Source organism: Protomyctophum bolini, assembly GCF_963924005.1.
Source record: "Protomyctophum bolini genome assembly, chromosome: 13".
NCBI classification, from domain to species: Eukaryota; Metazoa; Chordata; class Actinopteri; order Myctophiformes; family Myctophidae; genus Protomyctophum; species Protomyctophum bolini.
Genome location: NC_137874.1, coordinates 24,683,556 through 24,751,300, shown reverse-complemented (window position 1 = coordinate 24,751,300; position 67,745 = coordinate 24,683,556). Strand labels below are relative to the sequence as shown.

Sequence of the window (67,745 nt, the reverse complement as noted above, 5' to 3'; positions counted from 1 at the left end):
GTCAGCTTGAATAAATATTGGGATAATTATTCATAAATAATGAATCATCCTGATGTGATGAGCCTTAAGTATGAGGCGGCTGAGGCCAGTTTATAAATATGGTCAGCCAGGCCACAGACAGAGTGAGAAGTCCATTCACTATGTCGACTAAGATATTGAATTCACAGGCTGTAAAAAAAGAAAAGAAAAAAAAGATCAAGACTAAGGGCAAGGGTTCACCAGTTTCCATTATTGATAAGGTCAAAGATAGGCATTTTGTTCTGCCTGCATATTGATGGTCAACTGAATGCATGTAAACAGAATGAATTAAATATTGATGATGAGTGAAAGTCCCTGCAGTCCACAGCGCAGCCTGTCGGCTTGAGGGATCTTAGATGACATTGAAAGAACATGGCTGACATTTGCTATATTGGGTAAGTACAACGGTAAATGTTTTACAAACTGGCCACAGGGAGAACTGCCGATGTCAGTCTCCAATGTCTTATTCCTCCTATACATGGATCTCTACATTCAAATAAAAAAAATCACACCGTATGTAATTTTCCATTCGTTGTCAATGGGAATTTAATGTTTGTGTAAGACTAATCTCTATACACTAATAGCTGGATATGAGGGGCTAGCACCCCTCAAAAATCACACTTGTGTGAAGTGAGGTCGCTCTTATCATCATACAGTACAATGAGTACATCATCACATTCCGGCCAATCAAAATTGGCGTCCTCAATTTCTGTAGTTCTGACCAATCACAATTGTCGTCTTTAATTTTTCTGAGGTGAAGAAAATGCCAGCACTCATTGTATGTCCTTTTACATGATTTGATTTACCTCTGAGAATGAAAACGTACGCGTTTTGGCCTGTATGGCCTTCCTCAACAGGCCAAAACGTGTTCTCTCTGTCATTAATTTTCTGCCTTCAACTTTTTATCCTCAATATGTACTTTGCTCAGCCAATCAAATAATCGCTATATGGGGTGATCAGCCAATCAAATCATCGCTAGAACTCACAAGCAACGGTGCACACACAAAGCTGGGCATAGGAGGGGCTAGCTCCCTTGTTAACCCTTTTTCTGTATCACTATAGTGAATGATGTTCTTCTGTGACCTCACTGATCTGATTAACCTCATTTTTTTTCCCTATGTCAACAATAATTTAACCAGTTTCAGCCTCTTAAATGTTCTGGTGTTCAAAATCTTCAGGAAATGTATTTGTGCATGCTCTGTCACACACCATGACATTGTGGTAGATCTGTGAGGTCATGAACTTTCCAAGTAAACATTTTTCAGAATCCCCGGTAGAATGAGAAAGGGCAGTTCAGTGTCAACCAGTCTAGCTAAGACCAGCTTGAGATGTGAACTTTGTGCTGTGGGGGCTAAGGGCCATTTAGGGGGGAGAATGCCAAATTTAACTCTGTTGAATTTGTGCTCCAATGTTCCACGAAGGCGGACAGAACAAACATCTGGCATTCAGTATAGGGGTTTGGTTAGATCCCAAAATGAATGTAGCATGAATATTTATAAGCCATTAAAAGTTGGACAGTGGGAAATTCAGAGAGGCAGCCTAACTGTAAGGGAAATGGGATAAGAGACATGAATACGGTATATCAGTTTGTTCTGGATAAAGAGTGGGTTGGGTGAGTTCAGTATTGTGTACTTGGGGCCAGAAGAGAATGCTGCTCAACAGCACTAAAGCACCTGTGCTGTTTGTAATTTCATCATAACATGTTCTGGAATCTGGATAAAGAGTGGGTTGGGTGAGTTCAGTATTGTGTACTTTGGGCTTGAAGAGAATGCTGCTCAACCACAGCACTAAAGCACCTGTGCTGTATGCAATTACATCATAACATCCCCTTATTGAAACACTGCACACTGAAACTATTTGGTTGAAGATGACATTTCTGTCATGATGATGTTTTGACAAATATTCAAGTCTCTAAAAACATTGTGTAGCCTACTTCCCATTAAGCTGGTACTTAAGTTAATTTGATAATCAGAGAAAAGCAGATATACAAAATATAGTTGAAATATAATTGAACTCAGAAAGGTTCAAAATGGACAGGTCTATTTTTACACCACTAGGGGGACTCAAACTCCATGATGCTGATAGTAGGTGTTGGGTGAAATCAGCCCTCACCATTCTAGCCCTGACTATTAAAGGAGTTATTAACATCCTATTTTCCACTCGAAATTAGGTAAATAGCTGATCTACAAGCTCACAACATGGCGGGTTTTCAACCTGTGGGTCATATAACACAGTATGCCCATATAAAACTTGCCCACACAATATCAAATCAAAACACTTGCAAGGAATTGAACGTTGCATTATTTATTATTTTGTATTATACATTATTTAGGCCATTGTTTTGCGGAGTAGCCTATATGTCAGGCAATATGTTGCTTGGAAATAATAAGTCTACCGTAGTAAAAAATCTATATAGGATTTGGTGTGATAACCAAAATGACTGAATCATTTTATTGATTGATTGATTGATTGATTGATTGATTGATTCACCTACAGTAAAGCTATAATGAACAATATTGATCTATAGGTTGTGCCACTGTGGCTGTCAGAGCTGTATAGCACTGTATAGGGGCAACGAGTCAAGTAGGAACTGTTTCAAGGAACAGTTGCTGCCATCAAGTAGCCTACAGCAGTGGCTCTCAAAGTGGGGTCCGGGGACCCTAAGGTGTCCTTGAGGGGTTCCAAGGGGGTTCCAATAGGCCTACTCTTCTATTTTCAAAGAATCTTGGAAATAGTTTGGTAAATGTTTGAATATTTTTGAAGCACAAATCTTATTTGGGTGTCCCTGGCACAAAATCATTTCAGATTGGTGACCTCGCCCACATAAGGGCGACCTTAATGCTATAGGCTATTTCGTTTTATTCATTTAACATTTATTTTTATTTTTTGAGGGGTGCTAGCCTCTGCTACATCCAGCTTCTAGTTACCGTCCACAAACTTAACCCTAAACAAACATTAAATTCCCATTGGTCCGGAGAGCACTTGCCTGGAATGCCTTGCATGGGCTGAGGAGAGTGTGGAAATCAGACATATGGGAGAACATTCTTGACTGTGTAGACTCCATCCAGGGCTCTTTCCTGTTGTGCTGTGAGGGTCCATGTTTCAGCCACATACAGCAGTACTGATTCCACAGTATAGCTATGAACAGCCGCCTCTTAAGTAACCTCGCGTCACCAGGCTTTCCACCACCTAGTTCTCCACAGAGCAGAAACCCACCGGTCATTAGCCTACATGGGAGTCAGAAGAATTATGACATTAGAGCACCACCAGTGTCCTTCAGCATCTCGGCCAGTTTTTCAGGGAAGAGGCCAACATAGAGTGAGTATAGGATGCTAGTGAGTAGACGCTCTCCACCTGGATGCTGGATGATACTGGGTACTGCAGAAAATGCCTCTCCAAACTTAAAGGCAGTGACAACTCCACAATGGGAATGGCTGACATATAGACCCCAGAGTTATACGCCACCAGGGACATACTGAATGAGTATTCCTCCACCCTGCCAATTACTGACTTTCCTCAGGCCTCACTGCTTGACATCCCACGATGCTGAAATGAGAGATACAAGAAATCACCTACACCATACTGTATGTACAGACTCTTAAATCATAGTTCTGTGTCAGGCATGCCCAAATATGCAGTGTTGGGATGTCAGAACACCGACTTGACACTGGGCACTGCACTCCCTGAATGGTTCTCGAGTTACGTGCATTACAGACATACCGTACACACTTACAGACATACAGAGACGTGGTGCATTTATACATAGATTACATTTGAACTACAAATATTAGTTTCTGAACTTTTGATTTATTGAGATTTTTTATATTTTTATAGTTTTATATTGTAATAGGCAAACCGGCTACACGGAATCAACCTGTGAGGAGTTTGAGTGCCATTACCGTTAGTACTTGGAGGGACTTAGACCGCAAGCACCACTAGTAGCTGTTTATCAGGGAAATGACACAGGAGCAGAGGATGAGAGCAGTGACAGGCCCACACCACCTGATGACAGCCCAGCACACACCAATTGAAGGACAACAACGTTGTCCTAAATCGCATCCGGAGCTAGGTTGAAGCAGGTCGAATGATCTGAGCAAACACACAAGCCAATGAGGCCATACTATTCACAGTGCGCCAGCCTTTGCTGCTCTCAACAGTGTGCAGATTATGGCATGCACCTGAGGGTGAGACAAGCTGCAGCTCCTGCTGCCCTGTGGCCTCCGCAAAAGGTTGCTCCAGGTGGTTGGTGGGGACAGGTTCTGATTCTACTGGCCGACAATTCCAAGTGCTTGTCAGGTTGGGGGGTCTCTAGTTCAAATGTGATTATTTTGGGGGGTTGCAGCCTGAAAAGGTTGAGAACCACTGGTCTACTGGATACCAATGGTAGTGGGCCAGAAGGGGGTTCTATACCAAGACCAGCTGGCACCTTACTGGCTTCTAGTCACAGGGAGAAAGGCCTAGTGAAGGAGGACAGAACCTCCACATTAGTGTTCCCCACCCTGGGACACAAGAGCCCTTGAGTCGAGGTATAAGGACGCATATGCCTCAGCACCTCCGGGACTTTGTGTTGGGTGTATGGGTCACTGCAGACTAGCCTCGATACCCAGGCTTTCATTTCGTCTGCGCGACAGACCCCTGAGGTGGGGGCTATGTACTATCCTGTACTGTACATTCGACAGGGGTGACTTCCTGGCATGCCTCGGGGGCGCAAGGCGCATACTGTAAATTATTGTTCTATTATTGTTATTCTGTTATTATTTTCTATGGGAATGTGTTGTAGTGAATCATTATCAATGTAATTGGTTTGAAACCATAATCAATAAGGGTAACAACTGAGAGCACTCCCCTCTGCTTCTGTGCGCTTGCATAAGTTGGTGGGAGACACATTTCTCTGAGTTAAGAATACAAGTATTGTTCTCATGACAATGTCCTCAGAGCAGAAACCCACTGGGAATTATATTTTGTGGAGGCACAAACTAACATAAATACATTAAGGTAGTAGTAGTAGTAGTCAGTTAACCAACCAGGAGCAAAAGAAAACAGTGTGTACCATTAAGCATTTATCTTGGAATTCAGGCCTAAATATAACTTTAGAGATTCACAGTGATCATGGACCAGTCTGATAATAGAAGATCATATCATTTGACACATTATGAGAGTTGGGGCATTTATCCAATGAGATAATGTGTCACATGTATCCATCATTGTACTTAAATTCATGTGAAGTACTAGTACTGAACTCATAGTACTGAACCCATATCCTGACTAGTATTGACTCTTTGGGTAGATTTGGATGAAATAATTATGTGCCACATGTGCATACTGAAACAATTAGTCTAAACTAGAAGTGTCTCCTTGATTGTGCACCCACGTTGACTTGAGATTATTACAGTATATTACAAAACCAAGACACAGGCTTTAATTGCAATCGTAAATCCATGCTTTCTGATCATTTATTATTTTCTATGAGCAACACAGACATTTGACAAAACATAACTAGGCTTAAGTTGCTTCTTGCATTTAGGACCCATTTTCTTGTTGGACAAATATCTCTGAATGCTGAATCTATACAGTATTTCAGCCAGAGGTCTGATTGGTTTACTGACTGCTGTCCTGATATACTAACTGATGGCTCTACCTTCTGCCCTTGGGTCAAATTGTGTGATTTGTTTTTTGTCAGCCAAGAGAGCTGTGCTGTTTTTGGAAGCCAACTGATAGCTCAAGGTAACCTTCACACACTCTGGTGGTCAGTCAACATTTCAGCATGCAGCACATAAAAGTATAAAATATTGATTAAGTAGCTGTGCTGAAAATTGGAAAGCAAACTCTGTGATTTACTGTGTTACTTGATTTACAAAGTGAAATCATTTTCATGAATCATTTGCTTTTCCTAATACTCCTACTGCTATGTGGATCTGTCCTTATGCAAACTGATGGTCCACTCCAACCTATATGCTATGTTGCCATCTGCTGGACAAAGATTCAATCTATGCTAAAACGGGGTGACCCAAAATAAATGGCAAAAGTAATCGTTCAAGGTTGTTTATGATCAGGTTCATCCAAATAACATATTAAAAATCACACCCGTGTGAAGTGAGGGGTGCTATTAAAGTCTAACTCATGTTGATTAGGTGATGTAATGGTGATGTAAACCAAACGGTGCCAACACAAACATTAAACGCCATTAAGATACAGTATGTAATGAGGCACATTATGACGTAAATTTTCCCTTCATTGTCAATGGCTTTTACAAAACAAACATTGAACTAAAGACAAACATTAAACCTGTGGAGCGCCCCTCAAAAATAGAGAATTATATAAATTGTGGATCATGGTAAATTCAGGGGTTGAAAGTTGGAGTAGGCCTACCATTAAAAATGTGCTGAGTTGCTGACCTCATCACATTTGGGCACCTTTGGGAAAGTGGCTATGGCTGTTTTTAGCCCAAGGAGTGTTTTTCGTGCAAAACTAATGCTTGGAATGGATTCAGAATGATGAAAACCCCTAGCTTCTTAAAGCATAATTCAATTTGGATTTGTTTTGCCTTATAGGTTTTTAATGGTAGCCTACTTCCAACCCCTGAATTTACCATGATCCACAATTTATATAATAGGCCTACTCTATTTTTAATGTGTTTATTTGGACAACCCTAAGGATCATAAAAAACCTTCATCATACAGAATCTGCATCACACACACAGAAAATCATAACTAGAAGTATGATGCATTAGCATATAGGGCTAAGCCATTACCTTGTGCTGTGACCTTGACCTTGATTTGATTTGAGATTTTCTTTTCACAGTATAGGTCCTGACCCTATACCCCAAACTCATCTACTACATTTGATCCATGTGACAGTGTCTCCCCCCCCCTCCCCCCCCCCCCCCACACACACACACACACACACATGCATACGTATACATTACATTATACACTGTATATGGTATATATTTATTTACCGGTATTTATATTTATGAGGGATATGGTTTTAGAGGCATCAGACTTCCGAATCATATCAAAGTAAAGTGACAAAGGACCCACATGTCACAAAGGCTATATGCTCCTTTAAATTTCCCAGATAACGCCAACAAGTTGAGAGTATATGCCAATGAATATTTATATGCACCAGTTACATGACACAAAAAAGAAGAAAAAAATGTATTAATTAATGAAGGGTCTGTAAATACATCAGTTACAATGAGTACAGCGAGGCGTCTCTGAACATCTAAAGAATGACCCAGTTCTGCATTGGCCTGTAAGACTATTTATTCCCTTCCATCCTCCATGTTGAATAAATAACTGCCCAGGTTTTGGATAGTGGCACCATGCCAGTGTGAGGAAGCATACCGCATATTGGAGAGCAGTGGTGGAAGTAATACTCAGATTTATTTTTTACTTCCGTAAAAGCAATGGTAACACATAAAAATAATCTGTTACAGTTCTCTATTCTAATTGTAGGTATTAAATATTCCTATGTTGACGTGCCCTTCCCTCACTGACACGCAAATATTTGATGTATTCTCTCATGTGTGGAACAGTAATAAGCCCTTCTTTCCACACTATACCATTTTTGGCATAATTCCCCCTAGCTGTACACATCTCTGCAAGCAAATGCTTTGGCATTTGCCCCCCTCTAAGCCTCCTTAATTGGCAATCGGATAACGGCAAGGCACCTTATTTTTCACAATGGCTAAAAGAAGTTCTATATTTCCTGCCTCTAGAAAAACGCAGGTATAGAGTGGACAGAGACATTCTGAACGACAGTTATGATAGAGACATTCTGATAGAGACATTCTGATAGAGAGTTATGATAGAGATATTCTGATAGAGAGTTATGATAGAGACATTCTGATAGAGAGTTATAATAGAGACATTCTGATATGTGTTTATATGTGTGTTTATTTTATGTGTGTTTATGTGTTTATGTGTTTATGTGTTTACGTGTGTTTATGTATTTATGCCTTTTGGAGACCATGCCAAGTATTTGCCAGCATCCATCTCGTGTTTGATGTGGTCACTCAAGTAGAGATGTGTCAGTTGAAGGGTAAATTTAGGTCTGATATTGATGTACCGTGCATGTTCAAATCATGTATACCGTAGGCCTACTTTATTTCTGACAATTTTCCACAGCATAGCCTATATTTTTGTTTTCTTTACATTTAGGAAATAAATACCAATTTAACATTGAGCATTGAGGTGCCACTTGGCCTGTAACTGTTCATTGTTGTAATACGCCCAAATGAGGAAATCTTAGGAAATTTCCACCTCATGTCATTCAGGGCTTTACGAAAATATTTTAACAGTTTTCATATTTTAACTTAACATGTAGCCTATGTATCTTTAAGATGGTCGGTCATGACAGCTGTAATATGTCCTTAACTCAAGATTATTGCTGAACTAAGTGACTTTACTTTGAGCCACAGTCAATATAGTTTTTGAGAAACCGTAGTTTTTTTTTTTGCTCTGGCAAACACAGCAAACCACAGTTTAACTTCCTTAGTTACTTTGTTTTAATGTATTGTTGTCACGAATCTCACGATCTTGTACGCTCACTCCAAAACAATATAGTCTAGTGAAGAGAATAAGTATGATAATAATAATAATAATAATAATAATAATAATAATAATAATAATAATAATAATAATAATAATAATAATAATAATACATATTTAGTAATATAATGTGTTTTTACATTAAACAATTTCCTTGAAACATGCACATATTTTATCATATATTTTATTATTGTTATAACAATAACTATTATCATCATTGTTATTTGTATTATTATTAACAACAACAATTCGGATTATAATATGTACACTTAACTCACAGTTAACAGTTTTTGTATTGAGTTGTGCTTGAAATGTACTGTAATTCTGCAAACTGTTAATAAATAATCAAGTAATATAAAACAACATAAATTACGTCATTCTCACGAGTTTGAGGCGTGACGTAATGCTTACGGTTCAGACAGACATCAGTAATCGAACCCACAATCCATGGTCTATGGATCTGCAATGTTTTCATCCCTGACGACCAGTGTTACTGTGTCATGGCGCCCGCCGTCACCTCACTGATAAACATAAACAGACAGGGCAGATCCTAGTGCCATTTTTTATTTTATTTCATCGCTCGGATCAAAAGCAACTGCGTAATTCCCTCCCTTGGTTTGAATTTTACTTCATTTAACTTTCAAGCGGCCATGACCGTGGAGCAGAATGTCCTCCAACAGCATTCTCAGAAGGTAAGCGTAGATGCTAACGGCTAATTTGTACTTTGTCGCGCGATCGTGTCGCTCGACACAATGACGCATTTTCAAAAACAACAAAATGAAGCATTTTCAATATTTAAAGAGTGTCGACGCTACACGCGCTGACACCGTTTTATGGAATAAATGCGTCAATTTAGTCGAAAGCGTAAATTAGCTGGTTGGCTAGCTTAGCTTTGTTGTCTAGTTCATAGTTTCCCGACTATTAACGTTACAGTCAGAATCTGATTCATAGTTATTTAAACTGCTACAATGCTTTGAGCTCCACACTTCGTGTGTGTGTATATATATATATATATATATATACACACACACACACACTTTTTTTTTAATATGTTATATTTTAATTCGTAGTGTTTACTGGCCTAACTTCGGCAATCTATCTAATATTTTGCTAGTATGTAGCTAGCGACGCAAGTTTAGTTTAGCCACACAAATCTTGAGTTTTGCTGTCTTTTAATGGCAAGTGACCGTTAATGACAAGATAGTACTAACACTTTGCTTACTAACACTAGCCAACTGTGTTGAAATAGCTACAGGCGATGCCAAGTGACAGAAAACAACATCATACTACCTCTAATATAGTAACTTGAACGGTACACTGATCGGCCATTATCACTGGGCAAGTTGCATTTAGCTGCGCCTTGGTTAGTAGTGGCTGGTTCTAGAACCTTGTCTTAGGTTTCTAATATATGATATGTTTGTTTACAAGTCGTGGTGGTCAGCTGTGACGATGGTGAGACAAACTTAAGCCATGATGGAGACTAGGCGGCTAGCTGGCAACCAAAGACTTGCAAGGAAGTGTGTGTTGTGTTGTCTTGAACGACTGCCAATAATCACAGGAACTTGGGAGCAAAGACAGATCACCAGGGTTGAGGTGATGACACACAAATGACATTCCAATAAAGTACTGTTGATCACCATTATAGAACAGCTCAAAGGAAACAATTTGTCATGGCGCAAAAAATATCTAAAATATTTAGGTCTCAACTCTCAACCCAGTTTCTGTTTGTTTGAAACTTAAAAGCAAAAAAATGTGTTCATTCTCGCCTTAAATTCATTCAGAACGTTTTGAATGTACTCACATTAATGTCTGGTCAAAATCAGAGTGTGTGGTTCAAGGCTGACAAAGTGTAGCCATGAAGGAACCAGGGCTATTTTTAGGCTATACTATATGGCAGTTGTTTTTGACAGTTGAAAGCTTAACGGGGTTGTCTACTTGCTGTGACAGATAACAGACTTGATGATTCACTGGAGTCATGCTAGGCCTATATCTGGTTCATGGCACAGAGAAGGATGCAACCTCATCAGTGATGCAGTTTTATTTATTTGACGTGTGCATGTCGTTAACGGTTGTTATATGTCAGCAGGTTCCATGGTCCAACAACTGTGCATATTCTTTATTAATGTCTACTCTGTTTGCTGTCTAACTGCTAGATATTTCACTAAGCAATTTCTTGGTATTTTCAAATCACAGTAATTTTGTGTCAAAAGTCAGTCCTGGACTAATCCGAGTCACTGGACTCGTGTGAAGATGGGGCCATGGGTAGCCTCGTCCCAGGCTTACTCATCTGCTAAGAGAAAAGCCTGGTCACAACCTAAGGCAGAGACCGTATCGGCGGGAGTGTCCGAACATCCGTTAGATGTATTTCTCCCGGATACGATATCGTTTCAACCAATCACACACCAAATCCCGCAACTTCCACCCAAAACAAATGATACCGTCTACAGTTTAGGTCTTGCCCAGTGTGGGCCATGGGGGTCAGCCCGGTCAGGTAGTATGTTCCTTGGACCACATATACATATTTTTTGGACAACATATCTTTCATGTTTCTAAAATATATCTGAACCAATATCTAGAATTTTTTGTAATAATTGAGATTTCTTTCTTTTGTAATAATTGAGATTTTTTTCTTTTGTAACTACAATGGTGGAGTGCAAAATATTGAAAATAGCCGTTTGAAAGTTTGAAATAGTCGTGATAATGAGATTTCGCTTAATTGTTTTGCACCTTATGAATTTAGGATGGACATCGGTCCTGTGGCCTGTAAGCCAATTCAGATGTCATAGTCAACCATGCCCGGTGCCCACCTATGTCATTTGAGTTCAGGCAGATGCATAAACAAGCATATTATGTGTCGTAACACTTGGGGATGTCCAGTTTCATAACCTGGCGTAAAGCCACCAAGTTCACTCCCTCTCAGGCAGGCAAGGACTTCTGTTCATTCTAAACCCTCAAGGGTGTCATTGCCAGATGACCGATGACCTGAATGACAGATAGGAAGTCAAGACTTCCCAGATGAAGATGAGAGGTGTACATGCTTGCCTTCCTCGATGAGGAGGCCCAAATCTGTCACATGAGTTCTCTAACACTGTCACCTATAATGTCTGTCACCCTGAATGGCCTACATACATCAAATTCTGACAGTAAACAAACTCACTAGCCACACCTGTTTACTTATCAAGTGGCTGAAACATGGCTGAATGAAAAGGTGCTATAAGCATTAAGCACACAGTGAAGAGAAACTATTAAGCAATTAATTAATTACGAATTGGATACTAAATTAGTTGCCAACTAATTTAGTTTTCATAATCGAATCGGCCACACACCATGCAGTGTTTGCCACAATAATAATTTATATGGACAATCATCTTTCTCTGTTCCATGTGGCACAACTTAATTCATCCAAACTTACAAGGATTGTAGTGATCTCTTGACTAGGTTGTATTCTTGGATGCACTGTTGCTTTGTTGTGTTTGATCATCTGATCAGAGGACATGATGGACAGTGGACACCTATCTAAACAATCTCGCACAGCTGTGCCACATGGTAATGTACAGCCATTTAATGTTAAAATGTATATAGATTTGTGATTTGTCCTATTGCAACAACAGTATTTCCTTTCTATGATACAACATCTATCTATGGTTTTGGTCATTGATCAGACAGGAAACAGGTGGGTGTCTTTTTGCTGAGATGACATCTTATGTTCAGCGTTGCATTCGTTGTCTTTCACACAACCTAGAAAAGTAACTTGGGTGCATTATTCATGTAATGTTATTTTAACAGAGGTGTGAACTCTGTTTTCACTCTAATGGCTTAGTGAAAACTAGTGCCCTGGGGTAGAAGGAGCACTCTTGCATTTAAAGCCAGTAGTAAATTGTGTTATAGTGACTAGTGAGATCGTAAGTACGTAGATAGAAGTACAGGACCAGGTGGAGCCATAAATAATAGATTGCAGGCAGAGGCATCTTTGCAGATCTGGCCAACCACTTTACTGTAAAGAAATGTCCTATATTGAAATTGCTTTGTGGGTGAACGGTGGTCATCACAAACGTCTGGAGACCACTTTAAACTAGTGTCCGGCAATCATCTGAAAAGTGTGAATATCTCTGCAATGACCTACACTGCCCTTTGTTTCTCTCCATCCCTCACCACTTCTCTATCAGCACCAGCAGACTTTATTAAACCAGTTGAGAGAGGTCACAGGCACCACAGATGTCCAGCTCCTCCAACAGGCTCTGCAGGTACAGTCCCAACATTAACACATACACACTCATGTAGTTTTATTAACACTGACTTGTTTTTCTTATGTTTATCCAGAATATCCACACAAATGCAGTCCAACAAACACACTAGTGCAAATTGAACAGATACACTTTAACTCATATCATATACTATATCATATACCCTATTTACAACAAATTACAGTATTTAAATTTGAATATATACCCGTACATTTTCTATGCTCTCATCAGTAAAGTTTTAAGCCATAATCTGTATGTCATTGCCATAATGCTAGTCGATGAAGAAAATAATTACTCTCTGACAATTCCAAATACGACTCCACGCATAGTCTAAACATGGTCCTTTCTCATGGCCCAGGTCAGTAATGGAGACCTGGCAGAGGCAGTGACATATCTGACAGAGAAGAACGCTAAGGTACCAGAACAGGATGAGGCCACCTACTACCAGACATCCCAGGTGGCCAATGACAGATACATCAGCGTGGGCAGTCAGGCAGACACAAGTGAGTGACATACTTCTGACACAACACTGAGTACACACAATCTACAACCGGAGTCCCATTTTTCTAAATGGGGTGGAATTCCCCCTTAAATGCTTCACTTAGTGTGAGCTTTATACGCTTTGGGGGCACTAAAGGGGGTTAACTATGTCTTTACATTGTCTTAAGGGAATCTCGCTACTGTGCTGTATCTCTTTCTCCTATTACTCTCAAAATAAAATACTACAAACTACAAGGACATTAATTTATAATTAACATTGCTGTAATTGTGGAATCATCCAAATTGTAAGTGAACCAATTCAATTATTTGAAGTTCCTGCAGTCCTGCACAAAGATTCAGGACCTGACAAGTTATGCTGTCATTCTATCTTTTTGCAAGAATGATTGCTCACTTTATTTCTCAGTGGTGCTGGTGCACTTGATGGGTTTAGCCCCACCGCATCCCTCAACCATTTTGCAGACATTTCTGAAGAATTACCGTCCACTGCAAATTATTCCTTGGTGGTCCTTTATAATACCGTAGTAGTATGTCTATTTCTCTCAATGACACAGGCGTGTCAGAGTGAATTTCATGTGCCTTGTTGCAGATGTGGTTGACCTGACTGGAGATGACAAGGATGACTTGCAGAGGGCCATCGCCCTCAGCCTGGAAGAGTCCAGCCGGGCTTTCAGGGAGACGGGCATCACCGATGAAGAGCAGGCCATCAGCAGGTGGGCTCAATTCTACCACTGAATGATGCTCTTAACGACTGGAAAAATGTCCTTTTTTTAGACCCTGAAAACAAGAACTGTTTGCACAGAAAATCATTTTACAGTAGGGCTTAATTATAATTATGATATTTTGCAAGAGGCTGTACATACTGGTGAGACATACTGGTGAATGAACTGTAATAGTAGTAGTAGGTCAGGATTATTGCTGGTATCGGCAGAGAATGAGGGTGTCTATCCCCGTTTCAATGCAATAAACCCTGCAGAGATGGATGGCTGAGTTGGAGCACAACAGTTTTGATTTGCAAATATTTAAATTGGTCTATAATGTTGCGAATATTTAAATAATTCATAACCAAAGAATATTGTAGGTTGTGCACACGCTAAATGCCTTTTATGAAGAAAATAAATCGCTGTCCAGTGTGCTTTTTCTGCTGGAAATAAGAACTGGGGGAAAAAACAAGGGTATGGGACTAGGGGCAGAGATGCAGAGTTGACTGAAACTGACTTCAATAACTCTATTGACCTTAATTGAAAACAAAGTTTTAAAGTAGTAGATGTATCAAGATTGAGGAACTGTAAGGCTGCATGGCATATTGTTCACCTAAAATGCATCATATTGTATAAACAAGGTGCCAGAGACGAGAACCAAGGTCATATCAGTGCGTTTCATCTCCCATCTGACAGCTGTGCTGACCTGGGCACACTGCTGCTGCTTGTGTCGCCTAGAGGCTGGAGCTCACGCTGCTTGGACCACAACTCACTTAATTGCCATATATTAATAGACCTGCCTGTAAAATAAATACAACTCCACTGTGAATATAGCAAATACCATGTAATTATACTACTACTTTAGGCATAAGAGGCGGAGGGACGCCGTTTGAAGTCTGGTCAGTTTGTGTCTCTGTGGCTGACAGCAGGTCATAGTTGAGACAATTAGCTCGGACGAGGAACATCTGTACATACTGTGCACAATTGTGATTGGACGGCTGATAAAAAGTGGTCCACGTCTTATTATTATTAAACTATTTTTAACCATTCAAAGCACTCTTTTTGGCCAGAAATGGCTGTCTGACCAGCGCCTTCTAAAATTATATAATTCTAATATAAAAAGGACCTAAAAGCAGTTTTTTATGCCATCAATGTGAATCCTCCATTAGTTATTAAATTGTGAAAAATGTACAAATAAGGACCATCGTAAGTACGTAAAACGTTCTATTGCGTGATTGTGAAAAACAGGACTGTTCATTTGAATTAAAACATGACTGTTCAACGTTAAGTCAGCTGAGATGTATATTGATTTGACATGAATATGTTTGTGCCATGCTTTCCTCTTGTTCAGAGTTCTGGAGGCCAGCATAGCCGAGAACAAGGCAAGCCTGAAGCGCACCCACACTGAAGTGTGGAGCGACTCCCCAAATCCCCATGACAGGAAGAGGATGGACAACTGCCCTGTGGGGCTGAAGAATGTTGGAAATACCTGCTGGTTCAGTGCGGTCATTCAGGTGGATGCACTCATACACTTTTTTTTATTGAACATGCATGCATAGCATAGCATTACGTTCTTCCACAAATTGGATGGTGGTTACAAATGATTTCTAAAGGCAAGTATTTGCTAGAGCAGCAGCAGCTAACAAACCTATTGTATGTCTGTTTGTATGTAAATAAATGTTTACAAAGCAGTAAACACAATCTAAAAAAAAGTCCATTAGCGGAAGAATAGATATATGGCTGAAGCTGTGATTAGACAATAACGTGTTGGTGGCGCTGGTGGTATGATCTTTTAATGTGGGATGAAGGGATACTTTAATCCCAGCAATCACAAAGATATACACGTAGCTGGGTGAGTTGTATCCTTACTTGCAGGGCCTACTGTATGTTGGAATGTGAACTAGATGAACACTGGATACACTGTCACACGGTGCATGTGCCCAGTGTGTAATGCAACTCTCCCACCCACCCAGATGAGAGAGCTTAGCTTGGGCCTGACCCGTCTCCTATAGATTTACTGAAGTCAGGTGATGAAAAGGAGTAAACAACTTTACTCTATGTACATTTCCACTATCAAATCTTGAGAAGGCTGCTTGAGAATCGAATGTTTTTGTTGCTTGATGTTCACTGTTAACATTTAGCTGGGAAATGAAATGTTAATATAACCATAAAATTCAGCTTGTGACACCAAGACAGATACACCGTCTAAAGCAGTAGTTATGATTAGTTATCACAGTCACTTGGTTATACATTATCACAGGAATGTTAAATGCTTTCTTTTAAGTTTCCAAGATACGACTATTTCCTCTGTATTTGTCCCCCTTAGTCCCTGTTCAACCTGCTGGAGTTTCAGAGGCTAGTACTCCACTACTCTCCCCCGGCCAGAGTCCATGACCTGCCTCGCAACCTCAAGGTGAGGCCCCTTCCCATACATCTGACAGGTCTCTCACTAGGGAGTACTTGAACTGAGATGGTGGCGTTTCTTGATGATTTCTTGATCATCAGATCAGCAGGTCATCTCTTTTAGAAGCCGCATACTGCCAAATTGATGTATATTTCGCCGCAGAAACCCCTTTGAAAAGATTTTGTGCAAGGGACTCTCATAAAGTTTCTTTAAACTATTAAGGCCAGGAAAGCATCTGTGTCACTTTAGATTTGAACCACTTTAATCATTATTTTATACTTTGGCTATTCAAAAATAGCAAATATACGTACAAGCTCATAGCGCGTTTCTTCAGTGCCACGCTATACAAGCTTGTAGCTACAAGCACTTGTAACACAGTGAAATGCATGCTGGGAGGGACACAGATTAATGTATGTGTCACAGTTCTCGGTGCAACATTCCCCACCGCACCGGCACCTCCCCTTTTAGAATTACACAGCGTCTCGCAGCAGAGCTACACAGGGAACATTTCTGGGGGGTACGTGGTATCTTAAAACCAATTTCCGCCAGCATTAATTAATCCCTCGATAGCGTATTGACAAGGTTTTATCGCGAGTAACACTTACTTTGAAGAGCCAAATATCCGTAACCGGATGTTTCAGTGACAAACTGCTGTGTGTGGTGTCTTTTTTTTATAATATTTGTTTTATTCGGAAAGTGCAGTATAATTGTACATATAGCATTTCTACAAACGATATAAGAGCAGTTCCCAAGATTTTCTTCTTTTCTTTTTTTTCCCCACCCCTCTTCCCTCCCTCATCCCCCCTCCATGTGGCAACATCTCCAATGTCTCTGTATAGTATAGTCCTTTTTCCTATATAAGACATCGAGTCCACACTCAAACAGAGACCGGCACGTCAGTAATACTTCAGGTGGTACATTTCAGGAGGACAAAGAAAAAAGAAAGAGTGGGCGGAAAAAGACATAAGAAACAAAAAACAACAACAACTAAAGTATATACATTTATGCTGAGGGGGACAAAAACAATATAGCTTTGGTCTTCGACCACGAGAGGAGGAGAGGTGTCTTATACATTTTATATTTATACAATCAAACAGCAGGCAATGAACCAGTGAGATTACACGAAGTCCGCTCTCAGGGGGGCAATATGCACAATCCAGTTGTTCCAAATTTGGTAGAAATTGTCTAATCTAGTTCTTAACATGTATGTTAATTTTTCCATTTTGAAGATGTCTAGGACTATTCCATGCCAATCGTCCATTGTGGGTGTGATTGGGGATAGCCATCTTCTTGTTATTGACTTTTTGCTGGCTGCCAAGAGAATCTGCAGTAGCTTTGTGTATCTCGACTGGTTAAGACATTCAATGTGGCCCAGGTACATGGTTGTGAAGTTGAAAGGTATTGGAGTATTAAATACTGAGCACAGTGATTTGTGAATATTGTTCCAAAACACCCCCAATTTGGGGCACCCCCAGAAAATGTGGAAGTGGTTGGCTTTCTTTGCCCCACACTGCCTCCAGCACAGCCTATCGTCCCCTTTGTATTTTTCCTGGTATGGGGTCTTAAAATATCTAATAATATTTTTCCAACAGTGCTCTCTCCAGTCCATAGAACAAGTTGAGGTAGACTGGAACTCCCAGATCCCTCCCCATACTTCCTCTGAGAGTTCAACTCCTGCGTCCCTCTCCCATCTCTCTTTGATGTACAACGTGCTTTCATTCTTAGCATCTGAAATGGCGCCATATAACTCAGAGATGGACTTACTTGGCTCCACTGTGAGAGCTGACTTTAATATGAAAAAGAATTCTGATTCAACTGCAGAAAACTCTTTGAATTTGCATTCTTGATTGATATAGTGCCGCACCTGGAGGTATCTGTAAAAGTCAGCCTGTTCCAGATCATGTTTGACTTGTATTGATCTGAAACTATCAATTTCAGTTCTTTGCATAAATGACATGTAAGTTGTGATTCCTTTCTCTATCCATGACTTAAATCTAATGTCGCCTCTATTTGGGACAAAGTCTGTGTCGAAGGCACACCATCTGAAAAGTTTCAACATTTTTTTTAAACCACATGACCTCACAACCTTTTGCCACACATTTAACGTATGGTTTATCCATGGGTTATTGATCCTCTCTAATCGGTCCGCCAAACCCCTGTCCCCTATTGCAGCCTGCAGAGGGAAGTCAGCAACTAGACCAAGCTCCAACTCCTTCCATCTCGCTTTATACCCCCTGTTACTCCAGTATAACAGAGGAGTTATCTGGGCTGCATAATAGTAATTTCTTAAACAGGGAAGAGCCATGCCCCCTTTGTCCTTTCTCAGTTGTAGGGTGCTATATTTAATTCTTGGTTTCTTCCCTTGCCAAATGAACCTAGAAATCCATTTGTCCCATTCTCTGAATTGTTTATCGTCCACTTCTACTGGGAGATTTCTAAAGATGTAAAGTAAGCGGGGAAGAATGTTCATCTTGACTGAACTTATTCTTGAGTTTAGGCTTAGGAAGGGGATTAGGTTCCATCTATGTAAATCAGATTTAATTTTCATCGATATGGGACCATAATTAGCTTGCCTTAACTTTGAAGGATCTTTCGTCACATTTATTCCCAAGTATTTGATTTCTTCGTTGTCCCATTTCAAATCATATTTTTCCCTCAGTCCCCTTGGGGCATTAAAGTTTAGAGCCATGACCTGTGTTTTAGAAGTATTGAGCTTATAACCGGATAGTTCACCATAACCTGTTAGTAGTGACATCAGTTCGTTAAATGACCTCTCAGGGTCCCCCCCTAAGTACACGAGGACATCATCTGCGAACATGGCAGCCTTGTGTTCGATACCCCCCATACTTATGCCTTTGACGGCTTCACTCTGTCTTATTAATTGGCCTAGGGGTTCAATAAATAAGTCGAAGAGGAGAGGCGAGATTGCGCACCCCTGCCTCGAACCACGTTTCAAAACGAAAGCATCAGACAAATCTCCATTAATCTTGATACGAGCTGTAGGTTTGTCGTATAGGGTCTGAATAACTTTTATAAATGTTTCATCAAAACCAAATTTCGCCATTACTTTGTAAAGGAAGGTCCACCTTACGGAATCAAAGGCTTTTCTTGAATCCAGGGCTACTAGGATTGCTTTGGATTTGTCCTCAGTAGTTTGACTTAAGATGTGTAGTGACCTCCTAATATTGTCTGAGGTTTGCCGGCCGCACAAAAACCCTGCCTGGTCCAAACTTATGATGGAGGACAAAGTGTTCTCCAGCCTCCGGGCCATAATAGAGGTGAAAAGTTTATAGTCTAAATTTAAAACACTTATCGGTCGATAATTGTCACATTCTAGTTTATCTTTTCCCTCTTTTGGAATGACTGAGATAATGGCCTCCTTCCACGAGGGCGGGGCATCGCCTCCCCGCAGGATCCCATTGAAAGTATTGAGCAACAATGGTGACAACTCCGCTCTCAACGTTTTATACCATTCTGTGTTAAAACCGTCTGAACCCGGGGACTTCCCTGCTTTTAGCCTGGAAATGGCTGAGTCCACTTCTCCGCTTGTAATTGGTTTTATCAAATTTACATTTTGTGGGTCAGTAAGGACTGGTAAATCCAGGGAGTTCAAAAAAGAATCTATCTGGGTTTCATCTGCTGCTTGGGGTTGAGAATATAGTTCTCTGTAGAAAGTTTCAAAACACTCTTGGATTTTTTCTGCTTTGTTTTCGATATCCCGGGACACAGGATTTCGTATTTTATAAATTGTGTTTTCTTCTTGTTGTTTACGCAGTTTATAAGCCAGATATTTAGCTGATCTACCACCCGTCTCATAGTATCTCTGTCTTAGGAAAAGAAGCTTTTTGTGAGTTTCTTGTGTATAGATGTCATTAATTTCCCCCTGCGTTTTCCTGATTTCCTGTTTCAAGTTGGAACCTGCAACATTACTGTCAGCCACCTGCAGCTGTTTTAATTTATTTTCTAGTTCCAGCAGCTTTTGCCTCTTGAGTTTTTTTTGATACGAGGTTAGAGAAATGATTTTCCCCCTCATTACAGCCTTTAATGCGTCCCACAATATTGCAGGTGAAACCTCCTCCGAGGTGTTCAGCTCTAGATATTCTTTAATATCTTTTTTAATCTTTGTCAATGTAGTCGGATCATTTAATATGTATGAATTTAGTCTCCAGAGGGTTTTTCTAGCTTTCCTCTCCAGGAGCAGGGACAGATTAACTGGACTATGGTCTGACAGGTCAATTGTTGCAATGTTGCAGTTCCTTATCTTGAATCTGTCTGAGCTGAACATGAAAAAATAATCTAGCCTAGCATATACAGAATGTGGGCATGAGTAGTGAGTGTACTCTCTATTGCTAGGGTGCAGTTCTCTCCACACGTCAATAATACCCAGTTCCACCATTAGTGAGTTCACCTTCCTACTAATGGGGTTGTTCTGATTTGCTGTGCCTGAGGAGTCTTTTTTAGTTAACCGTATGTTGAAGTCACCCCCCGACAGGACCACCCCCTGAGAATTAACCATTAAATCAAGAATACGTCTGTATAGAGCCCATTCGCTTCCCGGTGGGATGTATACATTTATTATTGTTATCAATGAACCCTCTATTTTTCCTGTAATCTTGATAAACCTTCCCTCGTCATCCCTGGTTTCTGAAATATGTTCGTAGTTAACTGAGGCTGAGATGAGGGTTGCAACCCCTCTCCTATGGCTTGGAATATTAGATGATGAAAACACATGTCTAAAACCCATCTTTTTTAATTTTTCGTGCTCAGATTGATTCATGTGTGTCTCCTGAAGGAGAGCGATCTGTGCCTTTTCCCTCCTTAATTTAGCTAGTATCTTAGACCTTTTAATAGGATTCAAAACCCCATTTACATTGAAAGAAATTATTTTCACCGGCTCAACCTGCATATCTGTTATTATGTGCAACGGTCAACACCCCTCCTCTCTCCTTAAATAAACAAAAAACCCTCAGCATAAGGAAAGAAAAAACAGTCAAAATACACACAAAATAATAATACCGTACTTGGTCAAAAAACATTGTAAACCTGAGTTCCAGCAGTGGAACCCTTCCACTGCCCATTCTCCTAATAAAGGGAAAACCTCTCCCTGCTTGTGCTAGAGGGCCCTTATCCACCCTGATGACAGCTATGAAAGAAAGATCTTGCATAGTAGTTTGTCTCGGTCGTATCAGAACAAATGCAGCAATGTTGTGTCTATTAGAATATAACCCACCCCCCCCCCCCCCCCCTATTTTATCAACTAGCTTTCAGTGATATGACATTCCACATATTTAGTCCCACTTAATTTCAAGACAGTGTGTTGAAACCCATTCCTTCATTCCCCCAGATTATCAGTTTGATTTCAGTGATATATTAGTGCCCTGGACACACACACACACACACACACACACACACACACGTCACTCATCCCCCCATGTTATCGGTTAAATTTCAGTGATATATTTTTGGTGTTTTGGCTCCCCCCCACACTCATTCCCACATACCCCCACACACACACACACACACACACACTTGTCATTTCAATTGCATCGGTACACCCCCCCCCCCCCCCTTTTTTTTATCCCTTTGGAAAGAAAAACAAAGGAAGATTAGTCTGTGTCTTCACGTCTGAATACTTGCAGCCTCTCTATGTATCCTGGAACCCCGCTGGCCCGCGGTGGGCGCGCTCCCCCTGCCGTCTGCCACGCACCTCTCCTGATCCTCTCCCAGAGCGTTGTTGGTTTCTTGATCACTGCAACCGCCAGTCCACGCCTCGCCAGGTCTGCCGTCGCCTCTTCCACTGTAGCATATGTCTTCGTCCCATCGGCGTGGTGGACTCTTAGTCGTGCAGGAAACAGCGTCTGGAACCGTGTGTCTTTTGTTTTCAGAGCTCTCCGTGCCTCAGCATACTCCTTTCTTTTGGCCAATATTTCGGGTGCATAATCATGGTCCAGGCTGATTTTACAGTTTAGCCATGTAAAGCCCTTCTTCTCCCAGGTCTGCTTAATCACTTCTTCTTTCATGGTGTAGCTCAGGAACTTTACCACGATCGATCTGGGTTGGGCACCATTTGGGGGCAGCGGAGCCATGGCGCGGTGCGCTCTTTGTATCTGTAATGGCGTCGTTGGGGGGATATTCAGATTCTCTCTTAGCATCTTTGCCACAAAGGGGATAAGGGACCTTGCTGTCCCCTCTGTCCCCTCTGCTACCCCGTATATTCTCACGTTGTCCCTCCTGGACCGTCCCTGTAAATCAGTTATCTTAGTTTGGAGAGCCTCCTGGATCGTTAGCATCTCTGCTAGTATCTCTTCCACGTTCTGTAGCCTTTCCTCACTGCCTACGATCCTAGCTTCGGCCTGGTCCACCCTCGCGTTTGTTTTAGCTATTTCCCCTTTCAGGTCTTGCATCTGTTTCTTATTTTCTTGCCTGAAACCGCGCAGTTCCCTCAGAATTATAGCCAGATTTACCTCCTCCTCTTGGTCGGAGCAGGGTGAGGGGGGGCAAGCGCCGCTAGCCACCGCGGCCGGAGATCCCACGGTGATGTCCACTGGTTGCTGCGTTGCCGAAGTGCTAGCGGTAGCATCATTGTTAGCTTCAGGTTGCTGTGCTTCGTTATCGCCGCCGGCATGCGTACTCTCCCTTGCTTTCTTTTTCCTTTCTTTCAACACCATCCTCGCCCCTTCTTATGAGTAAATATAACTTGACTTCTTGATATTTTAGTTGACTTTGGGGCCGATATTATATCTTTTGACCGAGCGAACTTTCCTCAAGCTGTCATCCTCTCAAACCGGAAACCGGAACTCTGTGTGTGGTGTCTTGACCAGTTGTTCTCTCGGTCGGTCGTGGAAAAACCCGACCGTGAGTATTACATTTTGTGCCCAACCCAACTTCCCAAGATCATTCTTTAACAATTCCCTCCCAATCAATGTGATTTATTATATCGCATTAACCACACTGTACATCATTTTTTTGTTCATATATTGGAACGGGTGAGGCCCTAGTGTATATATGAAACAAAATATTTTTTTCTCTTCTTTGCTTCTTCTGGGGGTCACTGGAACAAAATATTGGTCATTATTATTATGGCCATATTTTGGAGATCCTTGAGATGAAAAGGGTTTACCACTGACAACATAAGCTTTTCAGAAAACTGTTAAGATTTAAAAGACATTTGTAGAATCAGCCAAAAAAAACTGCAAAAAGAAGAAGAAAAAGCGGATCTAGGCCTACAAGCTTTTTTCAAATGGCTAAAAATAAAAACTCTTCCTCATTTGCTCTCCCTGTGGCTCTCGGAACCCCACTTTTCTTTTACGGTGCTCAGCCCAAGTTCACATGGCTAAGCTGGTCTGCAGTGGCTAGCAGGATTAGCAAGCCATTGAAGCTGTAACCCCACTAAAGCGTTGTGTGGTGCACTAGCATGAAATCAGCGTGGCATGTTTGTACCTACATCCAAACAGCTGTGAAATCTCTCCCTTAGGTCAGACTGTGCCCAGACAATCCACTCTATTCCCAGCTCCTAAGCTCACACCAGTGAAGTGTCTTTCTTTTTGTCATCAAAGTTTTTTAATGATTTTTCAATAAAGCATACAAAATTCACATGACTTACACAAAAGAAAAAACAAACAAACAACAAAACACAACTAGCAGTCAAAAAAAAGGAAAACCCCTGGACAACACCCCTCCACACTCTGTTGTTAACACTCGTGGTTATGTCATATGTAATGTATAAATACAAAATGTTACTACAACAATCCTTTGATATATAAATAAAAGTAGTCCCATATCTCATGGAACTTCCCTTTGACGTTATTCCTCTTGGCAATTGAGTATTCAAAGGATGCAGTTTCAGTCATAAGTTGGGTCCAGTCTGTGATCCCTGGCGTAGCAGAGCTCTTCCAGTTTCTCAGTATCAACCTAGCTGCAGTAATAAGACCTGCAGTCACCAATGCATGTTGTGCCTTGGTGACCCCCTGTGGCAGCACCGTGCGATCTCCAGAGAGACATAACCTTGGGAATTCTGGTAGTATTAGCCCCATCCAGTCTCCAAGTTTCCCCTCTTTCCAGAAAGGCACAACCACAGGACATTCCCAAAAGGCATGTAAAAATGTACCATTTTCCCCATTACATTTCCAACACCGTTTGTCTTCCACCAAGCCCATCCTAAACAGTTTCACAGGGGTATAGTAGAAACTATGTATAATTTTGTAATGTGTAAATTTGCTTTTAATATTCCTAGTGGCCCACCCAACTTTGGAAATTATATTTGACCATTTCTCTTCACTTATTTCACATCCTAAATCCCTTTGCCATATTAATCTAAGATTTTCAGTCTTTGCACTTTGTAGTTCCATTATATTTTTGTAAATTATTGAAGCCCTATGCATTGTCGGTGGCCAGTCAAAAAATGTTTTCAACATATTGGGTTCCTCTATACCCCTGTTAAGGTTGAACACACTTCCAACACTACTTCTTAGTTGAAGATATTTCCCAAATTCACCCATACCCATCACATTAAATTGATTCTCCAACTCCTGATATGACTTAAAAGTTGTATCCATATATAAATCATCAATTACACCTATGCCATTTCTTTGCCAAGACTCCCAACAAAATTAATATTTACCTATCAAGATGCGTGGATTATCCCATATAGAAGAATATCCCTGTTTATATTGGGATTTCTGAAGTGTCTTTCTACTGGTGTGAAATGTTTTATGAGGCTGAGGCCCTTCCCCATCAGCACAGACAGTGTGAGCCTTTGGTGCAGGGCTATTGCATCTTTGTGCAGCATCTTTGTGCAACCCAGAATGGGTTTATAGGCAAAGTTTACAAATAGCAGATCTACACATGTCACAATGCAATGCTGTTAAAAGATGAAATATAAAGTAGGGATTAAAGGCACGCTTCCTGGCTTTACTGAGCGTAGTCTAATTGATCATGTGTGTGGTTTCTCCAACCAGGAGCACAGGAACCTGCCCTTCATGCAGGAGCTGAGGAACCTTTTCTCCCTCATGGTGGGATCAAAGAGGAAGTATGTGGACCCCTCGAGTGCCGTGGAGATTCTCAAAGACGCCTTCAAGTCCAGCGAGTCACAGCAGGTCAGCACTATATCATCCTGCTCATTTTTGTACAATGCACAATTGCAAAAATGTTGAAAACATTGTTGAAATCACGTTGATTCATTGCTACGTTTGTGTCTTTTCAAAAGACACAAACGTTTGTAAAATGCTCTTCAAACCAATGATCTAAAATGTGTTCATACATAATCAAGGTCTTCAAAGCAAAAATCTGTGTTCAAATATTTGAGACAAACACACACACACAACCAACACACACACACACACTCTGAAAAACACCCTTTGCGTAGCCAGACGATCAGAGATGTCCGACTACCGATATGTCTGGTGATATCTAAATTAAATGTAGGGGCCTACAAACCTACATGTACTGCTTTCAGAACCAATACTGGTAACATCCCAATATGAAAGGCCACCTTAAAGTCTTTGCATTGGTTTGCAATGCTGTTTAATTTAGAATCGTGGGATAGATCTTTAACCTCTTATTGGGCCTCCTACTTTTGGCACTTTTCACTTCTGTTACAGTTCTGTTAATTCAGCGCTTTAACTTCCATCTCCTATTAATGTTAATCCCCAGACTCACAACATCCCCCTGAACACTGCAAAAAGACAAATATTGTATTGAACACCACGGATTAGCCTCTGTATGCTAATATGTGCTAATGTAATGTTAATATGACAATTGCCCTCCCCCCAAAAAGCAATAATAGCTCTTGTCTCTTTGGAGGTTAAGTGAGGTCAGCCCTCTGGTCAGTGCATTCATCAGTCATGTCTCTCCACTGTGTATTATCACATTGAGGCATTGACCTGAATTACAGAATGCCCTTGATGTCTGCATTATGATGGAGTGGGTCTGGGTTACCAGGTTCTCCTTTTTGAAGTTCACCAATTCGTGAACTCTTGCCGTTGTCATTTACAAACTCCAGCCATTTCAGTTTTTAAGCTGACTGGTTAAAACCACTGCTTTCTTGGTGTGGTTATAGCGCCCATTAAACCCTGTCTCTGGCCTCAGGCCGTAAAATAGTTTAATACTTCTAAAGCGTTGTGAGCTTGTTATAGGGCCGTTATAGGGCTGGTAAAATAAAATATATTTCCATTTGTGTGTTTTTTTTAAAATGTATCTATAAACTATAAAAATGGTCAAATAGAAACTTGATTCAAATCTTCAGTTTTTTTAATTGATTAGATAAACGTGTTTGACAATATATTGGTCAGGACATGAGTAATCGATTGTAAGGACGTAAGTAAGTAAGGACTCTTCAAAATCAGAATCAAATTCAGAGTGTGTGTGTGTGTGGGTGTGTGTGTGTGTGGGTGTGTGTGTGTGTGTGTGTGTGTGTGTGTGTGTGTGTGTGTGTGTGTGTGTGTGTGTCACACCCAACAGCAGGATGTGAGTGAGTTCACCCACAAGCTGCTGGACTGGCTAGAGGACGCCTTCCAGATGAAGGCAGAGGAGGACAGGTAATCCCTCCATTTATAAGGATTAATAGGCATTATAGATAATGGACATAGAGGATGAAATGGGTGTGATTCACATGGCTCAGTCTGAGACAGAGATCAGAGAGGTCCTCCTTTAACGACATTTTATTTTTGGCTATTTTCTATCATTATTGTCCAATGAAGTCAGTGTATAGGGCTTAAGTGGTGGTTAGCAGCTGCTGTTTGTGTGTATTTGACCTATTCTTTGTTTTTGGCAGGGAGGGCGAGAAGCCAAAAAACCCCATGGTGGAACTGTTCTACGGCCGCTTCCTGGCTGTGGGCGTTCTAGAAGGTAGGCTGCTGAGATGTAATAACACGTTTTATAACTTATTTAATCTCTAAAAGGAAATAAAATTAGAGATGGCTAGCCAGAAAGGGAAGAGAGAGATTAAGGCCTTGACTGGCCTCGATGCAGCAGCCAGAATGTAAGCAAGTCCTTGCCCCCGGTAATGAAAGGTGACCTTGTTTTAATGAGATGGAGTCCATGTATAAAAGAGAGAGGGTCGGCCACATTGATCCTGGAGGACCTTGACGGCTGATTGACATTGCACTTATTATGCATGACAATACTGGCCTAGAGCCACCAAAAAGCTGGGCCAGAGGACACTTCTGCTCATAAAATGACCTTAATGCCTCATCTGCATGTCCGCTAACAACCCATCCTCGTCGCGTTCTTTTCTTTTTTTCTATTTACTTCTAGTCAATGCTGTGTCGTTGTGCTGCTCCTGCAGACAGAGTGCTGTGCTGCTGCTGTTAAAGCGGTTATGATGAGTGACTGATTGCTGAACAGCTTAGATGCAAATTAATATGAAATGGCTCATATATTACATTAAGCCCGAGTTATACTTAGTTGCTCTCTCTCTCGTGTGATCTTGGACTCTGTCACACCTGACCCAGTTCTTCCTGGGCCTGCCCCTATTTTTCTTACGCAATTTTTTGTGCACGCACACACTGCCACAAGGACACACTTTTATATAATAATATTATATTGTAATAATAATATTATATTATAATAAACTTTGTATAGCACTTTTCTAAAAGGTAAAGTACCTAACTAGATAATTGACCCAAAAAAATCATGGGCTAATTTTTTTTTAATAATTCATGTAATCCTGGGTTCTACACTTCCTCTGCCGACCGGGGGTGGGGGGGGGCAGCGGACTGGACTCATGCTTCCTTCTATGCATGAGGAGTCCAAGCTGCTTCTTTTCACCTGACAGGGGAAGGAACACGTTATTCCGACCATTTCCTTTCCCCTCCTTCCCATTAGATGCCCCGGCTGGCCAGGGGAAGGTAGTTTAGGATTACTGCATGTTTTTTGTGAGGGTACCTACCCTAGGGGACACGGGGAGAACATGCAAACTCCACACAGAAAGGCACTTTCGCCAACCCCACCTCGGGTATTGGCACTAATGATGTGGAGGAGAGAACACAGCGCCAGCACCCACAGCGTCCCCAACAGGAATCAAACCCAGGATCTTCTAGCTTTGAGGCGACAGCACTACCGACTGTGCCACCGTGCCCCCCTAACTAATGATTTTAAACATCATACTGTATCTAATCATGAGACCATACTGTATCTAATCATGAAACAAAATAAAAAGGTGTAAGCAAGAAAAATATGATGCCATTACCAAAACAAAAACATTTAGTTTGTTGCTTGTGTGCATTTGTACGTGTTCTTTTATACTGTGCATGTGTGTACAAGCTCTTCTGTGTGATATTCTCCAGGTAAGAAGTTTGAGAACACAGAGATGTTCGGACAGTACCCGCTGCAGGTGAACGGGTTTAAGGACCTCCACGAGTGTCTCGAGGCGGCCATGATTGAGGGCGAGATCGAGTCCTTACACTCAGCGGAGAACTCTGCCAAGTCTGGACAGGAGGTCAGTACCAAGGATGCGTTATGCTCTGTGAACTTCAAGACCCCAGAAAATTAAACATTGGCAAAGAGGTACTGTGGGTTGATGGGATCAGGCGCCATCATAGCACACATTGGAGAACAAAGACAAAATACCTGACATTCAGTGAGTTTAATGTGATTTTGTTACATAGAGGAATGAATTGCAAATGACAACATTTAAATTTGCCCACTGAAGAGACTGAGGTTGAACAGTTTGGGAATCGTCTATAACCCTCTCTCCATAAGAGTTGACCTGGTTTGTGACCCCTTGCCAGTCTAGCATTGACCTCTGTTTAGCTTCAGCCCAGATTAGGCCGTCTCCCAGGAGCAGAGAACAGCTAATTACCAGGTTTGTACACAGACATGGCCTCTGGCCAGGACCCAATTACAATTTACAGGTTAGTAGAAATGGAGAAAGGACAAGAGAAAGAACAAGTAATGGAAAGAAAACAGATGAAAGAAAGAAAATCTGGCAAGGGGTAGTGTCATAGATTTATATATAAACTAGAGGACGGACAGCCCCCCCCACCCCCACTATTTTCTTGATTATGAAACCAACATTATGACAAATCAAATTTATCAAATGGGGAAAGTAGCCTATCTGCATGAGGAAATAAGTAGACCTTTGTGGAGATCTTGTACAGCCTCCGTTACGTTGAGTGGTAATGTTTGATGTGACCGGGCCGTGTATCATGTCTTTGTGATTAGAGGGGCACTTTTTCCTTGTTTTTCTCTTACACTGACTTTTATCCCTGTCTTGGGATTTTTTTGCTTTAACCCCTACTATAATGTGTGGCTGTTTATGTGTATTTATCTCAGTCATAATACCATCATTAAATGTTCTTTCTTTCAGCACTGGTTCAGTGAACTCCCTCCCGTTTTGACCTTTGAACTGTCCAGATTTGAATTCAACCAGACACTGGGGAGGCCGGAGAAGATCCACAACAAGCTTGAGTTCCCCTCCATGCTGTATATGGACAGGTGAAGGAGACCGTGTTGGCATCACTCATCAGAATATAATAAGCCAACATTACGTTGTTGCCTTGGCGTCTCTAATGTTAGGCATGTCATTATAGGTGAAAATGTATAATAAAAAAGTGAAAAGAAGAAGACGATAGCTGATCTAGAAGCTCGCAAAGCGTTACGTTGTGACCTGTTATAAGTTTTAGATTAATCTTATTTATATGAGTGGTGTTTAAATTATATTTACTAGACTGATGCCCTGGCCTACTCGCGAACGAGTAGGCCACCTTTTTCTGCAGTCTATGGTCTAATGACTCTAGTCTATCTATAATAAATAAAATGCTCCCCTGGTGTGTGTGGTCAGGTACATGGACAGGAACAGGGAGACCACCAGGATCAAGAGAGAGGAGATCAGGAGGCTAAAAGAGCATTTGACTCTGCTCCAACAGCGACTGGAAAGGTACAACACCTGTGTACTTAGTCAAAGTCAACAAAACTTCACATGTAGTCATGGGACTGATTTCTCATTCTGTAGGTGTGCCCTACTGTTGCTTGCTCACTTTTTTCCCCAGACTTATTCTCTGTCTCTAATCTCTATTTTATCTCAACCTCTCCTTTTCTACTATTCTCTCTCAGATATCTAAGCTATGGCTCAGGCCCCAAGAGGTTTCCTCTGGCAGATGTCCTCCAATATGCCATGGAGTTTGCCTCCAGTAAGCCTGTGTGCACCTCCCCTGTGGAGGACATAGACATATCAGCGCCTCCCGGTGGCACAACAGGGCAGCAGCTTCCCCCACCAAGGCAAGTTGCAAAAAATGTACATTACCTCCTTCCACTGCTGCTCCTTTCTTCTCTCCTTGTTTCAGAAGTGCAGTAAGTGGAAGAAAGCAGAAGGAAGTATAAGTTAGTCAGAACTGTACTATTTAAAAGCTGCCAAGTTATCATTAAGAGTGCCAGTGTGTGATGTGTGTGTGTACATGATTGTGTTTTAATTTAAAGTTCTACACCACCTCTGGTTCCCACAGCACAGCAGAGCAGGGCTCTACAGTTCCTCCAGAGGGTTCAGCCGGGGCTCAGGGCATGGCGACGGGCCAATTGAGAGTGCCCATTCACAAGCCGTTCACGCAGTCCCGGCTTCCCCCAGATCTGCCCATGCACCCTGCCCCACGTAACATCACCGAAGATGAGCTGAAGGTGCTGGAGGGCTGTCTACACCGCTGGAGGAGTGAAGTGGAGAATGACACCCGTGGTACGACCTTCCTTGTCCCTTTAAATAAAAGTTTATCACTGCTGGTGTTAACCTAAATGACTGTACTACTCGGTGCATGCCAGTGTCTATTCACAGCTTCATTTACATTTTCACCAAATTCATTAAATTACTGAACTGCATGTCATGGATGTTGCATTTAGTTCATAAATGTCTTTCCAGCTAGAAATAATTTTCACTGGAATGCATTACAATGAACGATAACATAAATTGATTTTCATCCAATGCCTTCCTCAAAAATCAAACAGATCAATAGTGTGCTTTGGAGAATGGTCAGCGATAATGTCACATACACTGAGTCATAGTCAATGGTCTAAACATACCAGATCACTGGGATGGTCTTTTAGATAAGGGAGGGCAGATTGTTTTTCTGTTCAAACAGCAATTTCTAAAATGTATCTAACATTTTGTATTGATGAGAATGCCAGATTATAACATGGGTACTGTTTTACCACATTATTAAAAATGTTTATAATTGCCTGTTGCCCTGTCTTTACATATGGTTTATAAGACCACATGATTTATATTACTGTTTTTATCATTACAGATCTGCAGGGCAGCATATCCAGAATCCACAGAACGATTGAAATGATGTACTCTGACAAGTCCATGATGCAGGTGTGTGTGTGCGTTTTCCATGTAAACTGTAAAGTAAGTGGTTGCATTATGAACTAAACTAAACATGTCAAGCTCTTTCTCATGGCTGTGGTTCCATGCAGGTTCCATACCGGTTGCACGCAGTCCTGGTCCACGAGGGCCAGGCCAATGCGGGCCACTACTGGGCTTACATTTACGACCCACACCAGCGGCGCTGGATGAAGTACAACGACATCTCTGTTACCAAGTCATCCTGGGAGGAGCTGGTCCGGGACTCGTTCGGTGGTTATCGGAATGCCAGTGCCTACTGTCTCATGTACATCAATGACAAGAAGCCTTTTCTCATAGAAGGTACACACGCACACACACACACACACACACACACACACACACACACACACACACACACGCCTAAGCCAATGGGAGCAGCCTAAGCCAATGGGAGCCAGCCAATCGCGTACTACCCTTTCCAAGGACCCGAAAGAACGACGGAATCCGCTGAAGATACCATGCGAGCGACAAGTAGCTTGCTGCTAATGTTATGAGCTAACTGCATGGACAGCAGCAAAGCCAAAGTCTTTCACCTGGCAAATATGACTGTCATAATGTTTTTCTTTTTTTTAATCTATTTTTTGGCTTTCGCCTTTATTTATTTCTTCTTTTTTTATGGAGGGACAGACAGTAGGCTGACAGGAAATGGGGGGAAGACATGCAGTAAAGGCCGTCGGGATCGTCGAACCCACGGCACACTGCCAGACTGGATTACCAGCCACGGTGCCTGGACCACTGAGCCATGGCCCAGGCCATGTCATAATTTCTTGTTTTAACTCATTTACCTCTGAATGTTCCGATATGGCCTTTTGACGGCTCCTGGTCCAAACGCCCTCCCCACCGAGTTCGCCTTCCGACGCCTATTTTAATATAAATTGATCACGGGTCACAACTGTGTTCTGTACGCGCTCATAACACTCCGGTTGCGGTGCGACGAAAACAAATCAGAAATGAAATTTGCGCAGGCTTATGCCGTCTATGGGAACGCAGTTTTTAGAATCGTAATATCTCAGATTCTTCTTTTTGGCTCAAAATGTACTTCCTGACTCTCGTTTTCCCAGTGAAACGGCTTTTAATTCAAACGAAAGGTCTCGCCGTATTAAATGACTGGCTGGCGGCCCTGGAGTAGACAATTCAGACACCAGATAGGGGTATTGGCAGTAAATGAGTTAATGAATCAAAATACAGTATTATTTTAAGATTTTCCACCTCAAGAGCAGTCTTTAGTTTTTCGCTTTATTGAACAATATTATACAAAATGTTACTTAGCACTTAGCAGTGAGTGGCCACAAATAAGCCTTTGTTTGACCATCTGTTCCATCTGTGTCCAATGTGTCTTTGCAGAGGAGTTTGATAAAGAGACAGGTCAGATGTTGAGTGGCTTGGATAAGCTTCCCCCTGACCTGAAGCAGTACGTGAAGGAGGATAACCACCTCTTTGACAAGGAGATGCAGGAGTGGGACATCCTGCAGGCCCGCAAGGCCCAACAGGAGAAGCTGGCCCTGGCCACTGCAGCTGCCTTGGCCGCATCCAGTGCCTGCACCACCTCCGCCTCCCCACAGCCCATGAGCATCGAGTCTAGTCCTCCAGACAACTCAGGTTAGGGTCACAATATTGAAGGCCAGGGAAAGCCCAGCAGAATGCATAATTAGCAATCAATGGTTGGTAGGTGCATTTCCCTATGAAGATGTGTGGTGTAGAGGAGAAAAAGGAGTGGGCCTACTATGGACCCCACAGGGGAATCCAGCTAATGAATTATATAGGGTTTAACCCATTAAAACCAGCATCCGTGTCTTTCTTTTTTGCAATAGCTCTCAAAAATAGCAGATATAGAAGGTATAAATCGGGGGCATAAATCGAGTGTCAAAGTGAGTTTAACGTCATCTAATACAATCAGATGGGACTTGTCTGTTTGGATCTATGGGCTGTCAAGGCCAGAAAGTCGTTTTTTGACACTCAGGTAGGCGGTCCCGCATAACTTCTGGGTATGATGATGATGTCCCGCGGATACCCTCTATACAAGCTCACAGCGCGTCACTTCATGCCGCGCTGCGTACTTGTACATCTGCTATCTTTGAAAAATCTTGAAAGTGTGAGAAGTGAGAACTACTGAATTAGAAGGCATTTGTCGAATTGGCCTCGGGACTTTATAATGCGTTAAGTGGTTAAGATTCTGGTTGTATTAGACATCCTTTTTCTCCCTGTGCTGTCCAGTTCCCCATCAGGACCCTGAGTACATGGAGCAGCCATGTCCTACCAGTGACTCCAAACAGCTGCAGGAGGACGTGGAGAGGGCTGTCTCCATGGCTGCTTCTGAGTTAGAGGAGAGGAGCCCTGAGGCACTGCTGAATGCTGTAAACACACACACACACACACACACACACACACACACACACACACACACACACACTTACACACACTTACACACACACACACACACACACTTGCATTCATCATGCATCACTCCTCAGACTGTCCTTGTCAGTCTGTTGACATTAGTGCCCAATGTGTTTATCTTTGTCTCATCCCTTTTTTCCCCCAAATTCTTTATTGTGAGGGTGTGTGACCTTAAATCTTGTGGAAGCAAAAACGTTCCTGCCTTACTTGCATTACTATAACAAAACCTTCTGACATCTTTGTTAATCGTTTTGTAGTCACTGAAGCATTCTCCTTCCTTCTCAACTGCATGTTCTAATCTATCCATGACTAATTGAAATAATTTATGTCATAGGGCTAAAGAATTCTACTAGTCAAAAGGGTATATATTCAAAGTTTAGGGACACAACTCATGTTGGCTTGCTAAAATAGCAACACTCTTGCCTGCTCACTCGGAATGAGTTATAACCAGTCAATGGAATTAGTCTCTTACTGCATGCAACTCAGTTGAGGAAACGTCAACCAATGATACATGTTTAAAGGGAAGACCATCTGATGGGCAATAAATTATCACAATGTGCTGCATTAACCCTAGCGTCCCGATTGTGGGAATAAATACTGTAGGTGAACATTCTTAAAAAAGAGCAGATCTACAACCGCACACGTGTTGCATTGTGAGCGTGTAAATTGGCTATATATTTTCTTTTACAAAGATTTGGTGTAGAGGGAAAAAGTAAGGGACCAAGTGTACACGCAATCACGCATGGGGGGACCTCAGTCAATGAAGTATAGGGTTTAATTGGTTCAAAATGACTGTAATATGACTACTCATGTACCCAACTGTGAATGTTCCACCGCTTTTCTATCTGTCCCTTCCGTTCTTTTCACAGTCTCTTCCCTGCCCCTCTCCCCCCCAGCCTGAGTTTCAGGCCTCTTCCACCCCTCCTCCTGCCCCCACAGTGGAGGATGAGTCCCCCGCCCAGCGCACCGTAGAGGTGGCTATTCCTCATGTGGGAACCTTTGTCATTGAGTCAGAGGAAGGGGGGTACGATGATGAGGTAGCACTCGCTCCGCCAGATCCTTGCTCCTTCGTAGCGCTAAGTCTGTGCCTGTTGGATGTGGTGTAAGAACACCAGTGCTCCTTTCTTATGGCTGTTGGAATGACTTTTATTTAATTTTTTCATGCCTGAGAAAAGCCCACCACGTTTTGCCGATTTAGGTCAGGGTTAGTCTGAGCCGTGCGTCACCCCAGGTTAAAGGCCAGTATTTCTAGACCAGTCTGGAATGGGAAGGGCTTGTTTGACTTGAAAACTCCCCTGGGAAATGCCAGTCCCAGCCCGGCATCTTGCTACAGAAGCATCCTTCTATGTTTTCATTTACACACTTCAGAGGAGTGACCTACAGCTCAACCGCCATCAAAATGAACACGGTTAACATGCTAGTGACGTGAAGAATGTGAAATGGTAACTGATGTTCATTCAAATTCTGATGTATCTGGCATTGCACTGTGCTCTTGATTTTATGAAGATGGGTCATTTGGACTGGTGTGACGTTAGTTTTGAATCCGTGTTTACAGTGTGGATTGGATTGGCTTTTGTTTGTCATAATGCGCACTACAAATTGTTGTCTTGGCTTTTGGAGGTTGGTATTTTATTTTAAAGATTGTGCCTTTACACTGGCTGATTCACATAGATTTGTGACCCTAACCAATGCATGGACTGCGGAATGACGAATGGTGTTCTCTGCTGTAGTGCTTCATGAGAGATAACATAGTGTTTTGGCCTTGCTCGGTGCATCTCGAGGATGTCTTGTCATGTTTAACGTGGTTCCACCTTCTGGGCAGGCGATGATGACCCCAATCATGCAGGGTATTATTATGGCCATTGGCAAATCCAGCAGTGTGTTTGAAAAGAGTGGGCCAGAGGCAGCCTTCTTTAAGGTACATCCCATGTCTCTTTCTTCTTCATCTGTCCATCCTCACCTTCTTTGATGTGTCACCCTTCATTTGTCTGCCGCCTTCTCCTTTCTCTACTTCTGTCAGTGAAGAGTAGAACTGTAAAACTGTCAGCGTGCCCCATTTTCTAGTAATCGCAAGGAAAGCAAAGTATTCATTTTTCTTTAAAGGGATGGGGGGATTGTGATGACATTTTGTTTCCCGTTAGATCTATGTGATTGGCCAAAGATTGTGGCTGATGCCCTCAGCAGCTTTAAAAAAAAGTGTCTCTAATGGGGATCTTTTAATGAACATAAACAATGAAAGAAATGAAAATTGAAATGATCTGCGTGACTACATTTGCACTTGAATAGAAGAAGAATGTTTGTTTGTATAACATTCCTTCACGGTGAATGAAGAATCCAAAACTAAGAAAATACTTGATAAATTGAAGTAAATAGTTTGTTGTTACTGGCACTAAAATAGCGATTCCTACAGGTTGGTTGAGATGGGTGTTCAGCAGCATGTGGAACTGGGAGTACTCACTCTGTTGAAACTCTGTTGATACACCCTCCCCAGACCAACATGTTAGCAGCAACAGGGGCTGAGTTGTAGTTCAGTGTTTGTTCGGAATTGGGGAGAAAAAAGAAAAATACATAAACAAACAAAAATAAAAAACACTAAATTTGACTAAAACAACCTTCCAGCTGACTGTTTTGCTTACATACCATGAACAGTGAGTAAAGGAAACCCGGAAGTATGCAGACTTAGGCTGTGTCCACCAAAGCATTTATTCCCACCTAAAACGCTTCCAAACCCCAGAGTTGAAAATATTGTAAACCTTGGCAAGCAGATAAAGATTGTGCAGGAGGATGCTACACGCACACCAGTAGTGGTGCCAGTCCACGGTAGAACAATCTAAATGTGAAGTCTTGAAAAGACAACGGTGGCCGCACACACTCGCACATTCAGATGCCACGCGTGAACATTCCTAACAAAACAATTGAAAACATAATACTGCGCTCAGGCCAGGGAATAAAGCTTTGGTGGACACATAGCCTTAAAAGTAACCGACCTATAGAATGTCATGCCACTGATCATATACAGTAAACATCCATACTGTCTCAATCCTCAGTGATCCTCAGCCTCTTTCTTTCCTTGTGTGGCCAGGCCATTAAGGTGGAGTACACCCGTCTCCTGAGGTTTGCCCAGGAGGACACACCTCCAGAGAACGACTACCGACTGCAGCACGTCATCGTCTACTTCATCCAAAACCAGGCCCCTAAAAACATCCTGGAGAGGACTTTGCTCATGCAGTTTGCGGACAGGAACCTGGCCTTTGATGAGAGGTAGGGTGCATCACTTGAGTTGATCTGCCGCATCACGTGTTGTGTTGTGACTGTGTCGAAGCATCGCCAGCAGAGGGTAGCAGAGCCCATGACTAGATGCCACTCTCCTTGTTGGCTCACTGGCAGGCAGCTCCCTGCAGCTTGATAGGGTCTCATCAGGCCAGTCTATTTTTTGCAGCAAAACAAATAAATAGTGTTGTCTCCCGCTCTGCACAAAAGCATAATAATAATAAAGGTACTCTCTTGGTAATGTCAGCTGATACATATAATTATCTAGGTTTAGGTTTATCTAGGTTCCCCATATTCATTTACTGTAAATGCTCCTCTTGATGACATCTAAAAACTTTTCAACTGGGCTTGTTGGCCTCAATCCATATTCATGAGTCAAAAATTGATTTCTCCCCTCTCTATTTTGAGCCAGGGTAATTAGATTTATGTGTGCTCGTGGCCTCAATAGGAACCTCAGGAGGAGCATTTCACTCCTCCGCTCAGCACTAAAGAGTGATTCATTAGGCTACGTTGAGGCCTAGGTGCAGGCTGGAGCATTTCACCCTCCCGGAGCATTTCACAATGACTCACCATCTCAACACTGACACTTCTCTCCTTCCTCACCAGGTGTAAGAGCATTATGAATGTGGCACGTGCCAAACTGGACCTCATTAAGCCAGAGGAGATCAACATGGATGAATATGAGGTCAGGACGTTGCAATCTATAAAGCACAATAATCTTCACTCGTACACACACCCTCAAAGAGATGTTATTTACATGCTATCCTGTCTTTTTTTTCCAATCTTTGCAGTTGCCATGAAATAACCTGATCATAGATAACTGCCTTTTCACATTCTTTTCTAGCCACTCGTAGAGCTGGCTTTCAATAGCTTCTGTTTGGTTCTTTTATCAGATGTGGCATCAGGAATACAGGAATTTCCGCGAGACAACTATCCATATGGTGATTGGCTTGGAGCTGTTCCAGAAAACTAAGTATGGTGACACCTTGTTACTCCTTCAGAATTCCACAATCCCCGCCAAAACAATGTAGCCTACGTTCATTGTCGGGAAGCGACACTGCCAAAATACGTAGGCTACGTTAATTCAGTTGTTTAAATGTGTTTGATCCGATCTAGTGGAAAGGCTACTCACATTAGTATAAGACTGGACTGCGCCATCTTCATTGCTCGTGCACACGCACGCTTTCAGTCCCTTTAGACTCCAAATCTCCATCCCAGGCGGCATTTCTGGTCAAAACAACGCTTATTGTACGGAGTCTAGCGGTCGCAGTAATGGCACCGGCTGGCCTGTACTTCTCATCAGCTAGTGAAACATCAACAACCGCTCCGACAACAAACACACCATTAAGTTGACAGTTAACATCCGGTCGCTGCGTTTTGGATCTTCAAAATTAGGGTTGAACGGGGCGATATCCTGGCATATAGTAATCATTCTTTAATTAATCCTGGAGGGGATTGTGTTAATACAAGTTTGCATCATCCAAACCTATCTGTGGTTTTGATTTGCTTAAATAGCCTGTAGTATTTACCGTAATTTCCGGACTATAAGGCGCACCTGAATATAAGCCGCACCAGCCAAATTTAGGGAAAATCCCAAATATGTACGTATACAAGCCACACCGGACTACAAGCCGCAGGTGGCCCCCTAGTGGCCGTTTTGTTAGCTCAGAGCCTTAGATGGCTCTGCGTTAGATAAGCCGCACCGTTGTATAAGCCGCAGGGTTCAAATCATGGGTAAAAAGGTGCGGCTTATAGTCCGGAAATTACGGTATTCAAAAGGTTACAGCCTAATCTTAAATAGTTTTACTGTAATCTTCATTTTAGCCAATGAATCCAGTACCACACCAATGTTTGAGTATTCTACCCTGTTTATCATCCTGTCCAGTTATGTGGAGGCCCTGATGTACCTGATCTACTCTTACCAGTACAACAGGGATCTGCTGGCCAAGGGCTCCTACAGAGGTCATGACGAGGGACTCCTTGGTTATTACCGTCGACAGTGTTTGTTGGTGAGTCTGAAAATAGTCTACATCACTGCTCTGTTACACACACATAATTTAGTTAAATTAATGCTTTAGTTCATTAATCATTACCAATACTACCGTCTTCCTCATATCTGTAACAATCTCTAGCTGAGTACGGAACACACAAGCTTAAATGAGCTAGTGAACTGAAGAAGAATTCAATTTCAATTACATTTGTAAACAGATTGCATCGTCTACAATTAAAATACCGGTAACTGATTGCAGCACTTTCCGGACTCATTGAAAGGAGAAACCGCTTTGTTCAACAGTTCTTCATGTGACCCTGAATGCCTTTTGATGTCAAACTCCCCCTCTCTCCCCTCTGTGAGACTTCCTCAGCTATGCCAAGCAACTGAGCCAATGAGTCCGAGCACCAAAAACCTTTCTCCCTCATGACTAGAGCTCTGTGCTTTTGAAGAGATAATTATATTGGCTTCCCGACGGTTTACAAACGATTCAACTGAACTTTTTTTCTTTCCCTCCTCCCCCCCACATTCTCATAATGTCTTCTAAACAAAGCCTCATTTTCATTGCTGTCCTGCTCCGGGCTGTTCTTATGTATTAACGGTCATTAACGGTATTAAGGGTATTTCTGTGTGATCACTGATCAGCCTGAAAATGGTCTGTAGCTGCATTGGGTAACCTTACACCAGCATTGTTCTCATAATGTCATCATTGGGAGTGGGAATAGGAAGCAGGAGGCCCAGGTCCTAACACAAACATTAAATGCCATTGACAATGAATGGAGAATTTACGTCATATGTGGACGAGCAAATCGGCTTTTCTAAACACAGTGCAACTGTTTTAATTCAGCTTGGGGCTTATATATATTAGGGATGTGCCGATGAGACATTTTGGTCGATATCCGATATAATTAGTGTGGTCAACCAGACTATACTTATTGTCACACTTTTTTATTGTTCTTCCGGAGTAACCTACCTAACTTCTGCTGTGATTGGCCGAGCTTTGCATAATGTTTGTAGTAACTAATTGGCTGTTGTTGGTTACGTAACCAATCTATGTTTTACAATCGTTTATAATCCCTTGCAGGGGCAAAAGACCAAACTATTCAAGCGTTATAGAAATTTTCAAATTTCTATGTAAGCGACTGCGGCAACCACACTTTTTTCAAAATTGAGACTTTTCTAGTTAATTGATGTTATGGCCGATAACCGATATTACCGATGTCGATATGATCTCATTCTATATTTGAAAAATCACACCCGGAAGATTTGCGCAGTAACAAACACAGACAAAACAAACATTAAACTCGTTTCATGCAGGTGGGTGGCAAGAGCTGGATTGTGGTCCTCTGATCCAAGCGAGAACGCCCGTGTCACTCGCTCCTTGTCTGAAACAGCTTTTAGTCTGTAATTCTTTGGAAGGGGCTCAAAGAGGTGTTTTCTACGACGAGGTCAGAGAGTTTGGCTGTGACAGCAAAAGGTGGCTTCAGCCAAGAGCTGGGTGTAATTGTCTGTCTAGTGTGCAATGTGCATCAGTCCAAGTATGTCAGTGTATACTTGGTTCTGTAGTACATGTTTTTTTTTATATATATATATATATATATATATATATATATATATATATATATATATATATATAAAGGCATGACTTGGTCATAAGACATGGAGGAGTCACAAATTGGTACTTGATAATAAACATATAAGTTGGACATAAGGCATTGAGAGGAATCATACAGAAACTATAGTAAAATACGCACATCACTTCGTGGAGGTGCTGGGTTCAAAAAGTAACGCATGTCAGTGACATCTTGAGTTTGACCAGATGAAGAGCCTTGGCTTGAAACGTCGTCAATAAATGTATCTTTTGGAGCATATGAGTGTGCGGGTTCCCTTCTCTTTTCATAGAGAGGAATCACACATTAAGCAATCTACCCTGATTAATGCCATCAATACCTGCCAGTCCTGCCTCTACAGGGTATTGTGTTTACTATGTTACAGTATTTAGGTTTCTTGTGTAATGAATCAAAATCAGTTTATTTGACAAGAATGTAACAACAGACTCATATATTTGTACATTTAAGTAGTCAGGACAACATTCACTCATGTCGTTCAAATGTCACTCAAGGGAAAGAGTAATTACTGTATATGTAGCAGTTTATGGCCAACATTGTGAGTTAAGCAGTACATTATAATAGTTGTACTAGGATTAAATGGCATGAAATTAATTACAGTATAAGCCCTGTGTAGCATAAAGGCAGTTCCTGTGTTGTAGACGTGATTAGAAATGAGTGATGGAGTGCCATAGTCATTTAATTTGTCGCCTGTGTATTTCAACCGGCAGAAACTTAATGAGCAAGCAGCAGCCATGTTTGAATCAGGGGAGGAGCCGGAGGTGACCACAGGGCTGGGCATCATGAATGAGCTGGTGGTGCCCTGCATCCCTCTGCTGCTGGTCCATGATGTTGAGAGGGACCTGCTGGCAATGGAAGACATGAGGAACCGCTGGTGCTCCTACCTGGGCCAGGAGATGGAATGTAAGTTTTTGTGAGGAATTTGTATATCGATATTTGATAAACAGTAAACACTTTAAGTTAAATAATATTAGCATTATTGTCACCAAATATTTTTTTTTGCTGCTATAGGGCCAGAGTGTAGGGAGAATTTTTGCTCAGAACAGGTTATTTTGGTTGCCATTTTCCTGCCTGCTAGTAGGCTATAGTAGTAGGCTGCTAGGCTACATTTTCCAGCCTCACTGTGGAGACAAATACCATTTGTAGATAATGGATTGTAAATAATTAAATAAACACTATGCTTTGGGTGTCGGATGACAAAATAACATAAACTTGATACTCTAACTTATGCTTCCATTGTAGCCTCGCAGTGCGTTAACTGTCGGAGATATCAAATAATTAAATACACGCTGTATGGTTTCTTTGATTTGGGTGTCAGCTGACAAAATAACATAACCTTCAGCAACATTCCCAAACACATGTATGCTCTGCTCTCTACCTGTCCTCAAATGAGCATGACAGTGTAATCAAAATAATAATGGTCAGATCGCATACAGACAGATTATTTATTTACTGCGGAGAGAACACATGTTTGACTGATCACTCGTCACTCTCGTGGTGTTTTTCCCCCTCCCTGGTTCCATAAGGATATGGCCACATCATGTCTTCTCGTCAAGTAAGATGTAAACATTAAGAACTGTTTTGACGTGAGGGGAGGGGAGGCGGCTATCAGAACACCTGAACATTTTCTAACGGCGAATAATCATAATACCACTGTCGATCCAGAGCCATAGAGTAGAAGAGTTGTGACAATTCAAAGATAGGAGAGATGGAAGATGGTGTACTGCAGTGACAGTGTACACACCAGCGTCACTGACAAGCAAACTTACGAACTACAGACTGGCAGCCAAGTAGCCTAGCATCCTACTAGCCTACATGTAGGCAGGACAATGGCTCCCAAATAAGCAAAAATCCTACAGAACGCATCACTACGCCCTTCCCCGATGTTTCACTAATTTTGTTTGTTTCACATGGTGAGTTGCACACAGTTCAGAGAAGTGTGGCTCTTTAGCTTGCGCTCATTCTTTCTCTAGAGCTGATTGGTCAGCTAGGGCTGACACAGCAATTACCCTCTCTATCCGTTATCACCCCTTCCTAACCAAGGGCAAACCGAGATCGGGTATGTGATATATTAAAATAGGATTTCTGTATATTGGAGTTTTGGATGCCAGTCCTAAGGAATGTAGCTATTGAAGTTAATAATTTATTTTCACTAAATAATATTATACATTTTATAATAATTTATTATTATTATTTTATTTTTATACCAGTAATCTTTGTTTCTGTTCACGTTTAGTCATGTCACAGAGAAAATATTTAGCTTGTTTGTGATTATACACGGGCAAAATGAGAACTATATCTTCTCTCCTTTCAATGACAGCCAACCTCCAGGAGAAGCTAACAGACTTCCTCCCCAAGTTATTGGACTGTTCAATCGAAATCAAAAGCTTCCACGACCCTCCCAAGTTGCCCTCCTTCTCCACTCTCGAGCTGTGCGAACGCTTCAGTCACATCATGGCTGCACTCGGCAGGGTGCCCTCCGACGGAAGATGAGCTAGGTGGAGCATCAAGCCCTTGTATCTCAGCCCCAGCCCTGGGCAAAAAATACAAAACAAACACACAACAAAACCCATGGACCTCTCTTTTAACCCATGCCTTCCTTATAAACCAGGGGTCATTTGCTTATAGCTGTCACTCCTCTGTTTCTCTTTTGCTGCTATAGGTTATCATTATAAATATTATTTCAGTTTTATTTTAAGCAAACCAAGAGGAAGGATGAGAACTTCTGAGGGGACACAAGTAATGAAGAAGAAAAGAAAAGAAACGCAATCCTGCAGTAGAAGCCAAGCACATTCTGCTTCAGCTTTGTAAAACAAGGTTGAGGGTTTTTGTAGGCTTTTAAGTTTTTTAATTTTTCTTATTGTTGTTGCTGTTTGGTTTATGCCCCCACTCCCCACATAAGCCCTTTCTCAAGCACCGGCCCTTCTCTTTCTGAAAAGGATCACCTTGCTGCTCTGCCATCAGTTTGGTACAGTATTACACAGTTTTGTTTTGTTTTGTTTTTCTAAGGAAGTGAGGTAATGAGAGTCTTGAGGATTTCAGCGACTCTTAAGTATCTCAAATGGGTCTCATGTCTCTGTGGACTGCACCAGAATGAGAGTTTTTTTTTTGAGTGCTGTGGCTTGTTAATAAATTGAGAGAATAAAGTTTTATTTATGGCCCTTTTAGGCCAACTAAACAGTTGTTTTGTCTGCTGTCCGGTTTAGTTTTTGTATTATTGGAAAATTATATGTAAAATTGTAAATATGCACCATTGCACTCACTTTTAAGATTTGCACTTAACAGTATTTCATCTTGGCATGGCCCTTGTAGAACAATACATTCAGACAATGTATGTTGTCTTGTCTGTCCTGGAGATGGTGTGCAAATCATACATGCAAGATAGAGTAGCAGATCATTTCAAATTCAAATGTGTAAAAACCTAGGTTGGCTTTTCCATAAACATTTTTTTTACTGTATACATTTTGGCTAACTCTGCCCCAACATTCAGAAAGAATTTCATAATTAACATTCTGTGATGTTGGGAGTGGAAGTCATACTGGTAAACTCACCTATCATCCATATATATACTGTACATTTATTTATTTACCAATATTAACCTCCCCACTGATTACATGATTCTTCATATGTGGACAGCTACTTTTCCCTCTGTTATGGGCAAATGTACTCATTCACATCCTTTCCATGAGTCCGATTGACTTTTCAATTGGAGACAATGTTGCACCAGAGTGCCTTAAACCTCAAGTTGTACTTCATTATTAGTACTATTATTTGATGCATGCACTCGCTCATTATTGCAGACAAACGTAAAAGCAAAGATTTGGTGGTGTTTTTTTTGCCTGCCCCTCATGGAGCTGGACCCAACAACTGGAAACTCACCAGTGCAGTACCATGAGAACCTCATTCTGTATGATGATGAGCTCTTGAAGTTTAGCTGAAATCTATATACCAAAACTGGAGGCATAGAATTCTCTGCTAGCTCAGCAGAGCAAAAACACTAAAGGCCTCAGTTTGTCTCTGTAGATTAAATATAACATCGCTAATGACCGAATGGCTACTGACCAGAAATGTAATTATTTGATTGTTCACCTGGGTTTCTTACCACACCAATAGGACTACATGGTGACATGATCTTACTGTAATAGTGCATGCATGCTCAGTCAACCTACCCTGTATAAATAAAGGTTACCGTAGTACAACAATGATTTTGGTACAAGACCATGGTCACCATTTCAAGATGTCACCTATGGGAGTCGGGTGCTAAAAAAGACAACCAAAGATGATTAATTGTATTGAAAGGTAATAAAAGGTGTTCTGAATCTATAGATGTGGCAGCAATCACTTCAGCGTGTGGGCCAAATTCCGATGTTCATGTGAGCTTGTGAAGCAAAGTAATGCAGTCCCAGGATTCAGTATGGACTGCTGCTGTATCTGCAAGTATTTGGTTGATGGCTAGTAGCAAAATGCTATTTCAGGTTTCAATTGAGCAATGAATAACCATCTAAATCCATACTAATTATCCATAATGTATAAATTATGGATTATTTTCGGGGAGGGGTCAGAATAAATTATGGACATAGATGGTTATTCGTCTCAACTGCTCAAATTTTTTCGATGTTTAGATGCTCATTGGCCTCCTGATGAATGCCCTGGGTGGATGTTTTGTTTCATTTGCACAAGATTTGGTATCTTTCAACCTGGTGAAGAGCTTATCAGACTGAATGCACTATTCTGCTGCAATGCTACCGAAACAACAAACATCCCTGAGGGCAAATTAGCACACAAATTGGGGTCGGCTGTAAAAAAAAGGCCATGCACATATTTCCCTCTGCATTTGTCTTTGCCTTCTGTACATTATTTAGGGGCTCAAATCTCGCCCAACTGTTGGCCAGATGGCTCCCCTTCCGTAGAGGGTGGGTATGCACATTAGTTTTCTTCCTGCCATGCAGTGCCGGTTGGTGTGGGTCCATACGTTTCCACTAGTTCTGACCTGCTGAGGGCCTTCACCCCGCTCCCTATAGACTTACTACACAGGTTCTTGTCATTAGTGCACAGGATGAGAGCGTGCTCTGGGTAGAGACTCTTGTACTGCTGGCAGCAAAGCAGAACTTGGTCATCATTCTTTATCAGATACTGCAGGCAGTACTGCAGAACCCGGTGGTAAACATTGTTGTTCCGACCTCTGTCATCATTTTTCTTAGCTGTCAGGTCGTGAAAACTCTGAAATGCCTGTTGTATTGACTGGCTCCAAACGCCTGGCTTCTGGTTCTTCAGACATATGTATATGAAGCGTACAGCATCAACAGCCCGGTGAGCCAGCTTCCTCCCGTTCTTCCGCCAGTCCAGCTCCTGGAGCACCACCCAGGGGATCAGTATCACAGGGACGCCCATGGTTCCAAGGCCATGAGACGTGATACTCTTCACATAGTCCAGGTGACTGAGGAGGATGTTGGTGTCAAGAACGAGGATTACACCTTGTTGTGACGGTCCTTTAACAGGCTGATAATCTGTGGCACCCTTCACGGATAGGTCTGTGGATAGATTTGTAGATGATGTTCGATCGTTGGATGATAAATTCATTGAGGTGAGATCTTTACTGCTCTTCCCTGCATTCAACAAACCCATGCTGTCCTTAGAGCTAGCCCCGTGCAGCTCCTCAGCTATCTGCATATCACAGTAGTTGTCATGGACTCGTGTTTCATTATGTACACTCCGAGTGTGTGAGGACTTGGCCGTCTGGGGCATTTGTGGGACATTCCTTTGTTTTGAAGTGAGATGCTGTGATTCATCTGAGGTAGTGGGATTGGATGTGGTGCAAGGATTCTTTGTTGCCTTTTTTGCCTTGAAGGTACAGTTTGCTGCCTGTTGCTCACGGCCAAATCTTGAGCAACAGCACCTCTTGTTCTCCTTCACCCACTCCATATTCTGGTACTTTGTCAACAGTTTGATTTTGGCACAGTGATTCACGTTGTGCTGTGATGAAGCGCAGAATGGATAGTATTTTGTGGACTTCTGTATTGTTTCTTCCCTCACAGACACAGTTGTAGATTTGGCAGGCATTTCCTTCTGCTCAACACAATGAAATACAGTGGTTTTCTTGGATTTGTGGTTGATGCGCCGCTTGTTACATGGAGCTTGCTTGCCAGTTGTTGCTTCGTCAGGATAACTAAAGAGGGGATCTGACTTATCAGCTTGGTGATAAACGAAGTTCACTAGTTCTGTGAACTTGGCTCTTCTTTGATACCGCTTCTGGAAATCATGTTCATGAACACCCCATTGATCTCTTATATTAAGCGGCAGCTTTGAAATTATGTTCTTTGTGGTCAGGAGAAGGTCCATTTCTTCCATATAATCCATGTCTTCCATGGTATTGTGACAGTCCACTAGGAACAATGAAAAAACACTTAAAGCACTTCCATCTCCAGACCTTATCTGCGGCCAACTCAGTGCCTTTTCCTTTAACTCTATAGCCATTTGATATAGTAGATCCAACTGGTTTCCATGGTTGTCGAGAAGCAGCCTCACAAAGCCCTGGTGACCGTAGCGATCCGGCTGGCTGTAGGTTTCCCCATGCTGGGGTCGGTGTCTGCCATAATTTGGGTAGCTGTCGCAGTGCCTTTGACAGCTGTCTCTGGGCTCACGGTAAGCAGCACCATGCTGATGGCATGAAGACGATGGCATGACTTGTAAATTAGAGATCATGACTGTAAGGCGTTTCACGTCTTGTCGCAGTTGTTCATTTGCTTCTTCCATGCTCTGAATACGTTGTAGAACCTCTGTATCCTGTCTGGTCTGCTCATGACTCACAGGGCTGGGATACCCAACCTCATACTCATCAAGATAGGGCAGTGAGTAGCGGCGCTGCTGGGGATGCATTCCATCATGTAGATCTCTCTCATTTGGGCCGAACATCTTCCCATGTTGGGGTCGATGTCTGTCATAATGATGGTTGCCATCAGGCCAGGTATGCCGGCTGTCTCTGGGCTCATGGTAGCCAGCACCATGTTGATGGCATGATGGCGGTGGCATGACACTTGAAGCGACTGTAAGGCGTTGCACATCTTGTCGCAGTTGTTCATGTCCTTCCATGCTTTGAATACGTTGTGGAACGTTGTAGAACATTGGTGAAGCAATGCACGTGCCAGGATTGCATTTAGACTGTTACTAAAATACCTTAAGCTGATGACTGGTGGATGCTATTAAAGCTCTAATTAATTCCTAAGACATTATTCGTGATTTCCTTATGAATGCCCTGGGTCGGGGATTCATCACGAATGTATACGATATTGCAGTGATGTAAGCATGATGTCACCATGATACACAGGGTCCCCCCTGAACAAGAAACTTGTGATCTCCTTATGAATGCCCTGGGTCGGGGAATCATCACGAATGTATACGATATTGCAGTGATGTAAGCATGATGTGACCATGATACATAGGGTCCCCCCTGAACAAGAAACTTTTTGCAAGTTTGTGTAGCGGTAAAAGTGAAACATGGATGTTTGCATATAAATTTAAGTACTGTGCAGTATATGCCCCAGATTTGAATCACACATCGAGAGGCTTCTAAACAATGCAGAGCTGAAAGCTATTTCACTTCCACCCATAGGAGCCACCTCAAATGCTACGAATGTTGTTGAAACATGATGGTATCAAACATAAAGGTGAGTATACAGAATGTACAAATGGAACCAAAATTAAGAAAAACATAAAGGCTATGTCTCTGCTTGTATCGATACAAAGTCTAAGTTGTATGAACGTGTGAATGTCATGCGTCAAATAACCTACTGCAATGGTTCTCAATGTGGAGTCCGTTGAGGGGGTCCAGGGGAGCCCCAGCAATATTAGTTGGTATTAATAGTTCAGTTCAACCACTTTAACCCGGATAGATTTGACAGCTTAATTTTTTTTATATTTTTTAATTTTTTAACTACACAGAACTTGTATGGCTACTATGGCACAAATATTTTCAGATGAGGTACTGTACACCTTTTTGCTTCCAATCATCATATATCATCATCATATATCATATCATAGCATCATCATATCATACTATCTATAATTAAGTCAATGTCTGTCTGAATGTGTGTCAGAAACACTGTAGTAACTCCTCACTGCCTGCACCAATCACTCCCACACACAGGCATTGACCATAATAATATGGAGGTCTTAACGAAGCCATTTTTCTCATTTACCACAATAAAAATTACTTTATTAGTGAATTAAAATTTCCCCATCTACTTGCATGGGAAAACGCGCAACCTCACACCTCCGCCCCCTAGCGACACCTGCATCACAGGCCACCGTTCTCACTGTTACCCCACTGGCATGCTTCCTCTAGCTACCGCCGCAACACAACAAACAGTGGCCTATACAATTTTGTGCCGCCATCTTCCTCCGCCCCCTAGCGACACCTGCATCACCGTTCTCACTGTTCCCACTGGTATGCTTCCTGTCTAGCTACTGCCGCAACACAACAAACAGTGGCCTATACAATTTTGCGCCGCCATCTACAGCCCAGGTAAACAATTCCAGCTACTTTCGCAAAGCACGTGTATGTACAGTGGTGGCCGATACAACCACCTGCCGACCGACACACACATTAACTTCACACCACCGTGAACACTGAACACGCACTCCTCCTACATCTTCATATATCACGCACACGCAGGAGCGTGTGCTGGATCCACAGCTTATTTCACCTTAGAGTATATTTCACACGTTGCCTTCCACCACTTCCGCAGCCCAGGTAAACAATTCCAGCTACTTTCGCAACGTGTGTGTGTGTGTGTGTGTGTGTGTCTTCCCACTCACGCAACGCTATGGCTTACAATTACTGCAGTGCAAACAACAACAAAACAAACACAAACATGCATGTTTTATTTTAAACTCCGAGTGTACTCAGTGGAGGCCTACTAGGCCCTATTAGGCCTCCACTGAGTACACTCGGAGTTTAAAATAAAATAAACAGAATTTATATTTTGTGCAGTATATATATGCTATCATTATGACAACTGCCTCACATTATAGCTCTGCCATCTCTATAATAATGTTCAGCAATCATCTTATGAAGATTTCTATATTAATTTATTCAATATATGAAAGTAGAATTGAGAATAAAGAACACCTGCTATTCACTATGGGCTGGCACAATGTCATTCACGAATGACAAAAATAAGAGAACGTTACTTTTTAGGCTCTAATTCAGCAGAGGACCCAGAATTCAGAACATATGATTGAAGATTACTTTATTTATAGACAGTAGCCTATACGGTAGTTTTCGTTTTCGTACTACAGATTTATATGCCATAATGCCATTGCTTTCTGGCCTAACCTCAGTCTTAACTGGCCATATAGTCCCCCCTTTGGTAGTGTCTCAATTTTCTATATTACCTTTTTTATGATATCTTTGCCTATAGTCTCATGAAAGGAGGAGAATAAATTGCACTGACTTATAACCTCCAATGATCCCTCCCAGAAGCTCGCCCTCTTTCCATTAAATCCTAATGACAGACCCTGGGATTATTGGAAATGTGATAGAGGGCATTCATTCACGTCAAAACATTAAATAGTTGAAATATCAAGATATGAGGTTCCTGCCTGACAGCGACCAAATTGATCCAAATGGACCCGTAAGGGACTAGTTCGTCATTTGTACACCTGGAATTTTGGATAAACCGTGCAAATGCACAGTCAAGTGGGTGCATTTAACACAGAGGATTTTACTGTGCAAAGGTGCTCACAGGAGATTATCGGTGTAGCTGGTAATGTGATGAATAAAAAAGTAAGAATCATCTGTGATGAGCTTGCTTTGTATGAGAAGCACTGCAGGCAATGTTTTTCCAGGGTGCCCATCTGAAAACGGTTCCCCTCAAGAGAGATATAGAGGGTGACATTAATTTGGTATTATGCTGTGTCTGCCAGCAAGCCACCAACCCTGTCTACACTGAAAGTCCTTGAATGTTCACACTCATAGAAGACTGCAATACACAGCGCTGCAGCTACATTGTGAATGAAGCCGATGAATCAGTCATGATTTTCTTTTCGTCCACCAAGGTGAAGCAATGAGATGCAAGCACGATAATGGAGATGGAAGAGAGACAATGAAGAAGTGAAGGGCACAAGCAAGGAGCAGTGGTTCTCACAGGTAGGCTATAACTTGTGAAGCCAGGTGTTAGAAGACCATCAAATCCCAACTTGTGGGGGCCACTGGATATTGCAAGTGGGCCCCCAAATAATTGGCAAAACACAAAGATTTGAATGATATGACATTAATATTAATTAATAATATTAATTCATACCGATAAATAGGTATTTAAATAATACCGGTTTTATGTTAGTTGTAATGATCCACTCCGGAACACAATTGATTACTCATTAAAATAAACATGCTCTGAAAATGCATGCAGTGCACCCATCTGACCATTTAACACGGGAGCTGTTCAGACTGATGAGAGATGATGGATTTCATTTTTGAGAGGTTCAAGTGGGCTTTGATCCAGTAAAGGTTGGGAACCACTAGACAATTTTTAACCAATTCAATTCAATTCAATTCAAAGGGCTTTATTGGCATGAGAAAACATACGTTTACATTGCCAAAGCAGAAAGAACAATACAACAATACAGCAATACAATCAAAACAAAAATTATGTACTTTGAAGGTCAGAATCTTCAATAGATCAACTTCTGTGTACCAAGATAACTCGATGCAGGTATAGTGCAGGAATATACACAATGATTAGTCTTTAGGGTGGTTGTGTTCCATTTGATATCCTTCTCCTATCACAGCAACTCACAAATCTTGCTGCTGTGTTTGCACATTGTTGTACTTCGCCCAGCAGATATGGGAGTTTTTTGTCATTGGTCATGTTTTCAAAATCTCCGTGTGTGGTTGTAATCTGTGGGAAGTATGTGTCTCTGATGTCTTGGTATATGGACAGATGGTTAGGAAGTGTAGCTCGGTTTCCACTTCGTTTAGTGTGCAGTGGGTGCATAGTCTGTCTTCTCTCGGGATACAGGTCTGCCTATGACGGCCTTTCTCGATCGCGAGACTGTGCTCACTGAGTCTGTACCTAGTTAAGATTTTTCTTTGTTTTGGGTCGGTCATGGTGCTCAGGTATTCTGCCACTGTGTATTCTCTGTTTAGGGCCAGATAGCATTCTAGTTTACTCTGCTTTTGTGTTGCTTCTTTCCAATGTGTCAGATAGTTTTCCCTTTGCTGTTTTATAATTTGGTTTAGTCCAATGGGTTTTCTATCTCGTGGCTCTGTTTGTGTTTGTGCCCGGAGTTCCAGGGCCAGCTGGCTGAGGGGGCATCTCTCTAGAGTTTCACTGTGTGTGAGTGCCTTGTTATGGAGTGCATCTAGGTCACTTTCTTTTAGGTGGTTGTAGAACTTAAGTGCTCTCTTTTTTTTAACCACTAGATGTCACTCCACGCCACATCACCATTCTTACGGTCTATGCACATTACAAACACCTCTGTTGTGTAATGTTCCTTATTTCCCTGAGTCATGTGTGTAAGGCAGCACTCATGCAGTTTGGGAGGAAAACAGTGCCTTCCTCAACAGAAACGGCAGCAGCAGCAGTATGGATTATGTCTACTGGCTAATGTGTTGATATTATTTTCTTTTTATTATTCGTTAACAGAAAATGTTTTATCAATATCAAAGTGTGTCAGACTTTGGCCACACTGCTTCCTGTACAAAGAAAATAGCAATCAGGAAAAAGTGCATTCAGGGTCATAAATCAGGGTCATAAATCATTATCCAAAGCTCCTTAATTCTTGTCTTTATTTCACCCTTCCCATCACAGTAAAATTATTAGTGTTCATTTATCTATTTGTACACTCTCCGAGCTAAACAAACACTCAGCGTTTCACAGTGTTCCCTCCTGCCCAGACCAGAGACTCACTATAGAGCATTGTCTCTCTTGCCAGCTCACTTGGCACCAGCTGCTTTATTTAGAACCCATGAGCCATTTGGCAGGAGCAGGGAATAAGTGGTGTTAAAGGAATTTATTAGGCTGTCCTCAAGAAACCTTCCTTTATATCAACAATTTGGAAATGGTTATGAAGAAGTTGTCTGTGTGTGAATAATGTCAGTTGTGATGGCTGCCAAATCAACATTTACTATTACTAATTATGTTTTATTTTAAACACAGCCGCTGAAACATCAATGTTTGTTGTCTCTTTCAGTTGATCGATTGGGAAATTCCCAATCTTTTTTTGTTCTTTTTTCTTCACACACACCATGCAACACCTTTGCTTTTCACTGTAATTGGCATATTTAATCCTGGATATTTGGTTTATAGAATTCTATATTACCAGTTTGTGAAAAGAAAAAAAGAGAGATGCTATTTTCAAATTCACCCATAGGGAGCTCCCTATTTTGTAACATGTTTGAACCTTAACAAAATTGTGCAAGTAACTCAAAACCCACACTCAACATTAGTAATAACACATTGTAATGATAAAAAATGTGACTCATTAAAATGCACTAAAATCACAGCCACTGGTAATTTACACACTTGTGTAAGGCATAAAAGTGCACATAACTTGTGATGTGTTAATTCTACCCATGTAAGGAACAACGTTTTAAATACTTTCTATCCCTAATTTGGATTTGACATCTGTCAAAACAACTAAGAAATCACAGGGTGAGTTCAGTCATTTGTAATTCACCTTCATTTCAAGAGGCTTTATATTCAGCCTGACTCTCTCTCTCTCATCAATCCCTATGCTCACGACCTCAGCTTTTAGTCTCAGGATTCTCCAGAGTGAGTAAGTCTCTTGATATTAGCAAACTTAATTTATTTTGCTTGTTGTGGGAACTGCAAATCATTGTCACTTGCTGCCAGTGAGTTTCCCCTTAGTTTGCCCTGATTATCTCCGCCAGGCCAAAGGCTGGGACGGAGATTATGTTTTCGTTCCTGTGTGTATGTGTGTACATAGCTAATCTTGCAAAATGCTGGACCGATCACTCACTCTCCATATTTGCCACCCCCATTTCTGCCCTACTAAATTTATATTACATTTTCCATTTTCTTCAAAACATTTTACAATTTAGCAGACGCTCTTAATTATATAAAACGGGATCGCTGTAATCCATTATTTTTTAAATTTTATTTAGCTTGACATGTTTCCCGCATGCGCACTGCCGTTCATTTCATTGTTTATGGCCCGAGTAAACTGTCTCTTCTCTCTAAATCTACATCTCTATGGTTTTGATCAGAACACCAATGTTCTGTCCTCATTTCTGACTTAATCAAGCATCTCGTTTGGAATATAAACGCTTCTAAAGAGAGAGTAGATGTGACAGCGCAAGGTAGCAATGGAAGATTATGCCTCCCGGTTTTGGGGGGTAATGGAAGGCGGGGCTTTTCAGAGTAAAATCTGCCAAATCTGTGGTTGAAGATGGATGGATGGTAACGGTTCCATCCTAAAATATTTCTCTGTAATATCCAGTGAATAGGTACAGTAGCATGTTATTTAGGCAGATGCCAGGTTCATTGTTTAATGTTTACTTGCTATTCTATAGTTTCAATGTATATTGTTATTTGGATTGGTATCCTAGAGGCACTGCGCTCTCTACATTCTATGAACAGTATGTGGTTATTTGCTTTATTATGGGTCAAGCCCGAAGGGCGTAGAGCCCTTATTGTTTCAATATGGTAAAATGCCATGAGAATCTCTCAGGAACTGAAGCTCACAGTAATTCGTCAAAAGACCTCTGACCTTTAGATCTCCCAATGAGTCAATTTTATGATTTGTTCGATCCACTTTTTCCGGACGTCAAAAAAGTGAGTGAAAAATTGTGGCCTTGGTAACCCCACTCCTTCAAATCACATTTTGATTCATGCGAGTGGAGTCTGGACTCTGGTTACGGGACTACAGCGTTGACAGACAACCTCTTCAGCCAATCAACATAGCCAAAACAACTGACGTCATCTCCAGTCTCCAATCAGTGAACGACACTCGCCCGGAACACAGAACCTGATTGCAGCTTTCAGCAAGTACTGTATCATACCATGTGGAGGACACATCACAAACCCAAGAACAGCTACAAACCCCATATCGTTCATTATTTGATGTAGAAAGAAAGCCTTTATGTTTAATTATTCTATATTCTTTCTTGTTGTGGAGAAAAAACCCTTCAAAGGCAGAAATGCCTAATTTGGAAGACGATAGTATGACGTCTTTGGATGACATCATTTTACTTATTGTAAGATGCTCTGGGTAAGGGCATCTGCTAATATCTAAGTTGTACGTTGCAAATAGGTATACCATGTATTACCTGTGGAGGGCAGCAAGACATTTGAGGTCGATCACTGCTGCCACACCGCTCACAAGAAGAAGAAAGAGGCACCGCCTAGACTAGAGAACCTAACTGGGGTCCAACCCATTGGCTGAAAGCCACCTCAGGCACAGCTTTCACTTTCAGTGACTTCAATGAATCAGGCACAGCCTACTTATGATATGCATTTATATCTACGTACTGTCTTGACATTGTTCAATCAATGAGCAGGCCAGGCTGTGATTAGCATTTTCTCAATGTCGGTTCTGGGGACCACTAGGGGTCCAAATAGACCCTTGCAGATCTGTAACTCCAAATGGACACTTATTTTTTACAGTTATAACACTGAGGATTTTTACAGTGTAGATTGGGGTCCCAGAGAGAATAAATGGGATCTAACGGGTGTCTGTATAGCAAATCAAACTGGTGGTCCTTGAAATTGAGATGTTTGAGAATCACTGAACTAACAATACTGGAACCCCAATCTTCACTGATCCATAACGGTCCATTTGAACCCATGGTGGTCCCCGAACACTACAATGAGAAGACCAGTAAAGACTCGAGGAACAACAAAACACACCAACGTATTGGTTGCATTAGAGGTGCCACTGTTACTGTGGACCAAATTTGAGTATTTAACCGCTTAAACCCTCTAGTCTCTAAACTGGACCTGAGCCTGCAGTGCTCCTTTTCCCTCTACACCAAATCTCTTTGCTGATAAATACAATCTTACAAGCTCACAATGTGTCATAAATGTGGAATGTTGTGAGATTGTATAGATGTGCTATTTTCGCTGAATGTTTCCCCCAGAATAGGGATGCTAGGGTTCAAGTGGTTAAAAGGATTCATGACAAAACTGCACTGTGACCTTTGTTATGCAAATTACCCAGGAGCTGGCCTCCATTTGACATCCACAGAGCTTAGAAGTTAACCCTTCATTTTCTAGAACTACCATAGTCAATTTAGATCTGTTTCTGTAATTTCCAGATTTCCACTCATTTATTTATTAATTATTATCAAAGGGGCAATGTTGACAACATTAATACGCTATCAGAAAAGAAAATAATTTAGCTATTAAAGAAAAATAAATCTAACATGCAACATCTTGCAAAAGGCTTTGCAAGTTTAAAAATCACACCCATGTGAAGTGAGGGGCACTATTTCAGTCTAACTCATGTTGATTAGGTGATGTAATGGTAATGTAAAACAAACGGTGTCAAAACAAACATTAAATTATCTTTATTGTTAATGGTATTTAATGTTTGTTCAGGACAAGAATTATCCCTTCATTGTTAATGGCGTTTTTAAAACAAACATTGAACTAAAAACAAACAATAAACCTATAGGAGGGGCTAGCGCCTCTCAAAAACAGACAAAACATGAAAAAATATTTACAAACCTTAACACATTGTTTGCTGTTGACGTATACAGGGCTCAACAGTGCGAGTAGGTACTCGCATTTGCTACTAAAAATAGCACAGTGCAAGTTGTGAAATGCAATTTGTAGCACTCGTGCGACTACAGAATTTGACCGTTCAATACATTCTTTGTGGCAAAATACCTTACGCACCCCCGCATGCACGGAACATTCTCGCACATGCGTATATAATTAGGATCTTATCTGGCTCTTTACTCGAAAACTACATCGCTGTCCGTTATGCTGATGAGACATCCGAGATTTGCCGCAGTTTAAGTTAACTTGCACCGTCGTGGCAGTCAATGTCTGTGTGTGTGTCTGTCTGTCACTGTGACTTCCGTAGCTCCTCACTGCCTGCACCAATCGCTCCCAAAAACGCACCCAGGGCGCAGTACCCCCCGCGGCCCCCCACCAGGGGGGGCAAATATCTCACAACGGGTAAGGGCTAGTTATGTCAATTTAACCAACCAATCACATAAATTCAGTTGTTCATGAGATGATGTATGATTATATATAATGATAAGAGCGCCCCTCACTTCACACCGGGTGTGATTTTTGAGGGGCCCTAGCCCCTCCTATATACAGGTTTAATGTTTGTCTTTAGTTCAATGTTTGTTTAATAAACGCCATTGACAATGAAGGGAAAACTTACGTCATTTTGTAACTCATTACGTCATATTGTCTCTTTATTGTTAATGGCATTTAATGTTTGTGTTGGCACCGTTTGTTTTACATCATCAGTACATCACCTAATCAACATGAGTTAGACTTTAATATATTAGCGCCCCTCACTTCACACAGGTGTGATTTTTTTCATGACATTTCTCCCAAATTTTGTCGTTATGCCAATTGATTTGGGATTCGGGACTTCGGAGTTATGGCCAGTCCCACTTCTCTCCCCTTTCGCCTCCCCGGCCCATAGGATTATGTCCAGTGAAAATTATCCATTAGTGGAAAGTAACTACTGTAAGTACATTTACTCAAGTACTGGAATTAAGTAACATTTTGAGGTATTTTTACTTTATTGGAGTATTTCCAAATGCCAATATCTTTACTTCTACTCCACCAGAGGTAAATGTACTTGAGTACTGTACTTCAGATTCTGAGGATACATAGGACTACGTTACTTAAATATTAGATAGATTATTTTATACTTATTACTCTTACTCGTAGGGGTACACGATTATGAAATTATAACCGATCTCCAATTATTTCCAGGGTCATATCTGACCATACCGATTCTGACCGATTCCGATATAATACAGAGGACCACAATGGAAACAAGCCTAGGCCCTAAGGCAGGGGTTTTTAACAGGGGCCGGGCGCCACAACTGTAGAATGATTGTGTGTGGGGGGCCGCACAGCGTGCGAAGCCAGAACATTTGTGGGTTCTCAAAATGCATTTTGTGCTTAAACACGAAGATGTATGTATAATAACATTTGTGCACAGTAATGAGCAGTGTAATATGTCTATATGCTACCTTAGAATAGATGTAGACCTATTTGACAGTGCATAAACATAATTGCCTTGACATTAACAAGCGTAACGAGCACCAGCTCGCACACACCATACCTGTAACTTTCATTAGCCCTCAAAAAGAAGCCCCGGGGCGGCATTTGGTCCGCAGGCCGCCAGTTGAATACCCCTGCCCTAGGGGCTTGCCTGTTAAAAAGTATTCAATCAATCAATAAATAGCCTATACTCTTTTCCAAGTGTCTTGTTTTCACAACTGAATGAGATGAGTACACTAATTAAATGTAGAAAAATGTAAAGTCTATTTTTACTTAAGATTTTACATCATATTTGATTTGGCTTTTGTTCTAGACTAGAGGTACTAGACACTTTTGATTTATATTGAACCCATTGTTTTGCTTATGGATTATTTTGAGACCGTTCCAATACTGATATGGCATTTTTATCGCCGATATGGCCTACTTACTCGAGTACATTTCCAAGACAAATTCTACTTTTACTCAAGTATATTTCTAGGAAAGCTGTAACAGACTCGAGTACTGAGTACTTTTAGGTTTGCTGTTTTTTGAGGGGCGCTACCCCTCCAATGTCTGGCTTACAGACATGTTGTCATGTGGCAGCTAAGTCTATGGACTTTTAATGTTTTAATGTGTGTCGGTACTCCCACACAGCATCAATCCAGGAAGTAGAGTGTACTTCTGGGGCTTCATGTGCTATCAAGCAACTTAAAAACTGTCTGGGGCACTCACAAAAGTCTGAGTAGTCCTTAAAGTGATCCCAAAGATGTTTGAACGGGAAATATCCATTCCAATGCCAATTCCATTCTAGTGTTTATTTGTACCAGTTTATTTATTATTATTTATAAATATATTACCCTGACCAATATACTTTGTATGTCACATTTTAATATTTATATTATACACCCAGAGAGGCATAAACTGAGTTATCCGTCCTATCAAATAGTAACGCCCAGTGCTCAGGACGGAGATTTATTGATATCAAAACCGATGGCATCGGCCTGGGCCGTGGCTCAGCGCTCGCATCGCTCCACAGGCTGGGAGCGTCTGTTGTGCAACATTTGATGTCATTTCCGGTTTGGACGTCATCGAAAATGTTCCCCCCCCATTTTTGCGAATGAGACAGAAAATCTTAAAACGTGAATAATAATAAATCATTCCGTCCACTTCTAAGCAAAGATTATGTTTTTGACGGCCCATCGCGATCCCGTCGCTAGTCGCGTTAGAATTAATCATACCTCGCCTCGGGAGTGTTTTGGCTACATCAAGCTACTTCAGCTACATCCGGGATCGCGCCTGGTGCGTCGCTAAATGTGCTCCGTTGCTGTAAATCGCTGGGTGCTCTGATTGAATGGTCCATGGTGTTAACAGGACTCTGATTAATATACTTTGTGTAAATATACTTTTTTTGAGTGGTGCTATGCACTCCAACGTGTGTCTTTGTGTGTGCCCCTGTGACGTCATGTGGCAGCCAAGTCTATGGACTTTTCATTCAGCATTTTTAGGCCATGTAAGCCTGAAAAGGCGTTCATCATACATCTTCGTGATAAGAGGCACCGCTCACTTCATACGTGTGTGATTTTTGAGGGCTGCTAGCCCCTCCAACTTTCAAGCATGACATGGCATCCAAGTCTATGGACCTTTTTCCCCTACATTTTGCAACCCATTTTTTCATCCAGTGTCATATTGACCAGTTCGTTTCCCCTCCATCAGGTGCCCCGGCTGGCCAGGGGGAGGTAGTTTAGAGACTGCATGTTTTGAGGGTACCTACCTGTCCCTAGGGGACACTTGCAAACTCCACACAGAAAGGCCCTTTCGCCAACCCCACCTCGGTTATGGGCACTGATGATGCGGAGGAAAGAACACGCCCACGGCGTCCCCAGCGGGAATCGAACCCAGGACCTTCTAGCTGTGAGGCGACAGGACTACCGACTGTGCCACCGAATGTTAGTCATTCATGCACGGCCAAAACACCCCAACCCCCCAAAAATCAACAGGCCACCACTTGTGACGTCATGTTTGCTTTAAACAGTGACGTCATGTGGCAGCCACAGTGGGCGCCCGTCCTATATTCAGATATTAGTGTAGATTTTCGTCTTACACAAACATTAAATTCCCATTGACAATGAATGGAGAATTTACGTCATATGTGTCTGAGCAAAATGACATGTTACGTCATGATGATCTACGATGATAAGAGCGCCCCTCACTTCACACGGGTGTGATTTTTTTATTAGCCGTCATTATTGAAGTGTTTAGTTGTAAAATGTGACAGAGGTGAGCAGAGACTGTGTGAAGTGACTGTCGCTCATAGTTATGTTATCTCACAAGCCTATGCTGGGCCCCACAAATGTAAGTACGCACAGTCGCACACAGAAGGCGCGTGTGCTGCATGCGTGTGTTAGGTGACACAAGTGACGCCTTAGGTCACTTGTCACTGTACCCAGGGGGTGCTGCATTTGCCATAACATCAAAGGTTGTCCACCAGAAATAATATCTATGACCCGTCACCCAGTAGGATAAGCGGACATGGAGACATACAGGGAACCAGATTGCTGTTTCTTGCAGTGGCTAGCACCACGCAAACCTGTAATCTGTAATCTGTACTGTACTGTACTGTACTGTACTGTACTGTACTGTACTGTACTGTACTGTACTGTACTGTACTGTACTGTACTGCATAGGGAGGGACAGACACAGGGGACACACATTACTGTTCTTTGGAGTGGCTGCACCACTCAAAAAACAGTGTTAATCTATCCCTCTGTACCAATGAGTGTACAAATTTAACAAATTGCGGACGTCCATTTGGTTACTCCATTTGGTTTGGTTGCTTACTTGCCCTTGTACATTCTCAGATAGTTAAATGAACACTGGGGGTTTTGCTGTGCACACTGTCTGACCTGTAGGGTCAAGGTGCAGTGACTCGGGCTTCTCTAACTGGGCCTCTTGAAAGTCTTGCCTTGCATTCCAGCACCCTGAGGAGGGGGTTGCAGGCAGGCTTATTATGTGTATGAGAGAGAGGGGGAGAGAGAGAGTAGAGTGTAGGATACTGTGAGGATTCCTGTTTTCTTGCCTTCCTAGAAGCTGTTAGTTCCCTCCCACTCAACCAAGCTGAGGAGTTCGACAAAGTGGAGGAAACGCTGAAAACTACCGGTACCTGCTGTTCTCCAGTTGCCCCGGCCTTCTCACTATAGCCCACTTGTTTTCTCTCTCGTTTTCTCTCTCTGTCTGCCCTTCTCTGGCCTGTCCTCCCAACCCCCCCCCCCCCCCTCTCTCTCTCACACTCTCTAGCTGGGCTGTGTGTAAGAGGATCACTTTGTTTCCGTTGCCTTTTTCCGCGGTGCCGCAAACACATTGGAGAAGAGGATTGGATTTGAGAAGATACTGATGAGGGTGCACAGCTGCATGGAGCACAAAAAAACCCCATCCGCCTCCCCATATCCACACCTCTCTCTGTCCCCCTCTCTCTCTTATTTGCCTCTTTCTGAGGGGTGGGGTGGGGGGCACCATATGGGAGCTTAGAAAAATGAAGTGAATCGGAGACAGAAGAGAGAGTGAGAGGAATCTTTCATTCTTGCTGCTAGATGTCGGAATCCATGGGGTGAGTGCTTTTTCTACCGCTTTTGCACTTTTCCAAAGTTGTGCATGCACAAATCTTTTTACCAATGCATTTGAATGTTTCTTTTTTTTTACTGTGTCGTTGCGTTATATTCATCCACATGTTGCAAACATTTCACATACGCTATTTGTTTATGATTTCGTCGTACTTAAGAGTTCTGCGTGTGACCTGTAAATCGAGCGTCTTTTCCCTTTGTGATGAGGATTTCCTTCAGCACATGGAAGTTCATGCCTTATCATAACGATTAGGGACAGGAAGGCTTTGTGCTTTAGAAAATGTCCCAAGTTCGAGGATCAAGGTAGAGGGGAGGTGTGTGTGTGTGTGTGTGTGTGTGTGTGTGTTGCGAGGGGTGAGGAATGGGTTGGGGGAGGGTAGGGGTGACAGAGAAGGATAATAGTAGTTAACCCAGACGTGGACCCAGTACAATGCTTCAGTAAACTTTTGTTTTTGTACGACATGGCCACAGTGAAACATGCGACTGCCCCTGAACCTGAGAGCAACAGCACGCTTCAGCTGACTTTTATGAGGCTCATTGTGGAGGCTGCTTATTTAGCTAATTGATATGGTACAGTTGCAACGTGGTGTGGTCCCACTGTCTGTGTCCTAGACTGAGGCAGACTTGTTAGCCCAGACCGCTATGCCCCATGTAACCGATTCAATGAACTTGCACCAGCTGTACTGCTCTTTTACTGAACTGATTTATTAGTGTGAAATGTGATATGTTAGGATTAATAGTCAAACAGTGTGCGGTATAATAATGTCATAGCAACCTTCAGGCATTTTAACATTTGTTATGTATATGTACTTCCATTAAAATGGCAAGCAAATATTAAATTAATTATTTCACAACAGGTTAACATTGAATTTACTATGCTATGTTATTTTCGAAGCCTGCCGTTTGGTGTCAATTTAGACAATTTAGGCATTTAGCAGACACTCTTTGATAGGTTATCCAGAGCGATTTACAGTGCAAAATCACAATTAGTAGATGTAAGCATGAACTCTAGACAATAAAAAAGGTAAATAATCACATAAATAGAGTGCAGAGGGAACAGTGTAGTGCCTCAAATAAACTAGGATACCAGGGAAACTCAACTCAACTCAACTCAACTTTATTTATAAAGCACATTTAAAACAACCATAGCTGCCACAAAGTGCTGTACAGTACATAGGTAAAACAGTAAGTAAACGCATAGACTAAAAACACAGAATACAAAGACAACACACAAAACAAGGGAAGGAGGGTGGGGGAGGCTAGTTCAGGAACAGAGGTCTCATGCTGTGTTAAAAGCCAAAGAATAAAAGTGCGTTTTAAGCGAGGTTTTAAAAATGGCCAGAGAGGGGGCCTGCCTAATTTTTGCCTAAAACTAGCATCTGTCTAAACGAAAATGTACTTAACATTTGTGATTGAGAAAAACAAATCTACGAAACACAAATTGAGTGATCAGGATATATCGAAGGAAAATTGGGATACAAGGAGAATTTAGTGAGATTTAAGTGGCCTTACATTAGCTGTGTTGTTACTGGATATGATAGTCGCTAGACACAGCCTTGAGCCTAATAAACCTTAAACTTAAACTATTTTTTGATGGATAGAAGTTCATTATTATTATTATGATCTAGTTTGAGGATGAACTTACTTCAGTTTACCTGAGCCAATGAGGACTCTTGTATACAAGGTGATGAAACAGGCGGTCTGTAATTGAGAATCTGAACTATTTGAGGAGTTCAGAGCTTTGATGTCTGTATCTAACTTTGATGTTTCATCGGCTGTTTTCACTCCATAAGAATGGCTTTCGGTCTCTTCCTGACTAATTCTGTCCCGCTCTCACTTCCTCCATCTATTGCTTATCCTAGTAGCATTGGGATAAAGTATTTTGACAGGTGTTAATAGAATCTGGCACTCTGGCAGGCTATTGTAATAAAATAAATGGTACCATTACAAAGAATAAAAAGAATAAATCATAATTTTTTGCCAGTGTTTCCCCCCCCAGCTAATGCTATAATGCACAGTACTTTAACTACACACAAACTAACACAAACTAGGATACATAATCTAGTTCTCTATTTTCAGATATGTAGGTCAAAAAGTAATGAAGTGAGAAAGTGAGCAATAATGGAGGTGCTGTAGCATAGTTTTATTTTGGGTTAATGTAATACTGCTTCAGCTTAAAGATATGGCTACGGCTAGAATCTGAACACACAGTAACCATTGTTGGGATTTCTCAGGTTTCTTCAAAAGTAAAGGCATTATATTATGTCATAGTCACAGACTGGAACATCTCCATTGATTGGTTCAACTTAAAGTTCAAGTTTATTGTCATGTCACAAGTTTACAGGTGTAAAAGAGTTGGTGAAATATATTTTTTAGCTTCCAACACTTTCAAAAGTAGCCAGAATAGAGAAGGAACCAAAGGAAACAAACTTTCGGATAACAGGACACACAATAGTCAAACATATAGTACTACATTGGTAACTGCATTTTTCCATACCTACTATACTTATTACTTATTGTCTTCTTTCCTTTCAGAACTGTTCCTATGAATGACAACCTTCAATTATTGAAGGTTCTGTTGTGTGCAGACACTAATAGATAGGTAGAGGAGTATGGGTGCCAGTTATTACAGCTTAGTTCACCTAAATCCTTACTATGAATCTGTTAGTCATACTGACTATAACTGTGTTGATGGTTTGTTGTTCTCTATGCCAGTTAGACATGGGATCTGTTCTCTTAGCTGATTTCTAGCCAATCCGTCATTGCCTCCCCTCGTTAGGCATTTGCCTGGTCGTTGTTTGCAAGTGGTGAAAGGAAAAGCTCAGTTAACACAGTTGTTCATTAAATGCTAGCTAGCTTGCTGTTTGGTGACTGACAGAGGTGCCATTCAGGATGAAAGCATAAACTCACAAAGCTAGCGAGGACTGTGGCTCAGCTTCAGGAAATAGGAGGAGACTATTACTCAGTCCCATTTACAGAGGGGAATATTGTGTGCATACCTTTGACCTGTTATTGAAAGGTATCATAGGCCCTTTTTTAGAGTGGTGAAAAGTTGGCCCATGCAGGAACCCATGTCTCTATGAGCAGGATGACAGTGATAACCGCTATGCCCCCTCCCTTAATGTTCCCAATGCAGCTCTTGTGAAAGACTTGGAATTACATTTTCAGGATCACAAGGCTAATGGCAACTTTACATCTATCTAGAGGTATAATTCAGGCAGCATCCTTTTCCCTCATGATGGAGATGATTCTATTATGTCACTGGCCATAATGACTCTTATACATCAGTTACCATCAGTTACTGTTACTGTGCTCAAAACTGATTATGCCCAACATACTGGTCCTTCAGGCTCAATATACCTAAAATCGGAGACCTTGATTGACTGAGGCCTTTCAGGGATGTCTAATGCATCTTTGCAGATCCTCTGTCCCATAATCAAGATTGAAGATTTATATTTTTGTTACAGAAAGAAAGAGTAACAGTTTTTGTGATTTGGTTCTTTAGCATTGTAATAGCAAAATAATATAATAATAAATGGATAGAAATAAGAATAAATATAGCTGCAAGTAGCCTTATTCGGGGCCAAGCAATAGACCAACGTGCATCATTTTGTTGATGCTACTTGTGACCGAGACCTGTGAACAGGCCGTGTCTGGTCCGTGGGGATGTTGAGGGATAGGGACTGGATAACCTATACCCTTGAGCGCAGGTCGAACCGGCGGTCACTTGCGAGATTTTGATATGGTATTCGAGGTCTGCTACGTGATCTGGGTCCTTCTTACTTCATTCCAATTAACCTGCGTAGACATCCGATATTTATGGTGTTGGGATGTCGGGGGTGATGTCACCCCTGACGTCCTGGTTGTGATGTCAGAGAGGCACTACGTTCCTTCGTAACACTACTCATACGTTTAGTTGGCAGTGCCTGTTATTGAACCCAGATAAGGATCTTGTGACTTAAAGTGGGGCACTCTACTGAGCTACCACACAGATGTTATTTACTGTTCACTACATGGATTTATGAGAAGAAATATAACCAAGTGAAAGTGTATTAGTTAACTCTGAAAGCCATGCCCGAGATCCCGAGATACATTTATTTAATAATGCACTGGTAGCCAGCCAGGGACAAGATCCATTTGATAAATTAACCTTAATCCAGAGTTAAAAAATATATAATTTACCTTATTTTAGCTTTGTCACTAACCACCGCTAGCGTCCATGTAAGAAACAGCCAAAGTCCCAGCTTGCACGTGTGTACACCGTCTTTAGTGACATTATGGTTTATAATAGGATGAAGTGATCGGAGCCTAATAAAACATTAATTCGAGCTCCCGCTAAACAAAACAATGATCGCATAGTATGCCTCTGTGAGCTATGTGGTGCCCAGGATGTCTGTGGACGTCTTTGAATATTCTTTTTTAAATAAAAAAATTATATAATGTCAAAAATAACATTGGGCACCCTGGGTCACTATTTTGAAAATGTTGAAAGGGCACACAAAGCGTTAAGTATCCTCACACTGTGCAGCCAGTGGTGGACATTATGTTTCGTCTTGCTCTATTCTAGATTCAGAGCTCTAGTCTACAGGCTTCCATGACCCAAACACTGCTTGTGATGTTGTGAGGGTGCACACTCAGGTGGAAATCTTGTTATCCAAAACTATTAGTAGTTAGTTAGTTGCTGCGAGAGTGAGATCTAGCCAACACCAACTCGGGATTCCTGGATTGCTGCCCTCCACACATTCCTATCCAACATCAGGTTCTTGAGCTCTGCAGTGTTGTCAGCCAAGCTGTCTACATCGGTGGTACGCTTCTTTCCCCCTCCTGGCTTTGCCCTGGGTTCAAGCTGTGGAGGCAAACGTAAGACCCATCTGTCTGGTGATGGAAAGTCCTGGAAAGTGCATGGATGTTTTTGTTATATGGTGTCGTGAGGTCTTGTCGTTGCAAGACCTCATTTAAAAGTAAAGACCAAAGTAAGGGGTCATGTCCACAGAAAGCGTTTTTGAACTGGAGCATGTCCAGTGTGCTTCTTACTAAGCGCACAGAATGTTTATGGAGGCCCGCAAAGTAAACATGGATTTCTGCTGGTTATGGTAATGATTCAATTGCAAGTTCTTATTAAATTACCTGGGGGATCAAACATGATATTGATGAGCGACGCTCCTCTCCAACGGTGTAACTACTTTCGCCATTAGCGCCTGGGATGCTCCACCAGTTAGAAAAGGATCGCTCCAGCCTCCAGCTCGTCTCTACCAAATGCATGGCAGAAAGGCTGTTAGCAACTTAAGAAAAGCTTTCTGTCGTTTTCTTTTCTTTCGGCCAAACGTATCTCTTATCTCATATCCATAGTTACATGACACAGCTTCTATAGTTTAGGTGATTGTGATTTTAAATATAATTACTTTTGTAACCCATTTTTTAAGCCAGTATCAATGATCTAATCCTGGGTGCTACACTCCCTCTGCCAACCTGGGGAGAGCAACGGACTAACCTCATGCTTCCTTAAGCCGCTTCTTTTCACCTGACGGGGGAGATTCCCCGGTTGGATGTAGCGCATGGAAGGGACACGTTATTCCAACAAGTTCCTTACCCCTCCACCAGGTGCCCCGGCAGGCTAGGGTGAGGCAGTTTTAGAGGCCAGGATTACTGCATGTTTTTTAAAGGGGCCACAGGGAGAACATGCAAACTCCACACAGAAAGGCCCTTTCACTGATGACGTGGAGGAGAGAACACGCCCCCTGCGGGAATCAAACACTTATGGTACAGCCCACTTACATCTAGCTCACAGTACACACGCACACACACGAATGCATGCGCACACACACTTTTATATTGAGATTGCACAGCATTGAATTGGACCACAAATGGCCCCCATTGGGTTGGTTATAAAGGGGGTG

General features: G+C 41.8%; 1 protein-coding gene and 1 long non-coding RNA gene across 9 annotated transcripts in view; both read left to right on the top strand.

Annotated features, from left to right (window-relative positions):
• Positions 1-9,029: 9,029 nt before the first annotated feature.
• Positions 9,030-44,216, top strand: usp25 (ubiquitin specific peptidase 25). Of its 8 annotated transcripts, none has more exons than XM_080779758.1 (26): positions 9,030-9,262; positions 12,737-12,814; positions 13,173-13,317; positions 13,902-14,025; positions 15,365-15,527; positions 16,340-16,426; positions 25,375-25,512; positions 26,879-26,952; positions 27,189-27,262; positions 28,702-28,853; positions 29,724-29,851; positions 30,198-30,293; positions 30,470-30,634; positions 30,859-31,082; positions 31,648-31,718; positions 31,820-32,048; positions 33,093-33,347; positions 33,963-34,102; positions 35,015-35,182; positions 35,968-36,063; positions 37,228-37,406; positions 38,022-38,100; positions 38,309-38,388; positions 39,301-39,424; positions 41,744-41,936; positions 43,354-44,216. In XM_080779758.1, the coding sequence occupies exons 1-26, from the start codon at positions 9,221-9,223 to the stop codon at positions 43,524-43,526; spliced, it is 3,477 nt and encodes a 1,158-aa protein (XP_080635884.1). In that variant the 5' UTR covers positions 9,030-9,220; the 3' UTR covers positions 43,527-44,216. The 8 variants fall into 8 exon arrangements, with proteins under 8 accessions (XP_080635884.1, XP_080635888.1, XP_080635885.1 ...); XM_080779759.1 differs by having other exon boundaries at positions 9,031-9,262; positions 26,876-26,952; positions 35,042-35,182; XM_080779757.1 differs by having other exon boundaries at positions 9,031-9,262; positions 26,876-26,952.
• A 17,437-nt stretch (positions 44,217-61,653) lies between these two features.
• Positions 61,654-67,745, top strand: part of LOC308326506 — a 63,336-nt gene continuing 57,244 nt past the window's right edge. Inside the window, exon 1 of the long non-coding RNA XR_013965100.1 lies at positions 61,654-61,835. This is a non-coding gene — a long non-coding RNA (uncharacterized lncRNA). The remainder of the gene's footprint in view (positions 61,836-67,745) is intronic.

What these genes read in the sequence shown, in the direction of transcription:
- usp25 (XM_080779757.1), top strand. Translation starts at nt 9,221, where the DNA reads ATGACCGTGGAGCAGAATGTCCTCCAACAGCATTCTCAGAAG. An exon ending in GGCTGTGGGCGTTCTAGAAG is followed by an intron (nt 27,263 to 28,701) that starts GTAGGCTGCTGA and finishes GATATTCTCCAG; the next exon opens with GTAAGAAGTTTGAGAACACA. An exon ending in CCTGGGCCAGGAGATGGAAT is followed by an intron (nt 41,937 to 43,353) that starts GTAAGTTTTTGT and finishes TTTCAATGACAG; the next exon opens with CCAACCTCCAGGAGAAGCTA.